General features: G+C 43.8%; 2 protein-coding genes across 2 annotated transcripts; both read right to left on the bottom strand.

The window, feature by feature from the left end:
* Positions 1-24,528: 24,528 nt before the first annotated feature.
* LOC145863935 (inactive carboxypeptidase-like protein X2) lies at positions 24,529-33,533 on the bottom strand. Its single transcript, XM_082968463.1, has 15 exons — positions 33,428-33,533; positions 32,855-32,994; positions 32,406-32,490; positions 32,112-32,256; positions 31,916-32,007; positions 31,542-31,665; positions 31,172-31,368; positions 29,632-29,808; positions 28,991-29,175; positions 28,418-28,888; positions 27,974-28,104; positions 27,616-27,755; positions 26,580-26,679; positions 26,160-26,326; positions 24,529-26,070 (listed from the first exon to the last, which is right to left on the bottom strand). The coding sequence occupies exons 1-15, from the start codon at positions 33,518-33,520 to the stop codon at positions 25,693-25,695; spliced, it is 2,625 nt and encodes an 874-aa protein (XP_082824589.1). The 5' UTR covers positions 33,521-33,533; the 3' UTR covers positions 24,529-25,692.
* Positions 33,534-33,663: 130 nt separating this feature from the next.
* Positions 33,664-50,573, bottom strand: LOC145864000 (uncharacterized). Its single transcript, XM_082968787.1, has 9 exons — positions 49,738-50,573; positions 46,682-46,717; positions 45,447-45,728; positions 45,252-45,299; positions 44,879-45,037; positions 42,655-42,738; positions 41,097-41,174; positions 40,305-40,361; positions 33,664-33,749 (listed from the first exon to the last, which is right to left on the bottom strand). Exons 1-9 carry the CDS (start codon positions 49,976-49,978, stop codon positions 33,664-33,666), a joined length of 1,071 nt encoding a protein of 356 aa, XP_082824913.1. The 5' UTR covers positions 49,979-50,573.
* Positions 50,574-50,858: the final 285 nt, after the last annotated feature.

Raw genomic sequence — 50,858 nt, 5'->3', positions numbered from 1 at the left:
AGGAACCTCAGACAAAAGACTCCAAAACAAAAAAACAGTCAGCTCAGGCAGAAAACAGACTCAGGAAGCGGGATTCCTGACAGCTGTGTTTTTACATACTGTATTCTCGACATAGTTCATTCTAATATTTCTACCACTCTACATTGCATTTTAGTTACACTTTATACACACCGCATATTTATTTATATACTGGATTCTTGACATATCTCACTCTAATATACCTACTGCTCTACATACAGTGCCTTCAGGAAGTATTCCTTGACTTATTCCACATTTTGTTGTGTTACAGACTGAATTCAAAATGGATTCAATATATTTTTTCCTTGCCCATATACACACAATACCCTATAATGACCAAGTGAAAACATGTTTTTAAAAAGTTTGCAAATTTAAATACAGAAATATCACATTTACATACACTACCGTTCAAAAGTTTTGGGTCACTTAGAAATGTCATTGTCCCGGACCGCAAACCTAAACCTATAGGGGAGGGTCCGGGTGGGCATCTGTACTTGGCGGCTGCTCTGGTTCGGGGTGTAGCACCCCCACCACCCGCTGATCCCCCCGCTTCTGTGTGTCCGGAGGAACCTGACCGTGGATCATCGCCGGAAGCTTTGGACCGCCCACCGCCCGCTGAAGACTGTAGGCTAAAGGTCGCCGCTGAAGACTCTGGGCTGCAGACCGCCACTGAAGACTCTGGGCTGCAGACCCAGGACAAGTACATTAGAGTGTCTAGTTTAAGAAACAGATGCTTCACAAGTCCTCAACTGGCAGCTTCATTAAATAGTACCCGCAAAACACCAGTCTCAACGTCAACAGTGAAGAGGCGACTCTGGGATGCTGGCCTTCTAGGCAGAGTTGCAAAGAAAAAGACATATCTCAGACTGGCCAATAAAAATAAAATATTAAGATGGGCAAAAGAACACAGACACTGGACAGAGGAACTCTGCCTAGAAGGCCAGCATCCCGGAGTCGCCTCTTAATGTTGATGTTGAGACTGGTTGTCAGGTGTGTGCGTACTGGTAGCGAAGTCAGGTGCTGGAGAGCAGAGATTTGTGAACAGGCGCACACTTTATTGAGGCAAAAGTGCAAAAACGCGCAAAACACTCACAAGAATTATGTTTAACAATAAACATCTTGGTGAAATATCACGGAAAAAACAAACCAGTCTGGCGCGTCAACAACAAACACGTAACACAAACAATCTGACACAAAGACATGATGGGGAACAGAGGAATAAATACATGTAGATTGATTGGGGAACACGTGTGCATGGAACAAGACAAAACAAATGGATACATGAAAAATGGAGTGGCGATGGCTAGAAAGCCGGTGACGTCGACCGCCGAACGCCGCCCGAACAAGGAGAGGAGCCGACTTCGGCGGAAGTCATGACACTGGTGTTTTGCGGGTACTATTGTTTTGCGAGTACTATTGCGGGTACTGATAATGGGCCTCTGTTCGCCTTTGTAGATTTTCAATAATAAATCAGCTGTTTCCAGCTACAATAGTCATTTACAACATTAACAATGTCAACAGTCGTGGCCAAAAGTTTTGAGAATGACACAAATGTACATTTTCACAAAGTATGCTGCCTCAGTTTGTATGATGGCAATTTGCATATACTCCAGAATGTTATGAAGAGTGATCAGATGAATTGCAATTAATTGCAAAGTCCCTCTTTGCCATGCAAATTAACTGAATCCCCCCAGAAAACATTTCAACTGCATTTCTGCAGAAGGCCTCAGGGCGCCCAAGAAAGTTCAACAAGCGCCAGGACCATATCCTAAAGTTGATTCAGCTGCGGGATCGGGGCACCACCTGTATAGAGCTTGCTCAGGAATGGCAGCAAGCAGGTGTGAGTGCATCTGCACGCACAGTGAGGCGAAGACTTTTGGAGGATGGCCTGGTGTCAAGAAGGACAGCAAAACTTCTCTCCAGGAAAAACATCAGGGACAGACTGATATTCTGCAAAAGGTACAGGGATTGGACTGCTGAGGACTGGGGTAAAGTAATTTTCCCTGATGAATCCCCTTTCCGATTGTTTGGGACATCCGGAATAAAGCTTGTCCGGAGAAGACAAGGTGAGCGCTAACATCAGTCCTGTGTCATGCCAACAGTAAAGGATCCTGAGACCATTCATGTGTGGGGTTGCTTCTCAGCCAAGGGAGTGGACTCACTCACAATTTTGCCTAAGAACACAGCCATGAATAAAGAATGGTACCAACACATCCTCCGAGAGCTACTTCTCCCAACCATCCAGGAACAGTTTGGTGACGAACAAAGCCTTTACCAGCATGATGGAGCACCTTGCAATAAAACAAAAGTGATAACTAAGTGGCTCGGGGAACAAAACATTGATATTTTGGGTCCACGGCCAGGAAACTCCCCAGACCTTAATCCCATTGAGAACTTGTGGTCAATCCTCAAGAGGCGGGTGAACAAACAAAAACCCACAAATTCTGACAAACTCCAAGCATTGATTATGCAAGAATGGGCTGCCATCAGTCAGGATGTGGCCCAGAAGTTAATTGACAGCATGCCAGGCCGGATTGCAGAGGTCTTGAAAAAGAAGGGTCAACACTGCAAACATTGACTCTTTGCATCAACTTCATCTAATTGTCAATAAAAGCCTTTGACACTTATGAAATGCTTGTAATTATATTTCAGTATTCCATAGTAACATCTGACAAAAATATCTAAAAACACTGAAGCAGCAGACTTTGTGGAAATTAATATTTGTGTCATTCTCAAAACTCTGGGCCACGACTGTACACTGTATTTCTGATCAATTTGATGTATTTTAATGGACCAAAAAAATTGCTTTTCTTTCAAAACAAGGACATTTCTAAGTGACCCAAAACTTCAAACGGTAGTGTATTTCTGTTTTTTATTTTTAATAAGTTCAGTTCAAGAAGAGTTAAGAAAATATTTACCAAATAAACGAAAGTAAAAAATTATAAAAAGTAACTCAATAAAATAACAATAACGAGGCTGTATACATGGGGTACCGGTACAGAGTCAGTGTGCGTTGGTGAAGGTTAGTTGAGGTAATTTGTACATGTAGGTAGGGGTGAAGTGACTATGCATAGATAATAAACAGCGAGTAGCAGCAGTGTACCAAACAAATGGATGGGGGGTCAATGTAAATAATCCGGTGGCCATTTGATTAATTGTTCAGCAGTCTTACGGCTTGGGGGAAGAAGCTGTTAAGTAGCCTTTTGGTCCTAGACTTGGCGCTCCGGTATATAGGTCCTGGATGGCAGGAAGCTTGGCCCCAGTGATGTACTGGGCCGTACCAGTACATCACTACCCTCTTACGGTCAGATGCCGAGCAGTTGCCATGCCAGGCGGCGATACAACTAGTCAGGATGCTCTCGATGGTGCAGCTGTAGAACTGTTTGAGGATCTGGGGACGCATGCCAAATCTTTTCAGTCTCCTGAGGGGGAAAAGGTTTCGTCGTGCCCTCTTCACGACTGTCTTGGTGTGTTTGGACCATGATAGTTAATTGGTGATGTGGACACTTCAGCCCCGTCGATATTAATGGGGGCTTGTTTGGCCCGCCTTTTCCTATAGTACACTATCAGCTCCTTTGTCTTGCTCACATTGAGGGAGAGGTTGTTGTCCTGGCACCATATTGCCAGGTCTCTGATCTCCCTACAGGCGCATCGTTATCAGTGATCAGGCCTACCACTGTTGTGTCGTCAGCAAACTTAATGATGGTGTTGGAGTCGTGTTTGGCCATGCAGTCGTGGGTGAACAGGGAGTACAGGAGGGGACTAAGTACACACCCCTGAGGGGCCCCAGTGTTGAGGATTAGTGTGGCAGACGTGTTGTTGCCAACCCTTACCACCTGGGGGGGCCTGTCAGGAAGTCCAGGATCCAGTTGCAGAGGGAGGTGTTTAGTCCCAGGGTCCTTAGCTTAGTGATGAGCTTTGTGGGCACTATGGTGTTGAACACTGAGCTGTAGTCAATGAACAGCATTCTCACAGGTGTTCCATTTGTCCAGGTGGGAAAGGGCAGTGTGGAGTGCGATTGAGATTGGGTCATCTGTGGATCTGTTGGGGCGGTATGCGAATTGGAGTGGGACTAGGGTATCCGGGGGTTGCTGTTGATGTGAGCGATGACCAGCCTTTCAAAGCACTTCATGGCTTCCGACATGAGTGCTACGGAGCGGTAATCATTTAGGCAGGTTACCTTCGCTTCCTTGGGCACAGGGACTATGGTGGTCTGTTTGAAACATTTAGGTATTATAGACTCGGTCAGGGAGAGGTTCAAAATGTCAGTGAAGACACTTGCCAGTTGGTCAGCGCATGCTGTGAGTACACGTCCTGGTAATCTGTCTGGTCACGCGGCTTTGTGAATGTTGACCTGTTAAAAGGTCTTGCTCACATCGGCGACCGAGAGCGTCATCACACAGTCATCCAGAATAGCTGTTTCTCTTGTGCATGCTTCAGTGTTGCTTGCCTTGAAGCGAGCATAAAAGCCAATTAGCTTATCTGGTAGGCTCGCATCACTGGGCAGCTCGCGTCTGGGTTTCCCTTTTTATTCCGTAATAGTTTTCAAGCCCTGCCACATCCGACGAGCGTCAGAGCCGGTGTTTTGTGTGTAGATTGATGAGGACAATTTTTTATTTAATCCATTTTAAAATAAGGCGGTAACATAATAAAATGTGGAAAAAGTCAAGGGGTCTGAATACTTCCCGAATGCACTGTATATCTCTACTATGCACATAGTATCTCTGTTACTCTCTCTGTGGTGCACACACACACATCCTCACATTCAAACATGCACGTGTAGCAGATGGGAATCTGTGAAACTCACTTCTCAGTTGGGGACCAACAATTGAATCCCATTAAAAATCCTATTTTCCCTAACCCCAACCCTTACACTAACCCTAACCTTAACCATAACCCTAACCCTTAACCCCAACTCCTAACCCTAACCCTAATTCTCACAAGTACTGTATTGTAAGACGTGTACACACGCACACACAGACGGTGACATCTATGGTGTGATTCTGATGCTCTGTTATGTGTCCCTATTAGAGGCTGAATCATGGTTTTATTGTCATGATGTGCATGTCTGTGTGTGTGTCACGGCCCCCAGTGTCACACACATCTACTGCCTATTGTATTCACTCAAAGGACAGGGCATGCCTCTGCTCATAACCTGTGTGGGTGGGTGTGCCATAATATGTGTATGGGTGGGACATATTCTGATAGATAGAGGCACATGTCACTCTATCAACTTAACATAGCTCCTCCTTACCATAGCAGTGGGCATACATTCAGAAAGAAGCGAGCTGAAGAGTTTAGTGGACGTATTGGACTTTTTGTTGTCGGTACTCAAGTGAGCAAACTCATTTTTGACCTTGCAATCATGGCTGACTGTTTCATTCGTTATGCATGACATTGTGCGATGTCGACGTACGTGGGTGAACTTTCAAATTTCACGGAAGATATTGATGCTCTGGTAGCAGTGTGTAGGAGGGAAATTCCTAGATGTGAGAAGTGTGCAGGAGGACATCAGACAAAGGAATGTGTAGTATCGGTTGAAAACGTTGTGTGTGTAAACTGTAGGGGTACCCATGGTGCTGGAGATCAAAAGGGGGGCCGGTGATTTCATTTGAGCTAAAGAGAGTTGTACAGGAAGATGGGTCCAGGGTGAGGATCCCTGTGAATTGGCCAATAGAGAGTGACAGTAATAACATGTGCTTCAGAAAGGTTGTTTTTTGGCATTCATGGACATTTTATTTTATTTAACCTTTATTTACCTAGGCAAGTCAGTTAAGAACAAATTCTTATTTACAATGACGGTCTACCAAAAGGCAAAAAGCCTCCTGCGGGGACGGGGGCTGGGATAAAACATTCAAATAAAGGACAAAACACACATCACGACAAGAGAGACACCACAACACCACATAAAGAGAGACCGAAGACAACAACATAACATGGCAGCAACACATGACAACACAGCATGGTAGCAACACCACATGACAACAACATGGTAGAAACACAACATGGTAGCAGTATAACATGGTAGCAGCACAAAACATGGTGCAAACATTATTGGGCACAGACAACAGCACAAAGGCAAGAAGGTAGAGACAACAATACATCATGCGAAGTAGCTACAACTGTCAGTAAGAGTGTCCATGATTGAGTCATTGAATGAAGAGATTGAGATAAAACTGTCCAGTTTGAGTGTTTGTTGCAGTTCGTTCCAGTTGCTAGCTGCAGCGAACTGAAAAGAGGAGCGACCTAGGGATGTGTGTGCTTTGGGGACCTTTAACAGAATGTGACTGGAAGAACGGGTGTTGTATGTGGAGGATGAGGGCTGCAGTAGATATCTCAGATAGGGGGGAGTGAGGCCTAAGAGGGTTTTATAAATAAGCATCTACCAGTGGGTCTTGCGACGAGTATACATAGATAATCAGTTTACAGAGGCGTATAGAGTGCAGTGATATGTCCTATAAGGAGCATTGGTGGCAAATCTGACGGCCGAATGGTAAAGAACATCAAGCCTCTCGAGAGCACCCTTACCTGACGATCTATAAATTACGTCTCCGTAATCTAGCATGGGTAGGATGGTCATCTGAATCAGGGTTAGTTTGGCAGCTGGTTTGAAAGAGGAGCGATTACGATAGAGGAAACCAAGTCTAGATTTAACCTGCAACTTTGATATGTGCTGAGGACAGAGTACCGTCTAGAAATACTCCCAAGTACTTGTATGAGTTGACTACCTCAAGATCTAAACCCTCAGAGGTAATAATCACACCGTTGGGGAGAGTGCCATTCTTCTTACCAAACCACATGACCTTTGGAGGTGTTCAGAAAAAGGTTAAGGGCAGAGAAAGCTTGTTGGACACTAAGAAAGCTTTGTTGTAGAGCGTTTAACACAAAATCTGGGGAGGGGCCAGCTGAGTATAAGACTATCATCTGCATATAAATGGCTGACAGAGCTTCCTACTGCATGAGCTATGTTGTTGATGTAAATTGAGAAGAGCGTGGGGCCTAGGATTGAGCGTTGGAGTACTCCCTTGGTGACAGGCAGTGGCTGAGACAGCAGATGGTCTGACTTTATACACTGCATTCTTTGAGAGAGGCAGTTAAAAAGCAAGTAAAAGACCCCTCAGAGACACCAATACTCCTTAGCCGGCCCACAAGAATGGAATGGTCTACCATATCAAAAGCTTTTTGCATACCAGAGAGAATGCTATAGACATCAAGAACGCCAGTCAGTTGATTATTGACAAGTTTTTCCAACACTTTTGATAAACAGGGCAAAATAGAAATTGGCCTATAACTATTTAAATAAAGGACACACCGTGGCGGACTTCCAAGCAATGGGAATCTCCCCAGAGTGGAGAGACAGGTTAAAAAGGTCAGAGATTGGCTTGGCGATGATAGGGGCTGCAACCTTAAAGAAGAAAGGATCTAAACCATCTGACCCAGATGTTTTTTGGGGGTCAAGTTTACGGAGCTTCTTTAGCACCTCAGACTCAGTGACTGCCTGCAGGGAGAAACTTTGTAGTGGGGCCGGGGAAAAAGAGCGAAGAGCATCAGGGCTAGTCGCATTAGAAGGGGTGGGGGATGAGGAAATGTTGGACGGGCAATGAGGTGGAGTAACTCTGCCAGATCACGGTCGAACCAGGGTCTGAACCTGTTCATAATTCCCATTTTCTTTATGGGGACGTGTTTGTTAACAATAACACTGAAAATATTTAAAAAAGGTCTAAGCGTCTTCGATTCTATACATATTTACAGAGGCCAGGTCATGAAGGAAGGCTTGCTCATTAAGGTTTTTTAGCAAGTGTCTATGACAAATCAAGACAAGTCGTTTTACTGAGCAGCCGTTACGAACACAGGCTGTAAAACAGTGGTCAATTGTACTGCAGGAATGGAACGTAAATTACAGATGACAGATGTTGTGGTGGCAGCTGCAGAGAAGTATTTCGGTGTACGAGATTTTACTGCAGAAGAGTTACAAGATGTTTTGAACGATAGTGTCCCGTCCTCCCAGTCTGCTGCCATGGAGTAGGATCAGATAGGGCCAAAATAGTGGAATAGTGGTGAGGTTTTAATGGGTGCAGGGTTAGTAGGACGAGCAATTTTTCACAAAGTGTAATGAATTCATTCCACAGACTAGCAGGTTGATACACAGCCAATACAGTAGTTGGCGGCATGCACCTATAATTTTTGTTTGCAGACCGCCATAATACCAAAGAAGAAGAAGATGGATTGCTATGCTCTTTAGAAAGCCCAAACAGTAAACGCCAGAGAGAAGAAGAAGAAAGCCCTAACTCTTTTCTCAACAAACAAATGTGTATTTCAACTAAATCTATATTTTGTCAAGTAGAAAAGACCAAAGCTAACATTATTATTTGAAGTTTTTCTGTTTTCGCAGGATGGTAGCTAGCTAGATAGTAATGCGCACGCTAGCCTAGCTAGTTAATAGTAATCATGGGAAACCAAGGCTTTCTGAAGGCTTCGGCTCTTTCACCAAATTGTGGCGAAAAACAGTTAATTACTCAGAGCCTCATTATCTGTTCACAACGTTCACTAGTGGCATCTGCTGGTCAGTAATACATAGCAGCGTGTGATTATCAGATAATTGTTTTTTCTCACTGTTTTCATTAAATGTGGGGTTTAAACATTTTCAAAAACTTAATCTATGGCATTATTTAGGATGTTTAAGACAGAAGCTTATACTTTAATAGATAACAAATTATTTGAACAACAGTCCAGAAAGTTTGGTTTCACATAAAACAATTTTCAAAATGGTGTCCACTCAAATGGATTCGACCTCATACCCTCACATCCTTGAATGTTCCATAGTACCCTACTCTACCAGATAAGGTCAGGTGAAACTTTCTGTACAAAATCTGAACTATATTTGTAAGTACGGTGTCCAGTAGAGGTCGGTGTTTGAAAGCAGCTTGGAATCTAAGAAGGCACAAGAACCACAATGAAATCAGTGGGATCTCGCATTTTGCAGCACACTGTTTGAAAAAGCACGGGATCAAACAAAGCTTTGTACGTCATTGATGACGTACTTCTGATAAAGTGATACACGCATCGGCACACTGCTTCGAAGTTAGCTACTTAGCGATTTTGACGTTAGTTAATAGCTCTTAAGGATACGCCCCTTTTTGTCAATTTTCACCTAAAATGACATACCCAAATCTAACTGCATGTAGCTCAGGCCCTGAAGCAAGGATATGCATATTCTTGGTACCATTTGTCAAGAAAGTGAGTTTGTGTTTATATAGGACGTACCGCCCCCACCTCCCGTCAAGCAATTATGTAAATTCGGAGCTTTATGGCGCTATACAAAGCTCTCCACATTGTTACAAAATTTGGAAGGTGCCCGGCAATGCAGTATGGAACTTGATTTGGCCTCAGCAAGCAAGCAATTGAATCACACCCTCCTGTTGGGTGGTCCTTTGCATGGGGTGATGTATGTTTCCTTTAACAATCAGTCTTCCAGATAGATGACACAGACACAGGAACCTTTGTAAAAACTCTTAAGTAATAAAATGCAATTGCAGACAGAGCTCCACATACAGAATACCTCAGTAGTCTATAGTAAAGATCTGTGTGGCGAAACAGGAGACTACACTCTTTTTACAACCTACCGTCAATCATATCTTAACATTGTTGCATTGGATTAGATACAAAGTATCTAAGATGAGAAAAACATGTCTAGACTGTGGTTTCTCACTCTGCTATCTCGGCCTTGAGACTGTGTGACTATCAGCAGGTGCAGACAATTCTCAGTCTGAGAACTAAAGCAGTACATCTCCATTTACCCAGTACTTTTCGATCATTGCGCATTGCAAGCATACAAAGGTTATGAGATATATACAGTTATCATGGCATTGGTGTAGCCACACACCCAACCCCCAGGGTAACCCCCAACATTCCCCCCTTTGAGACTACCTAGTCTCATATAACCATGTACAGAAATCGATGTTAGACATCTGGAACTTTTAACCATCACATATAGGTAGTATAGTAATCATCCTCTGGGTCCGTTGGGCAAGCAAGAGGGTCATAGTTGGGGTCAACACAAGTGGCATCATAGTATTCGTCATAGGAGGCAGGTAAAGCCAATACCATTAAACCAGGTATGGTCTTCTTCACTGCCCATTTACCAAGACAACAAAACATCTAAACACAGTAAAAGCCTATCAACACAGGAACTACAAATTATAAGATACCCATTAAAATCTGGCCCATAACATTTCCAAATTTCCCAGTGAACCATTTACCCATCCTGGTCAGAACACCATCATCACTAGTGCTCATGGATTTGGGTTTAGACAAAATTAACACCGCAGTCTCGTTTGGGGACACTTTTCTACCTAAGTCTCAAACAAACTTTACCCATGTGTTGACAGGGCCGGCTTCACCCACACAAACAAGTAGTGTGGATAGAGCCAACACAGTCAACCACCAACGACCACATGTTGTCATCTTCCCTCTCTTATATCCCTAATGGTTTGTTTATTTACAACATAACCTTGCTGATCATGTAAAACAGTTGGTTCTTCAGGGCTTTGGTCTTGCCCTTCATCTTTTTCAAGTCTTTGGTCTCGGCTCACATCTGCTTCTGCCTCTTTTTTCAGGCTGTGTCTGGCTCCATCATCTCCTGTGGGCTGAACACCTTCTGGCAGTGGGACAGGTGGTTCCAGCCAGACCTTTCCTGAACTCTGACCGCTGTTGTGTTGCCATGGTTACCTTGCATGGCCCATCCATCTTGGCTGGTTCCATTTTCTCTTGTGGAGCTGGATTTTGACCCAGTCTCCAACCTCCACAAGCAGGTAGTCGGGGTCCTCACCTGGTACCTCCTCCTGAGCTTTCCTAGTGTGTGAGTGGAGAGATCTGACAATAGTAGTTAGTGTTCTACTTCTAGAGTGAGGTCTATTTGTCTGTCAGTCAGTCTGTGTGCGGGAACATTCATGGGTCTTCCTGTCAACATTTCATGTGGTGTACACCCCAGGCCTTTATTAACACTACTGCACATTTTCATTAACACTAGTGGTAAATAATCCACCCAAGATTCCCTGGTGGAGTGGCATGCCTTACCTAACCCTTGTTAAACCTCTCTTGGGTAGGGGGCAGTATTTTGACGTGCAGATGAAAAGCATGCCAGTAGTAAACTGCCTGCTACTCAGGCCCAGAAGGTAGGATATGCATATTATTAGTAGATTTGGATAGAAAACACTCTAAAACTGTTTGAATGATGTCTGTGAGTATAACAGAACTCATATGGCAGGCAAAAACCTGAGAAAAATCCAACCAGGAAGTGTGGAAATCTGAGGTTTGTAGTTTTTCAAGTGATTGCCTATCTAATATACAGTGTCTGTGGGGTCATTTTGCACTTCCTAAGGCTTCCACTAGATGTCAACAGTCTTTAGAACGTTGTTTCATGCTTCTACTGTGAATGGGGCGAGAATAAGAGGTCTTGGAATCAGATGACTGAGAAAATGACATGAGCTCAGTGGCGCGCTCTCCCGTGAGAGTTAGCTGTGTTCCTTTTCCTTTTTGAAGACATTGGAATCGTCCGGTTGGAATACTATGGAAGATTTATGATAAAACCATCCTAAAGAGTGATTCTATACATCGTTTGACATGTTTCTACGAACTGTAATAGTTTTTTGACTTTTAGTCTGAATTTACTGCGCGAGCACAGTGCATTTGGATTACTCGACTGAACGAGCAAACAAAAAGGAGGTATTTGGACATAAATATGGACTTTATCGAAACAAATGAACATTTATTGTGGAACTGGGATTCCTGGGAGTGCATTCCGATGAAGATCATCAAAGGTAAGTGAATATTTATAATGCTATTTCTGAGTTTTGTTGACTCCACAAAATGGCGGGTTTGGTTTGGTGACTGAGCGCTGTACTCAGATTATTGCAAAGTGTGCTTTCGCTGTAAAGCTTTTTTGAAATCTGACAGTGGTTGCATTAAGGAGAAGTGTATCTATAATTCAGTTGTTTATTTTATCAACGATTATGATGAGTATTTCTGTATATTGATGTGCTCATTCACCCGAAGTTTTTTGAAGTTTTTTGAAGTCCTATGAGTGCCATCTGGCAGGTTAGTGATTCATTCTAGCTGTATTTCTGGTTTTTGTGACGCCTCTCTTTGCTTGGAAAATAGCTGTGTGGTTTTTCTTGTCTAGGTGCTGTCCTAACATAATCTAATGCTATGCTTTCGCCGTAAAGCCTTTTTGAAATCGGACAATGTGGTTAGATTAACGAGAAGTTTATCTTTAACCTCTCTAGGCTAGGCGGGACGAATTCGTCCCACCTACGTAACAGCCACTCCCAGCCTGTGGCGCGATTTTCAAAACCTTAAAAATCCTATTACTTCAATTTCTCAAACATATGACTATTTTACCGCCATTTAAAGACAAGACTCTCGTTAATCTAACCACACTGTCCGATTTCGAAAAGGCTTTACAACGAAAGCAAAACATTAGATTATGTCAGCAGAGTACCAAGCCAGAAATAATCAGACACCCATTTTTCAAGCCAGCATATAATGTCACCAAAACCCAGAAGACAGCTAAATGCAGCACTCACCTTTGATGATCTTCATCAGATGACAACCCTAGGACATTATGTTATACAATACATGCATGTTTTGTTCAATCAAGTTCATATTTATATCAAAAACCAGCTTTTTACATTAGCATGTGACGTTCAGAACTAGCATACCCCCCGCAAACTTCCGGGGAATTCGCTAACATTTTACTAAATTACTCACGATAAACGTTCACAAAAAGCATAACAATTATTTTAAGAATTATAGATACAGACCTCCTCTATGCACTCGATATGTCCGATTTTAAAATAGCTTTTTGGTGAAAGCACATTTTGCAATATTCTAAGTACATAGCCCAGGCATCACGGGCTCGCTATTTAGACACCCGGCAAGTTTAGCACTCACCATAATCATATTTACTATTATAAAAGTTTCATTACCTTTTGTTGTCTTCGTCAGAATACACACCCAGGACTGCTACTTCAATAACAAATGTTGGTTTGGTCCAAAATAATCCATCGTTATATCCGAATAGCGGCGTTTTATTTGTGCGTTCCAGACACTATCCGAAATAGTAAAGAAGTGTCACGCGCATGGCGCAATTCGTGACAATAAAATTCTAAGTATTCCATTACCGTACTTCGAAGCATGTCAACCGCTGTTTAAAATCAATTTTTACGACATTTTTCTCGTAGAAAAGCGATAATATTCCGACAGGGAATCTCCTTTTCGGCAAACAGAGGAAAAAATCCCAAAGGCGGGGGCGGTCGGGGTCACGCGCATAAGCCAGTGTCTCTTGATCGGCCACTTGAGAAAGGCGATAATGTGTTTCAGCCTGGGGCTGGAATGACGACATTCTGTTTTTTCCCGGGCTCTGAGAGCCTATGGAAGACGTGGGAAGTGTCACGTTAGAGCAGAGATCCTTAGTAAATGATAGAGATGGAAAAGAAGTTCAACAAATGGTCAGACAGGCCACTTCCTGTAAAGGAATCTCTCAGGTTTTGACCTGCCATTTGAGTTCTGTTATACTCACAGACACCATTCAAACAGTTTTAGAAAATTGAGGGTGTTTTCTATCCATATGTAATAAGTATATGCATATTCTAGTTACTGGGTAGGAGTGGTAACTAGATTAAATCGGGTATGTTTTTTATCCAGCCGTGTCAATGCTGCCCCCTAGCCCTAACAGGTTAAAATGGTGTATAAAATGTGTATGTTTGAGAAATTTGAATTATGAGATTTTTGTTGTTTTGAACTTGGCGCCCTGCTATTTCACTGGCTGTTGGTGAGTGGGACGGACGGTAGCGTCCCGCCTGCCCAAGAGAGGTTAATGGATTGGTTAGCTCTCTCGGTAACCCCGTTACTCTGGGGGTGGTAGATGGACACAAACTTCTGGTCCACTCCCATCATTATGGCTACCTGCTTCACTACATCACCAGTGAAGTGGGTACCATTGTCTGCAGAAAAAAAAACAGGAACACCAAATCTAGCTATTATCTCCCTCACTAGTAGTTTTGCTACTGTCTTAGCATCACAGTGTTTGGTGGGAAATGCATCCACCCACCTGGTGAACCTGTCAATAAGGACTAAACAGTACCTTTTCCTTTCTTTTCTTTCTGCAAGATCTATAAAATCCATGGCAAGATGGACAAATGGTCCTCTTGGCGTAGGGAAATTACCTGGTTTCAGAGGTGTTCCTTTTGTAATGTTAAATTGCATGCACGTAGCACATCGAAACAAAAACTGTTTCAACTGCTGAGTAAAATTTGGAGAAAACCAATCCAAAGAAATTGACTATAATATCCCCCTTGACAAATGAGCCATACCATGGGCCACTTGCCAAACAGAGGCGATAAGACAAGCAGGCAAACAGAGTCTGTCTCCAATTTTTAGAAACAGGGTCAAGTTTACAACCCAGCTGTTGCCATACCAAATGAGAACCAACATCCAAAGACTGTTTAGATTCCAAATCATCAGTGTCTTTCCCGATAGCAGCAGAGAAAAACATGGAGTGGCTATGACACTTTGAGGCAGCCAATCTGCCATGGCGTGACCCATACTCACAAAATCTTTTCCCCCAGTGTGAGCAGCAACCTTCACAATAGCCAAAGCAGAGGGCAGCATCATAGCCTCCAAGAGATCTAAAACCATAGTTATATTATGAATATGACTTCCACAAGCATTGTGAAAACCCCTTCTCCTCCAGACACCACAACCAGGAGAGACAAACCCCTATTGCATAAGCAGAATCAGAGAAAATTGTAACCCTTTTCCCTTCTCCCATTTTACAGGCAGTGGTTAGTGCCAAAAGTTCAGCCTGTTGAACTGAGAAAGTATCTGGTAATGGTTGTTGTATGTGAGTGGTTCTATCAATTGTCACAATACCATAGTTTGATCTGTATATGCATAACCGTCAACCAAAAGGTCCAAGTCAGCATCAGTCAGGGCAGTGTCTAAGGCCTAGCCTTAGAGTCAAGTTAAATCTGCTTTTCACATTCGTGTGGCGTACCCCCTGTCCGTTCTTCCAGGAGGGCAGCAGGATTAACAGTGGAACACCTCTTAATAGCAATATTGGGTTGCGTCAGTAGAGTCTCATAGCCACAAAGCCTTGCAGCTGTAAGGCAGGAGTTATTTTGGTTCAGGAGTGCCATCACACTGTGAGACACATAGAGGGTGGCTTTATGCATTAACACGAGAGTAGTACTCTTTTCAATCGCATATGCTGGCGCAGCAAGACTTCTATGACATGGATGCATACCCCTCACTACATTATCCAATCTGGTAGAGTAGTAAGCACAGGGATTATGCTGTCCACTTGATTTTTGTGTAACAACAACTGAGGCAAACCCCCCTTTTTCAGCTACAAAGATGACCATTTTTTGTTATAGTCAGGCAACCCAAGGGCTCCAGCACTAGCCAGTGCTTTCTTCAAATCTTCAAATGCCTTAATTTGATCCGTGCTCCAGGTCAGGAATTCAGATGGCCGTCCATTGCACATCTCTCTCAGTGGTCTTGCACAGATCCAGGGGCCTCTTCATTGCTGTTCTTTATGAAAATTGGAAGTGTTGGTGTTCTGATTTCCTTGTGGCCAGACACCTCTTCTTCTCCCTCCTGTGGTTGATTTCCTCTGTGTCGTCCTTGGTGGCCAGGACCAGGCTGGTAACCTCCTTGTGCCTGCTGGGGAGGTCCTCCATAGGTTTGGGGTTGCTGCTGATATTACCTTGTTGTTGGTATCCTCCTCTGTTTCCTCCTCTGAAATTTCCTCTCCCTCTTCGGTTCACTCCAGGTGTTGTAGCCCATCCTTGATATTGAGAATTTTGTGGACATTGGTTCCTCATGTGTCCAAATTGTCCACACCCCCAGCATTGCATAGGTGGCATTCTGGGTGATGGTGGCCGCCATGGTTGTGGGTTCCCATAGGTCTGAGGGGGAAATTGTACAAAAGACACTATGGGCTGTGGTTGCAGCGCAGGTCCACTTGGGGGAGCTGTAGGAGCAGGAGTGTTCATCATCACCATGTCAGGCTCACCTCTCTTAGTTTGTCATATTGTTTCCTGTTTTCCTCAGAATCGTCATCCTGTAGTTCACTCAGTTGTTTTCGGTGTTCGCAGACTTTACGCCTTAGGTCTTTCCATTGTTCTTCGAAAACACAGTATTCTTTTACTCGTTACAAACTTTGTATGAGATCTTTTTCTTACTGCCTGTTTCTCAGTCCTTCTCCAGATCCCAGGGTCCACTACTGTCCTTATATGAACTGCTGTCCATATGCGGAATCTTCCTGTCTTTGTCTTTGCCTGGGTTTCCTAGAGGGGTTGACTGGCACCCGGAGGACCCTTATTCCGCAATTCGCCAATTACTGAAACTTTTTTTATCCATCTCCATCTTTTTCTCCATTTTTTTCCATTTGTAGACTCTCACCTTCTTTCTTCTCCTTCTTCATCTTCTTTCATTAGTTCCCCCTTAATAATTACCTTTGTACCAGTAGCTATTAAAGGGTATAAACCTTCTCTCACTTCCACACCTCCTTCTTTATCTTCATAAGGTGGGGGAGCTGTAGGGTGAAGGGGCCCACATCCTGGGTCTCAATTTTTCCCTTGTTCCGCCACCCTTTGACTCTTCAACTGTTTCAACTGACTTTGAGCTGAAAACGTCTGTCCTTCAGTCTGAATTAGTCCCAATATAGTGGCTGACAGTATGGTAACCTTCTTATTACTCTTCTTCTTACTGGCTTGCCTTCCCTTGACTATGTCACATATCACATCACACGTAGTCTTATCAAATGTTCCTGTGACCGGATGTCTGTACTTTTCTTCTTTGTTTGTCCATTTATTCCATTTCCAAAACAGTCCAGGTTGGTTTTCAAGTAGGGATAATTGTGCTATTGTAACGGCTGTCTTTGGAGAGAGTGGACCAAGGCGCAGCGTGGCTAGTGCTCATCGTGAATTTATTAAAAGATCGAACACTTTAAACACAAAAAGCAAGAAACCGACAGCCAAACAGTTCTGTCAGGTGTAAAACACTAAACAGAAAATCTCTACCCACAAACCCCAAAGGAAAAACAGGCTGCCTATGTATGACTCCCAATCAGCAACAACGATCTACAGCTGTTCCTGATTGAGAGCCACACACGGCCAAACCAAAGAAACAAACCAACATAGAAAAATAAACATAGAACGCCCACCCATGTAACACCCTGGCCTAACCAAAATAGAGAACCAAAAACCCCTCTCTATGGCCAGGGCGTTACACCTATAAATATTGTTTACATTGGTGTGGGACCCACTGTCTCTGCACTGCCTTTGGTTGAATCTGTCATGGTGCCCCGTGATTTTGTTTTAATCAGGTTCTATGTAATGTGGACTGAGTGACTTATCTGTATGGTACTGTAGAAAAACCCAGTTCTATCCCCGTATACAGGTAGTAGAACCCAACATAGGATGATATACCCAACGCAGTTCTATTTTCTCTAACCCCTCTTCTTCTTTAGTTTCACTACATTTATTCACTAACCACGCTACTGTAAATGGTTCCACATATGTGTGGTAAATAACCACAATTGGTTTCAATTGTATTTTAACTTCAGTACGGGGGTCTCCCTGTCTCCTCTCTTGTGGATGTAATGGAAGAGTAAACTCACAACATGTCTTTCCCAACATGCAATATCCCTTCTTGCACTAATCTTAAAGACTTGTTGTCTACACCATACATAAAACCAGTGTCTTCCCTCAGGTAAGAACACCATACATAAAACCAGTGTCTTCCCTCAGGTAAGAACACCATACATAAATCCAGTGTCTTCCCTCAGGTAAGAACACCATACATAAAACCAGTGTCTTCCCTCAGGTAAGAACACCATACATAAAACCAGTGTCTTCCCTCAGGTAAGAACACCATACATAAAACACTTTCAATCACTTGCCACCCAGTACCTCAGTACTGACTTGGTTCATCCTGTTGTTTTAAGATAGCTTGCATTGTATTCATCTGCTTGTATGTGTTGGAAAGTCCAGAGATGTAGCTGAGCCGTGAGGGCCCATCTACAGGTGGTTCATCACCGCTTGATTCATCATCTCCCCTGCCTGGTTCATCACCTCTCTGGTTCCACTCCCCAACGCACAGGCCCTTCTCGCTGGCTTCCCTTGCATCAATTCTACGGGGGCAACAATGTCATAATCTTATTGACCAGACAGCATAAGATAGATACACAACACATACCTAGACAGAGGGGAGTTGTTTTGTTCGCTCAAATGCTTTCTCAGGTGAGACACATTCAGCCCCCTGCGAATTGAAGAGAATTTGTGAAACACAGAGAGATGAAAGACACATTTTTGGGGGAAGCCTGGCTTCCCTTGGCATCCGTTAATACACCCGAATGGGATTTGACCTTGCAGCCAACATATGCTGATGCAGTGGAGTAGATCCCTTTAGTGGATCACGCCACCACTCTGGGCTAGCAGTACAGTACAGTACACACCGTGCAAGGTGCAAAGAAAATGTGTCCAAGGCTTTGACATTGCGATGTTGGGTGAATCAGCCCTGAAGAGCCACATGAAGGGGAAGGGACACAAAGCTGCAGCCCGGGCTGGCACTAGTTCTACAGTACATGACTTTTTCTCGACAACAACCTCCAAAGCTTCGGCAGCAACATCACAACCAGCAGCACAATCAAACCATCAGGTAAAGAAACGTTTCAAACATGAATTAGTTCTCTGTATAGCTACGTGTAAATGACGAAAAGAGCTAGCTAGTTAGCCTGCTAGCTAATGGAACTGAAGCTGAATTATTAAACGATTTCTAGATAACTGTAGAACTGTATCTATGCCTCCTTCAAATCAAGTGATCTGGGATAGCGAGTGTGATGAATGATTTGGGCAAAATTATGCTAGCCAGCAAACGTTAGCCAACTTAACTAACATTGAGTAATCAGCTTGGTAACATTTGGCTAGCTAGCATGCGAACTCGACCACTGTTCATTTCTGGATACAGATCAGCATTTTTTTCCCAACAAAGAGAGTCAAGATCTTCTGCGTTATGATCTAGGCATTATCATTCAGCACAATTGTTGTTGAAAGTTGTTTCTACAGCTGAACCTTACTTATGGCAAGCTATAACGATAGACATTTAATACATTTCTCTTGAAACCATGGTTATAATTACCATCATTATTCTATTTATGTTTGTTTAATGTCTGTTTATTATGTATGTTCAATGATAATATAAGTACAGGAATTGGTTTGAAGTGGAAATTAAAATACATGCAATATGTAGCATAGGCTGTAGGTTTAAGGGTTAAAGATTAAACGTAAGAGGTCGTTGGATATAAATGTCAAGTAAAGGGATAGTCCATTACAAATACAACCTAACATGAGTTGAATTTGATCATTTTAGGGTGTTGTGGACATCTTTTCAGAAAGAATGAGACACCACGGTAATACTGAGAAAAGTTCTGAATTGTTATTTGTTTTCTTTCATGCAGAATCCTCAACCCGAGTCCTCTTCAAAACTCTCTTCATGAATCCGAAACAACTATTCCATGGCATGCATAGATCCTATGGACAATGAAGTGTCGTCTCCCACTACTCCTGCAATAGTGCAGATGACAACACCACAATTTCCCACTCGATGTTTCCAGACAGTATTATAGCAAAGTCATATGCCTGTGGGGAGAAGACAGCCTACAAGATCAATCATAGTCTTCACCTTACTTGCGGCACCACCTCTTGGACAAGTTGCAAAATAACATTTTACATTTTAGTAATTTAGCAGACGCTCTTATTCAGAGCGACTTACAGTAGTGAGTGGATACATTTTTCGTAACTGTCCTCCGTGGGAATCAAATTCACAACCCTGACGTTGCAAGCGCCATGCTCTACCAACTGAGCCACACGGGACTGTAATGTGCTGCTTTTTGACGAATCGCAGAACAAACCACTTCAGCTTGTTGGATTCGGGCTAAACTTTGAACATTGAGATATTAAAGACATGATAGATCAGACGCATAGTATATAAAGGAGTGAGATCTGTAGAAAGACAGTGGCTGTGGAATGTCCTGGGTGGACGGGAGAGAGTCACCGAGTGCGATAGGTGATACGAGAGGACATCTGTGGATTAGGCGAAGAAGGGGTTGAGGTGAGGAGGTCAGGTCAGATCCCCTGAAAGGAGAAATAATTGTTATATCATCCTGTTACCTTCTTACTGTCGAACCATAAGATGTAAGGATTGGAGAGAAGGAGGGGTGTCTAAAGTGGAGTATATATATTTGTGATGGTGAGAAATGTTTTTTTTCTCTGAATTACAGCTGTAACGACCCTTTGGGAAGAATTAAACTTGGTTAAGCTTCTCTAGTGTCCGTGAGTTATTTACTCTGAAAAATTAGAACCTAACAAGCTAAAGCAAATGGATGTCCACGTAAGGTTTTTAAACCCCACAACCAACAAGGTTACCACACACTACATGGACTCATCATTCATGGGACATGGCTCAGCAAAGGACTGTCCTTCACAGAGTTGACAGATAAACTTAACACGTTTCACCTCCTACAAATGTTGATGTTTGGACCAAATGTTAACCACAAGTTTTACAGAGAATTCATATCTAATGCCCTTGCAGAAGCCACAGACAGAGAGGTAATTGACATTGAAACATGTTCCTTGCAGTGTTCACAATGCGTTTCGAAATGCATTTGACTTGATAGACTGGGACATAGTGTCTGAAGTCTCTCGTTGGTTTATCTTGATCAACAAAGACAAGCAGTGACACAAGTATTTAGTGAATATGTTATTTCAACAATGCTCTGCAGTCATCCCAGTATCCCAGTACGGTTTGAGTTGAAAGCTCTTATGAATGAAAGGTGTGTGGTGTGAAAAGGATTGTGATAGAACTTCATTTCTAATTAAGTGTTTCGTGTCTGTGCCAGTGCCCAGACTCCTGTATTTGTCAACACATGGTTCCAAATTTGTACTGAACAAAAATATAAACACAACATGCAACAATTTCAAAGATTTTACTGGGTTACAGTTCATATAAGGAAATCAGTCAATTGAAATAAATGCATTATGCATCTGTTGGTCTCAGATACCTTAGACATTCCTGCAGTCAGCATGCCAATTGCGTGCTTCCTCAAAACTTGAGACATCTGTGGCATTGTGTTGTGTGACAAAAACTGCACATTTTAGAGTGGCCTTTTATTGTTCCCAGCACAAGGTGCATCTATGTAAGGATCATGCCGTTTAATCAGCTTCTTGATATGCCACAGGTGTCAGGTCAATGGATTAATATTGGCCAAGGAGAAATGCTCACTAACAAGGATGTAAATAAATTTGTGCACAAAATGTGTGCGAAATAAGCTTTTTGTGTCTATGGAGAATTTCTGGGATATTTTATTTCAGCTCATGAAACAAGGAGCCATGATTGGCTGAGATAATGGATGGGCTGAACATCCCGGGGGATGAATTTGGATTCGTCGGTCTATAACGTGAGCTGCTCAGTATGTGTTGATAGTCCTTTCTACCGGGCCATTTTTGAAAGATATGACGTTAGTCCTCAAGAACTACAAAAGTATTGCTACTTTTTTCAACAACATTGATGCCCTGAATTTAGCACGCACTATCGACAGATCAGTTGGAAAAAGTGATGGGCTGCTTTCTGCACGTGCCACGATCAGTGTGAACTGGAGTGACTTGACACAACGCTGTCCAAACAAAATGTAGCTACAAACAAAACTGAGTTAAATGGTTCCAGTCTACGGTAAAGCGTTCATCCATGTATACGGCTAAGAGTCTAGCTACATTTTCCGATATTATACGTTTCTAATTTACTCAGAAAATTGTTTTCATTGCAAGTTAAAGCGTACTGTTAGCTAGCGAATGTTAGCTTACTGGCGCGCGAGCTAATGGTATGTGTATGATCTGTGTAGTAATATTATTTAAATCAGAAATTCATTTGGATTGCTAGTTATAGCCTAATGTTAGCTAGCCTCTATGGGCTAGGTGGGACGTTTGCGTCCCACCTACGTAACAGCCACTTGCAGCCTGTGGCGCGATTTTCAAAACCTTAAAAATCCTATTACTTCAATTTCTCAAACATATGACTATTTTACAGCTATTTAAAGACAAGACTCTCGTTAATCTAACCACACTGTCCGATTTCAAAAAGGCTTTACAACGAAAGCAAAACATTAGATTATGTCAGCAGAGTACCAAGCCAGAAATAATCAGACACCCATTTTTCAAGCCAGCATATAATGTCACCAAAACCCAGAAGACAGCTAAATGCAGCACTCACCTTTGATGATCTTCATCAGATGACAACCCTAGGACATTATGTTATACAATACATGCATGTTTTGTTCAATCAAGTTCATATTTATATCAAAAACCAGCTTTTTACATTAGCATGTGATGTTCAGAACTAGCATACCCCCCGCAAACTTCCGGGGAATTCGCTAACATTTTACTAAATTACTCACGATAAACGTTCACAAAAAGCATAACAATTATTTTAAGAATTATAGATACAGACCTCCTCTATGCACTCGATATGTCCGCATCACGGGCTCGCTATTTAGACACCCGGCAAGTTTAGCACTCACCATAATCATATTTACTATTATAAAAGTTTGATTACCTTTTGTTGTCTTCGTCAGAATACACTCCCAGGACTGCTACTTCAATAACAAATGTTGGTTTGGTCCAAAATAATCCATCGTTATATCCGAATAGCGGCGTTTTGTTCGTGCGTTCCAGACACTATCCGAAATGGTAAAGAAGTGTCGCGCGCATGGCGCAATTCGTGACAATAAAATTCTAAATATTCCATTACCGTACTTCGAAGCATGTCAACCGCTGTTTAAAATCAATTTTTACGCCATTTTTCTCGTAGAAAAGCGATAATATTCCGACAGGGAATCTCCTTTTTGGCAAACAGAGGAAAAAATCACAAAGGCGGGGGCGGTCGGGTCATGCGCATAAGCCCAGAGTCCCTTGATCGGCCACTTGAGAAAGGCGATAATGTGTTTCAACCTGGGGCTGGAATGACGACATTCTGTTTTTTCCCGGGCTCTGGGAGCCTATGGAAGACGTGGGAAGTGTCACGTTAGAGCAGAGATCCTTAGTAAAAGATAGAGATGGAAAAGAAGTTCAAGAAATGGTCAGACAGGCCACTTCCTGTAAAGGAATCTCTCAGGTTTTGACCTGCCATTTGAGTTCTGTTATACTCACAGACACCATTCAAACAGTTTTAGAAACTTTAGGGTGTTTTCTATCCATATGTAATAAGTATATGCATATTCTAGTTACTGGGTAGGAGTGGTAACCAGATTAAATCGGGTATGTTTTTTATCCAGCCGTGTCAATACTGCCCCCTAGCCCTAACAGGCTAGCTAATGTTGAACCTAGTTGTTAGCTTTAGCTACCTGCAGATTCATAATATCCCTATGACAATGTTTGTATTGGTAGTAGTATGAGTTGGGATTATGCCAGTTCATTGTTTAGCTAACTAGCTAGTCTAACAAAAGACTCCACTTCGCCAGATGATTACATGACCCATCAATTTAGAAAAGTGTGTCGGATAAGCGTCGTCTAATAATTATATATTTGTTATCTGTGTAACCGATGTGAAATGGCTAGTTAGTTAGCGGTGGTGCGTGCTAATAGCGTTTCAATCGGTGACGTCACTCGCTCTGAGACCTGAAGTGGTTGTTCCCCTTGCGTTGCAAGGCCGCGGCTTTTGTGGCGCGATGGGTAACGATGCTTCGTGGGGTGTCAGTTGTTGATGTGTGCAAGGGTCCCTGGTTCGAGCCCAGGTTGGGGCGAAGAGAGGGACGGAACGTACACTGTTACATCTGGACACTTTGTGTTTTTTATATTGCTACTATGCTAGTTAACATTTCACTGAGCAGTTTACACCTTCTGTGTCCTGTGCATGTGACAAATAAACTTAGATGTTATTTGATATAGTGTGTGTTTACCAGAGACACAGGTAATGTGAAGAACAACATTACCTGCACCGAAGTCATGTAAGGATATAGGCCAAGGACGAGAGAGTGTATTTTTACCTGGAGTTTTTCCTTATTGTAGGCTACTACTTTGACCACTTTTAGTCTTAATCTCTGGTTGTTTACTAAACTACTCACTCTGTTTAGCACATGGCCTCACGTGAATCCTTAACCCCACCCACAGAGATGGGTGGGGCTAAGGCTTAAGAGGGTGTTAACGATGCTGAATGGGTGAAAACAGAGCTCTCCAGTAGGTGTACCAAAACATTCAAGGACCAACTTTATCAACTTTCAAAGCAGAATTACTTTCCCATTATTTCTCAACTGCAGTGTATGATATACCAATTTCTAGTTCTGAGTCTCTACTTTTATCCAATGTAAAAAACACAATTTCAAATTCTGCTACATAAGATCAAGGCGGTCGGTCACATTTTTGCTCAGTGTGGACATGAAGAACAAAACACAAATGCTGCATGTAAACAAGCCTTTATTAATTGAAAAAATAACTTTCCTCTACCTCAGCTAAATTATGAGGAACATTTAAGGAAATCTCTTTTGATTTCTCTCCTACTATTCAACAAACATTTTGTAAAGTTACTGTATGTCGATATTGTGACTTTGCTGTCAATGTGTGAAAATAATGTCAATTAATCCACACTTTTATAAGAAAAACTGAAACTTTGATTCTTTGTTTGACTCTTCAAGGGTGGAGGCGATAGTAAAACAAGTGCGTAATCTGCAACCACCACATCTACATGATCTCTGAAGTGCATTCTCTAGGAAAGCTTTGCAACAACATTTTAAATGGAATTGGCATAAAATTCATTTTCCAGATATCAGTGATTCAGATTCTATTTTTCTACTCTAAACTGACATTTTTGTGTGTGTTAACGTTGTATCGAAATACCTACTTGAGCAGTTATACAGACCACTGACATTAGCTTGTGTACCTGACTGTTTTTGCATTCAATACTGCATTGTTCCTTTGATCAGTTTTTGCAGATATACCTAAACACTTCTTGTAGCTCCTTTGTTGATCTGAAAGAATGGATGGCTGGGGGGGGCTACCAGAGTTATTGGAGTTTCAGGCATTTTGCTTAAACCTACCCCTACCTGTCAGTTCTTTAAAGGGATACTTTGGGATTTATCTACTTCCTCAGAGTCAGATGAACTTGTGGATACCATTTTAATGTATCTGTGTGTAGTTTGAAGGAAGTTTTTAACTAGCGCTAGCGCAATTGCTTACTAGCTTTAGCGCAATGACTGGAAGTCTATGGGTATCTGCTAGAATCTTTCTAGTCATTGTGTTAATGCTAGTTAGCATTGGCTTGCGAAACTAACTCGAACTTCCTTCATACTTGACACAGAGACATAAAAATGGTATCTACGAGTTCCTCTGACTCTGGGGAAGTAGATAAAGGGCATCATTGCCAAAATCCCAAATATCCCTTTAAGGGGTCACTTAGTTGTCTACTCTAAGAATTGAGTTAACAGCCTGGGCTCAGGACTATGACATCGGTCCTGTTCAAATACCTTACAATGCATACTTCCTCCCTACCTACCTTGATTTCTTCAAGGAAGTGGGGAGGAAGGATGTATTGGAAATGTATTGGAACAAGGCCTTGGTGTTTAGTTTAGTAATCGTCGATCTTGTACTCATATTTGTAATCCAAGATGGAGTCCGTGAAACTTTCCGGTGCCGACGTTTGCCCCTCTCCTATGAACCACGAGTCGTACCAAGCAGTGGTGGGCTCCGCCTCTGTTGTCATGGGAACTGGCGTGGTCGTTGGGGGCAACGTTGTTGTCGATCTCATCGGTCTCTGTTGCCGTAGACGACGGGGGCGGTCGAGCCTTAGCTCTTTCTTTTGCTCGCGACGCAACTCAGGACTCATGGCGGTAACTCTGTCAGGATGCGCCACATGCCTGTTACCATTGGAGACCATGTTCCGTCTTGTTCCGCCGTTGCCGTGGCTGAGCAGGCGTATGGGCTTGTTGCCGTGCAGGGCCATGATCTGTGGATGAATAGATATCATTTATATAGTGCTTCAATGGCTCTAAAGTGGCTAATAGGCACTCTAATTGTAGATGTAGCAGTACCCACTTGTTTGATGCGGTCCCAGTTGGACTTGGCCAGGTTAAAGCTGCAGGTAGTTGCCCCTGCCTCGTAGCCCACCACACACAGCTTGGTCAGGGGGGCGAAGCCTTCTGCCCGCACCGTCACACGGTACTCACCTGGGTTCAACAAGCGCCAGTAGTCCCCTGTTACAGCTGTGGAGCAAGCAGAGAGGAGAGGGCTTAGACTGCACACTCAGTAAAGATAGCACTGGCAGGCTCCTGGACGTCCACTGCATGTAGGTTTGTTCAGGGGGAAGGGACAACAGGTTGTTACCAATATCTACCCCAGCTGTAGTTTAATAAATATACCAATATAACAGTGCATAGCTACATTTATGTGTTCACAGCAGTCAGAATGCCAAGGGCTATGGGACATGGTTAACACAAAGCCAGACACTGTACCCACCTGTAGAGACATCATGGTTGACCCCCTCTACAGAAACTGTAGCATTAGCGATGGGGTTCCCCTCATTGTCTTTTACCACGCCCCTGATCCCACGCTGCACCTGGGTGGGGTGAAAACCAGGGTTCAAAATGTCAGTCACTCTACAGCAGTGGTATACAAACTTTTTCAGTGGGGACCCCATTTTTCCCACAATAATTTATTGCGATCCCAGAGATGGTTGTCCTTCTGGAAGGTTCTCCCATCTCCACAGAGGAACTCTGGAGCTCTGTCAGAGTGACCATTGGGGTCTTGGTCACCTCCCTGATCAAGGCTCTTCTCCCCCGATGGCTTAGTTTGGCTAGGCGGCCAGCTCTAGGAAGAGTCTTGGTGGTTCCAAACTTCTTCCATTTAAAAATGATGGAGGCCACTGTGTTCTTGGTACCCTTCCCCAGATCTGTGCCTCGACACAATCCTGTCTCGGAGCTCTACAGACAATTCCTTCGACCTCATGGCTTGGTTTTTTTCTCTGACATACACAGTCAACTGTGGGACCTTGTATAAACAGGTGTGTTCCTTTCCAAATCATGTCCAATTTACCACAAGTGGACTCCAATCAAGTAGAAACATCTCAAGGATGATCAATGGAAACAGGATGCACCTAAGCTCAATTTCGAGTCTCATAGAAAAGGGTCTGAATACTTATGTAAAAAAGGTATTTTTTTTATATACATTTGCAAAAAATACTAAAAACCTCTTTTCACGTAGGTTGAGGATTTTTTTTTATGAATTTCATTTTAGAATAAGGCTAAAACGTAACAAAATGTGGAAAAATTCAAGGGGTCTGAATACTTTCCGAATGCACTGTGTATATACAGTATATATATATAGTAATATATATATATATATATATATATATATATATATATATATTTTGGCGACCCCAGCTTTGAATACCACTGCTCTACGGCCACACTCCAGGACCGTGTGTGTGTTTGGTATACTCTCAAAATGTGTTAATTGTTTCTATGTGTGTGCATGCGTGTGTCTGTGTGTGTACCTGCTCCATGAAGGTGAGCATGGCCTCTCTGTTCTTCTCCCACTCAATGACCAACTCACTCTGATGGGGGAACTTATCACAGCCCAGGAACACTGACAGCTCCAGACAGTTAGTGTGCAGGTAGCTGAAGTCATTCATACCTGAGGATGGAGGGAGAGGGGGGGGGGGAAGACAGGTGGCAATGAGAACCTGCAATGCAAATGATGAGCCACCAGAGAGCACCATTGCCCCCAAAACTGGGTCCTTTACTCTGATCAATGTTACATTACAGGTTTCAACCTTTTTGAACTACTGTATGTAATGTCTTAATGAACAGCAGATAACAATGGAATAAAAAAGGGATGTTGTCGGCCCTTACTTCCTGTGACGGGCTGCCACTTGGCGCGATTGACGATTCCAACGCCTCCAGTGATGTCATCGCCGTGACAGGAGCCGTGGGAAGTGTATGTCATCGACAGGTGAGTAGAGGCATAAGAGATGGCCAACCACCTATAACACACAAACACACACACACACACACAGTCAGATAGGGTAATCTGATCCTAGATCTGTTGTTAACTTGGGCTCCCGAGTGGCACAGCAGTCTAAGGCACTACATCTCAGTGCTAGAGGTGTCACTACAGACACTCTGGTTTGAATCCAGGCTGTATCACAACCGGCTGTGATTTGGAGTCCCATAGGGAGGTGCACAATTGACCCAGCGTCGTCCGGGTTTGGCCGGTGTAGGCCGTCATTGTAAATAATAATTTGTTCTTAACTGACTTGCCTAGTTAAATAAAAACATTTACTTCATGCTACACACCTGAAAAAGGAGGCGTCTGCTGTGGCCCTGGGTTCATCCTCAGGCTCTGCGTACCCCACTCTCCCTCTGTCATCCTCCTCTTCCTCTTCCCTGTGGCCATAGCCATGTCCCCTCCACTCCTCCTCCGGCTGCTGGTATCCCCTGTTATACTGGTCTTCTTCTCGCTGCTGGTATCCCCTGTTCCACTGGTCTTCTTCTGGCTGCTGGTATCCCCTGTTCCACTGGTCCTCTTCTGGCTGCTGGTATCCCCTGTTCCACTGGTCCTCTTCTGGCTGCTGGTATCCCCTGTTCCACTGGTCCTCTTCTGGCTGCTGGTATCCCCTGTTCCACTGGTCTTCTTCCGGCTGCTGGTATCCCCTGTTCCACAGATCCTCTTCTGGCTCCTGGTATCCCCTGTTCCACTGGTCTTCTTCTGGCTGCTGGTATCCCCTGTTTCTATGATCTTCCACCGGCTCCTCAAACTCCTCGTACCTAGAAGAATGATTTAAATTGAGTTGATTGTTTATTTGGTTTCATATCATTATTACTCCTGCCAAAAATAGCAAGAGTGCAGGAAGACAAAGAGCCTCGTACTGTCTCTTCTTGCGGCTCTGTGCCCTCTCTCTCTTGCCCTCTCTGGTGCTGGCGCTGGCGGTCTTGGTTAGGCGGTGATTGTCGTAGGGGTACGCTACGAACCTCTCTCCCCCCTGGAAGTTGGCCCCCAGTACGAATGGGTGGCTCTCCATCCACAAGATGATGGCTCGAGTCTCCACAGCAATCTGCAGGACAAGAAGAACAAACAGCAGCCATCTTTTTTTATTTAACTAGGCAAGTCAGTTAAGAACAAATTCTTATTTCCAATGATGTTCTTCCCCGGCCAAACCCTAACCCGGAGGACGTTGGTCCAATTGTGCGCTGCCCTATAGGACTTCCAATCACGGCCGGATGTGATACAGCCTGGAATCGAATCAGGGTCTATAGTGACACCTCAGCACTGAGATGCAGTGACTTAGACCGCTGTGCCACTCGAGTCCCCTTGTTAAGTTGATAAACAGAGAAATGGACTTGCTTGTACTGTCTCTGCTCTTCACACCATCTACATTTCTTTCCCTCCTGTTTCCCCCCTCCTGTCTTCATCCCCTCTCTTTCTCCCTTACCTTACCCTCCCCTCCCTCCCTCCCTCCCTCCCTCCCTCCGTCCCTCCCTCCCTCCCTCCACCTCCTTCCTCCACACACCCTGTCATCCCCCTCTTGATCTGCAGGGATCTTGACATGGTGATTGGGGGTCAGTTTGGGCACCATGCCCTTGTCCTCGGCCTCCCACAAAACACTGTTCAGGTCAGGGAAGTTCTGGAAGATGTCATGGCCGTCCTCCGTCCAGTGGCCTGTTGTCCAACCACTCAGCTCGGAACCCTGTGGTGTCAATGGGACAGGATGTTATGGAGATATGGACTGCATATTTACTGCAGTAATATCAACATGTTAAAACAAACGTCTTAGGATTTGCTTGAATGTCTCTAGTCTTGACTTAACATATGAGATATGTTTTCTTCTCTTGAGGAAAATAAAGTTGGGCGCTAGACTGTTCCTGCATACAACAATACTTTCCTACAGGATAACAAGTTGGCTAAATCAGACACTGTCTGGCACCCCTTTTCCTTAATAGAAGAAAATAGATTTGCACCCTGGAAGTGTAAAGTATAAATACAGGCTGTATTTCCCTGTAAGGGTCGTTCTTGAATTACGGTAGCATTTCGGAATGGCATTTTGGAAAATAATGACTTGATTTTTTATTTAAATGTAGTTGGGTACATCTTCCCATTCTAAATCAACTAATATGGTAGCTTAATGATTTAAAATATGTTTTTACCATTATGATAACATTGTGCCACCGGTGGAGTAGTAACACCAATGAGGATTTTCTGAAATGGAGGCCACAAATGCTCAAATCTAAGGTCAATCCTTTAAAAATTATTTACTAAAGTGATTAATTATTTCCATTTATTTAAACTGGCTGACACCAAGTGACGCAAAATGATGAATGAAATTCTCAAATTTATGACATACTGAAAGGTCGTGATAAGCTAATCATTTTCTTTAAGATAGAACCCTCCCTCAATAACAGTTTGCCACGGGAGAAAATGCTCAAGGTCCTTGTACATCTTTGTAATCAGCGATTTTCAAAGTGGTAACACCAATGACATAAAACTGAGGGACACACATTATACTAGTAAAACAATAGGTGTTTTTATTGATCTACAGCAAGAGTATTCAACTCTTACCCTACGAGGTCCAGAGCCTGCTGGTTTTCTGTTCTACCCGATAATTAATTGCACCCACCTGGTGTCTCAGGTCTAAATCAGTCCCTGATTAGAGGGGAACAATGAAACAATACAGTGGAACTGGCTTCAAGGTCCAGAGTTGAGTTTGGGAGGTCTAAAGTAAACAATATTAAATACTTTTGTTTACTGTCTAGCATTCAAAATAATAGATACAGTATCTCTAAACCCCAAAACATGTCACTACACCTCTACACATCGCCAATGGGGCAAGCCAATTTGCTAACCCCCAGTAGTTTCAACAATGCATACAAATAGTTGTTTTGCAGTATAAAGGACTTACATATGTTTTCTTATTAAATAACAGTGAAATAAAATTAGAATGTATTCTTTTTAATGTTTTTGTCATTTTCTATTGTTTTTACATGGTGCCAAAGTCAAGGGACAACATTTACCACCGCAATTCAAGAATGAACCGTATAATATCCAGTACTGACCACTGTGAGGGCCTTCTCCTGCCCATCAGGGTTGAGTGAGGGCACCAGGTGGATACGTATTCCCTCCACCAGGCGGCGCACTCTGGGGTTGCCATCATTGTACTCCTTACACAGGTACTGCAACAGAAGAAGAACCATCTCCCGCCCCGTCGCCTCGTTTCCATGGAGACCGGCCGTGTAGCGGAACTCCGGCTCACCTAAGGAGAAAAACACAGATTGTCATTGTCTTTCCATGCTTGAGCGGACACGAGTACAGAGCTTTCTATGAAAGTTCGCCTGGAATAACAAAGGGGTGCAGTTAGCCTGGAATAACTAATGGGTGCATGTTCTGAAAACTGTGGACACAGACACAATATTGGTTTCATCCCACCTATCTCGTGTTCTGTGGGGTTGCCTGATATCACCATGGCCAGGATGTCCAGTCCGTTGGAGCTGCGACCCAGGCTGTACATACTGGTGATGTTGGGACACTCCTCAGACACAGACTTCATCATCTACCAGAAGAGACACACAGGGGAAAGCAGCAGTTACCAGCCCTGGCCCGGGACACCTTCAGTGAGTCTGTGCAAGTCTTTGTTCAAGCACAACAAATCTTATTAAATGAATCGCCAAAGTTTCAAGACAGAGTTGAAGTCAGTTGTCACAATCCGTCAGACAAAACATTAGACCTGATTCAAGTTCAAACAGGTGGTACTGACGGCCTTAACGTTTGAAGTCCCCTGAAATGGGAATGTTCCATCTCACCGTGACCATGTCTGAGTAGTTGTGATGTCTGAAGTCCAGGTACTGGACGGGAGTCACCTCATTCTGCAGCCTCTGGTAGGCACTGGTGGGGTCTGAGGAAATGAAAATGCACAGTGTGAATGTTTGCGTGTGTTTTATGTTTTACTATCCTTGTGGGGACCAGAAGTCTAGTAGGGTGGGTGCGTGTGTCACTCACCAGGCAGTGGGCAGCCTAGTACCTCCAGCCTCATACAGCAACTACCATTCCAGCTCTGAGGGATAACTCTGATGTAGCGTGCTAGTATGGGCTCAGCTAACTGATTCAGCACAGGGGTATCCTTATCAGAGTTAGCAAAAAACAACTAGAGACAGAGAGAGGGGAGGAGGGGGGTAAAGAGAGAGGGAGAGACAAATATATTTGACATGGTGAACTTTTGTGCCCCATAAAAAGAGCATGAGAGTGAACCCTGGGACCAAAGTACATTTGAAGCAGCGAGGCTGACAGACTCACCCAGTCAGAGTAACCGTCATGGATGGTTTTCCATTCTCTGCTGTCATTACTGAATTGCACGTAGTACGATGTCACAAAGTCACTCCTGAAACAGAAAGACGCACACAAATTTTGTCACCATTTTGTCTTTGATATGTCTGAAATTGTCTGTGCGCTTGCATGAGTGTGTGTGCGTGCGTGTGGTTTGGTTTCACTATCCTTGTGGGGAACAGAAGTCCTCACAAGGAGGGTAAAACAAGGAAAAAGGCTATTTTAGGGTTAGAATTAAGATTAAGGTTAGGGATTAGGTTTAGGATTATGTGTGTTAGGGTTAGATTTAGTTTCAGGGTTAGGGGTTAGGGTTAAGGTTTAGGGTTAGGAGTTAGGGAAAATAGGATTTTGATTGGGAACGCGTGTTTTGGTCCCCACAAGGATAGTAAAATAAACGTGTGTGTGCTTGTGTGTCTTACTCGTTGCGTGAGTCTCGTCCCTGTGTTATGATCCCAGTAAACTCTGTTGCTCTGCGAGCGTCCATCTCAAACCAGTGAATATTGTCCTCTGGGTTAGGACACCACGCCCCACCATGCATGTCCTCCTCATCATCCGAAGCCTGGAAACCATGGAAACCATACAGTGTTGGAGATGTGGGTAAGGGGGCTTACCGTCAGGTTCCAATTAGTGTGAAGAGTGTACCTGCATGTTGAGTTATGCTCTGTGTTGGCTGGAGCAGTACTGAGACTTAGGGTTAGTCACTGTGTGAGGGTTAGTGTGTGAGGGTTAGTGTATAAGGGTTATGGGTTAGTGTGAGAGGGTTAGACTTAGTGTGTGAGAGTTAGGGTCAGTGTGTGAGGGTTAGTGTATAAGGGTTATGGGTTAGTGTGAGAGGGTTAGACTTACTGTGTGAGAGTTAGGGTCAGTGTGTGAGGGTTAGTGTGTGAAGGTTAAGGTTAGTGTGTGTAAGGGTTAGTGTGTGTGAAGGTTAAGGTCAGTGTGTGAGGGTTAGTGTGTGAAGGTTAGTGTTAGTGTGTAAGGGTTAGGGTTACCTGTATGTTGAGTCGTGCCCTGGCTTGGCTGTAGCGGTGGTGAGACATGGAGGAGGCCAGCAGCTGGTCTGATTGTATTCTATGAGACTCCATACCCAGGGGAGGACACTCTGCCACCAGGGGAAAACATCTCAGTCACACACACATCACAAAAACTTCAAACCACAATGGAAAAGCTCTTAAACTCTTGCTAAAACTCTTGCTAACCGAGTATTGTATCATTGGATGGTAGCAAGTTACCTACTTTTAGGTTCCTTGAATACGTGTGGTCTCTTCTTGGCTTTGGCCCTCTCTTCCTCTTCCCTCCTCTGCTGAGCTCTCTCTGTCAAACAGCACCATAGTCAATCACTAACTACAATCCCAGTAATAGATTCTCTGTGTGAGCGCTTGCGTGTTTACACGTGTGTGGTTGATGACATTCGATCCTCGTTTGTTAAGTCAAACGACACCGCTGGTCCTGCTCACGTTGCCCTACCCTATGCTTTGACCTCTTTCTCCCCTCTCTCCAGATGAAATCTTGCGACTTGTGATGGCCGGCCGCCCAACAACCTGCCCGCTTGACGCTATCCCGTCCTCTCATCTCCAGACCATTTCCGGAGACCTTCTCCCCTACCTCACCTCGCTCATCAACTCATCCTTGACCGCTGGCTACGTCCTTTCCGTCTTCAAGAGAGCGAGAGTTGCACTCCTTCTCAAAAAATCTACACTCGATCCCTCCGATGTCAACAACTACAGACCAGTATCCCTTCTTTCTTTTCTCTCCAAAACTCTTGAGCGTGCCGTCCTTGGCCAGCTCTCTTGCTATCTCTCTCAGAATGACCTTCTTGATCCAAATCAGTCAGGTTTCAAGACTGGCCATTCAACTGAGACCGCTCTTCTCTGTGTCACGGAGGCTCTCCGCACTGCTAAAGCTAACTCTCTCTCCTCTGCTCTCATCCTTCTAGACCTATCTGCTGCCTTTGATACTGTGAACCATCAGATCCTCCTCTCCACCCTCTCCGAGTTGGGCATCTCCGGCGCGGCTCACTCTTGGATTGCGTCCTACCTGACAGGTCACTCCTACCAGGTGGCATGGCGAGAATCCGTCTCCGCACCACGTGCTCTCACCACTGGTGTCCCCCAGGGCTCAGTTCTAGGCCCTCTCCTATTCTCGCTATACACCAAGTCACTTGGCTCTGTCATATCCTCACATGGTCTCTCCTATCATTGCTACGCAGACGACACACAATTCATCTTCTCCTTTTCTCCTTCTGATAACCAGGTGGCGAATCGCATCTCTGCATGTCTGGCAGACATATCAGTGTGGGTGACGGATCACCACCTCAAGCTGAACCTCGGCAAGACGGAGCTGCTCTTCCTCCCGGGGAAGGACTGCCCGTTCCATGATCTCGCCATCATGGTTGACAACTCCATTGTGTCCTCCTCCCAGAGTGCTAAGAGCCTTGGCGTGACCCTGGACAACACCCTGTCGTTCTCAGCTAACATCAAGGCGGTGACCCGATCCTGTAGGTTCATGCTCTACAACATTCGCAGAGTACGACCCTGCCTTACACAGGAAGCGGCGCAGGTCCTAATCCAGGCACTTGTCATCTCCCGTCTGGATTACTGCAACTCGCTGCTGGCGGGGCTCCCTGCCTGTGCCATTAAACCCTTACAACTCATCCAGAACGCCGCAGCCCGTCTGGTGTTCAACCTTCCCAAGTTCTCACACGTCACCCCGCACCTCCGCACACTCCACCGGCTTCCAGTTGAAGCTCGCATCTGCTACAAGACCATGGTGCTTGCCTACGGAGCTGTGAGGGGAACGGCACCTCCGTACCTTCAGGCTCTGATCAGTCCCTACACCCAAAGAAGGGCACTGCGTTCATCCACCTCTGGCCTGCTCGCCTCCCTACCTCTGCGGAAGCACAGTTCCCGCTCAGCCCAGTCAAAACTGTTCGCTGCTCTGGCACCCCAATGGTGGAACAAGCTCCCTCACGACGCCAGGACAGCGGAGTCAATCACCACCTTCCAGAGACACCTGAAACCCCACCTCTTTAAGGAATACCTGGGATAGGATAAAGTAATCCTTCTGCCCCCCCCCCCCAAAAAAAAATATAGATGTCCTATTGTAAAGTGGTTGTTCCACTGGATATCATAAGGTGAATGCACCAATTTGTAAGTCGCTCTGGATAAGAGCGTCTACTAAATGACGTAAATGTAAAATGTGTCTGTGTATCGAAAAATGCAGTAATGCCTCAGAGGATCCACATGCCTTCACATTGCAGATAGGAAGGAAACCAGATGTATTCTGTTTCTCCAAATTCAGGAATGTGCTGATTAAATTCAGATTGTTCTTTTTTTCTTCAGTAAATCTAAGACAGGCCGCACACTGTTGTATCCAAACTTTCATAACCACCAGTCACATTTTATGGGTAACCCTGCTAAAAGTGTCAATATATCTAACTGGATGAGAAATCTGTCACATTTTGTATTAAATGTGATTTTGTTCTACGTACAAATGTGCAATCACAGATAGTGGTGGACAGAGTATGCCCCCCCGTCCCCCACTCTACAAGGTGTTGAAAGTGTTCCACAGGGATGCTGGCCCATGTTGACTCTAATGCTTCCCACAGTTGTGTCAAGTTGGCTGGATGTCCTTTGGGTGGCAGACCATTCTTGATACACACGGCAAACTGTTGTCCGTGAAAAACCCAGCAGCGTTGCAGTTCTTGACACAAACCGGTGCGCCTGGCAACCTACTACCATACCCCATTCAAAGGCACTTAAATATTTTGTCACATATTCAATCCATGTCTCAAGGCTTAAAAATCCTTCTTTAACCTGTGTCCCCCCTTCATCTACACCGATTAAATTGGATTTAACAAGTGAGATCAATAAGGGATCATAGCTTTCACCTGGATTCACCTGGTCAGTCTATGTCATGGAAAGAGCAGGTGTCCTTAATGTTTTGTTCACTCAGTGTAATCTCCCATAGACAAAAGTCCCTGGTTCCATTCTGATTATACATTTAGCTGGTTCTACTCTCCTCGCTGTACAGGAGGTACAGTACAGAATGGAACATGTGGCAACAGCTGTTGGTTCTTATCCCGAGTGTTTCGATCTTCATTCTAAGCTCGTGATTTCAACATCTCTCCCCTCCATTACTGTTAGACTCGCTACTCCTCTGTTTCTATCCCTTATGTTGTTTTTCCCTCATCTTTCCTTCCAGCATGTTCTGTAACCTCTCTTTGCTGTCCCATCTCTCCCTTTCTTTCTGCTCCAGCTCAAAGCTTCTTCCATGCACCAATACAGGTTAAATAGGTTTACATTTAAGTCATTTAGCTGTTATCCAGAGGGACTTACAGAAGCAATTAGGGTTTAGTGCCTTGCTCAAGGGCACAGCAACAGATTGTTCACCTAATTGACTCAGGGATTCAAACCAGCGACCTTTCCTTCCCTCACAACACATTTCTATGGTTCAGATTTGTCCTATTCTAGATAGAATTAACTTTTGACCCTCGTCTTAGCAAGTGAAGCCATACTGAAGCTTCACAGCTACATGTTTGCAATGCCCAGGTAGAGACTGATATCTGTGTTTTTTTCCTCATTCGCTTTAAGCAGAAACATGAACCATTAGGGACTGATATTCTTCCACTACATTATGAATCTCTGAGTGACGTGTTCATCTGCTTGACTGGGAGCTTTGACAGTGCAAAGTAGGACATTGTAGTGTTACTAAGTTTTACTTGCAATGACTTTGATATGTGGTTGTTTTACCTACCTTAGTTTAATGGACACAAACACATGCTGGGTTGTTTGGCTGACCCACCTGCTGGGTTGCAGACATTGGGTCACTTTGTTGTTAAAAAAAACATTTTACATTGTGACCTTCCATTATAGAGTTTTGCTTTGATGTGGATTGAGGCCTATACTGTACATTCATACATTCATACATTCACCTTTTCTATTTCTAATGTGGGATTGTGTTTCTGTATGTCACGTCCTGACCAATATTTAGGTGTTATTTCTATTATATTTGGTCAGGACGTGGCAGAGGTATATTTGTTTTGTATTATGGGGTTTTGTGTGTGGTGTAGTGGGGTGTATTAGTTTGGTATAGGTTCTAGGTTTGTTTTTCTATGTGTAGTTTTGGGTGCTGGACTCCCATAAGTAGGTGTGTGTTTGTTTGGTTTTCGTGGGTAGTTGTTTTTGCACTGCGTGTTGTGTGCCTGCAAAACTGTTCCTGTCGTGTATATTGTTTTCCAGTGGATGCGTTACTCCTTTTTGAATTAAAACATGAGCATCCATATTCCCGCTGCAGTTTGGTCTATTCAACACGGCTCTTTTTGTGACAGAACTACCCACCACCAAAGGACCAAGCAGCGGAGAAGAGGACAGAGGCAAGTGAGGGAGGAATGTTGGAGGCAGCCCCAATAATTTTTTAGGGTGGGGCACAAGGGCTATTTGGCGGGGCGAGATTACAGCCCCAGGCCAGCTCCCCGTACCCTTGTAGGGCAGACTGGACAGGTCCCGTGCTTTGGGGTTGGGGCTGTGGTGAGGCCTGGGATTTTCAGGCCGGTAGGCAAGGTACCAGCGCCCCGCATGTGCCAGGGCGAAGTAGGCATCGAGCCGGAAGGGGTGATGCCAACCCTGCGCTCAAGACCGCCAGTGCGCCCTTTCGGTCCGGTGTTTCCCGCTAGATGCACTAGCATGGAGGTGCGTGTCTCCAGGCCGGCACGTCCAGTACCAGCCCCACGCATCAGGAGTCTAGTGCGTCAGCCCAGCACCGCCAGTCAACAGTCGTCGGAGCTGCCCGCCAGTCAACAGTCGTCGGAGCTGCCCGCCAGTCAACAGTCGTCGGAGCTGCCCGCCAGTCAACAGTCGTGGGAGCTGCCCGCCAGTCAACAGTCGTGGGAGCTGCCCGCCAGTCAACAGTCGTGGGAGCTGCCCGCCAGTCAACAGTCGTGGGAGCTGCCCGCCAGTCAACAGTCGTGGGAGCTGCCCGCCAGTCAACAGTCGCCGGAGTGGCCAGACTGCGCTGAACTGCCGGAGTGGCCAGACTGCGCTGAACTGCCGGAGTGGCCAGACTGCGCTGAACTGCCGGAGTGGCCAGACTGCGCTGAACTGCCGGAGTGGCCAGACTGCGCTGAACTGCCGGAGTGGCCAGACTGCGCTGAACTGCCGGAGTGGCCAGACTGTTCCCCGGCCCAGCCCGAGGGGCCCTCCTGTTCCCCCGGCCCAGCCCGAGGGGCCCTCCTGTTCCCCCGGCCCAGCCCGAGGGGCCCTCCTGTTCCCCCGGCCCAGCCCGAGGGGCCCTCCTGTTCCCCCGGCCCAGCCCGAGGGGTCCGTCTGCCTGGCGCAGCTATCGGCTCCACCGAAGTGGGCGACGCCGAGGGTGGAGCAGGGTCCACGTCCTGCACCGGAGCCACCTCCAGGATAGGTGGGTTGGGGAGGGAGGGTGTAGCACAGTGCCGTCGTTGACGGCAGCCACCCTCCCTTCCCTTCCCTCCCTTATTGTTTAGGGGGTATTGCTTTTTGGTTTTGTTGGGGTAATGGGGATTTTTTGTGTTTTCTTTTAAGGTGCATTCCGGGGTCTGCACCTTTAGGGGGGGGGTAATGTCACGTCCTGACCAATATTTAGGTATTATTTCTATTATATTTGGTCAGGACGTGGCAGAGGTATATTTGTTTTGTATTATGGGGTTTTGTGTGTGGTGTAGTGGGGTGTATTAGTTTGGTATAGGTTCTAGGTTTGTTTTTCTATGTGTAGTTTTGGGTGCTGGACTCTCAATTGGAGGCAGGTGTTTCTAGTTGCCTCTGATTGGGAGTCCCATAAGTAGGTGTGTGTTTGTTTGGTTTTCGTGGGTAGTTGTTTTTGCACTGCGTGTTGTGTGCCTGCAAAACTGTTCCTGTCGTGTATAATGTTTTCCAGTGGATGCGTTACTCCTTTTTTGAATTAAAACATGAGCATCCATATTCCCGCTGCAGTTTGGTCTATTCAACACGGCTCTTTTTGTGACACTGTACCTAATTGGAAACTAAAAAACTATGAGCAAACTAACCTATGTAATTGTACATGGAAATTGATTGTGATGATACCCATGAATCAATGCTGCACAATGTGCTTATTTTTTTAAAACATTTTTATCAGGGATAAAATTTGATTTGATAAGTATGAAATTGTTTGATGAAATATGCATAAAAGGATAGTAATTGCCCATAATTCTGCACTTTAGTATACTTTTGCACTTCCAATTTTGATTATCATGATTTAGTGAATGCAAAGAAAATGTTTTGATCTACTGGGCTTTTTAAAAGAAAGACTAACTTTCTGTTTTGTCTGTTAGTCTTTTTGCAGGGCAGTTGTGTTCTTTTGATGAATGTATTTGCAATTTCGAAGATATAATAAAGTTTTGATGAATGTATTTATGTTTTGAGAAGGCATCTATATTTTGAAAACGCATTTACTGTTTTGCAAAAGGGAGTTCTGTGTCTTGTGGACTTTGTTTAAAAAAATCAACAACATGATCCCAAAAATTGCTCGTCAACCCAGAATGAAAGTTCGTAAAAACCCAACTAATCGTTAAATTAATGTTTGGGTAATCCCAACAACCCAACATGTTGAGTTATTCACACAACCCAATCGTTGACTGGGTCAAAATAACCCAGTGTGAATTCTATCCAATATTTACACAGCGCTGGGTTACCAAAAACCCCAAATTGGGTTGTTTTTAACCCAGAATTTTTCTGTGAGTGCATTAACTGTAAGTTGCTCTGGATAAGAGTGTCTGCTTAATGACCAACATGTAAATGTTACTGTATAATGTGAAGTATCTACAACTGAAATAGATCACAGTCATTCAGATCATAATGGAAAATAGGCTGTGCACAATACCTCTATCCTCTCTCTCCTTTTCTTTCCTTTGGTTCTCTCTCTCCTCCTGTTTTTTCGCTGTGGTAAACAAAGGAGGGAAAAACAATCATGGATGAACTTGAGGTTACTTCCCCCCACCTCCCCATTACATGTAACAGTATACTGTGTATGTTGGGTGTTTTCAGTGGAGTGAAACATTTAGAACGTTGCAGATAGAATAACATAACGTCATGATGTTACTTGGCATTTTCTTATTTGGGAGTTTGGAACATCAGCTGCCAAAGTCTTGCTTAACCCAAACTTAGACAACAGACCATATAATTGAAACAGTATACACTTCTTTTTTTTCATTCTTGTGGGGAATGAGAAGTGTAGGCCCATTACTTTTGACTCCGTGGTAAAGGGCCAGTTCTTTATTCTTTATTGTGTCTAATCTTTATTTCACCGCAGGGTCCCATTGAAATGAAAAACATATTTCTAGTGGAGATTTGGCCAAGGGTTTATTTTACAGTGCAGAGTGCATGTGTGTGTGTCAGTGTGTTTTAGGTTTTACCTCACAAGGATAGTAAATCAAGGAAAATACAGACAAGTGGAGACATTTCGCAGTGTTATGTTTAGGGTTGCAATTATGGTTAAGGTTAGAATTAGGTTTAAGTGTTAGGTTTAGGGGTTAGGGTTAGGTTTAGGTTCATGGGTAAGGTTAGGGTTAGGTTAAGGGTTAGGCTTAGGGGTTAGGGAAAATAGGATTTTGAATGGGAATCAATTGTTTGGTCCCCACAAGGACTGTGTGTGTGTGCCCGTGTGTGTACATACTCTGTCCACCACTATGGCCGTAGTCATACTCCTCGTACCATGGGCTTTCATAGGTGGGTGGTGGTGTAACAAGCTCCTCTGTATTGGAAGGAGAAAACACAAACACATCACTCCAGTAGCCTAGACTGAGTAGCACACTGTTTCTGCATTGATTCAACAGTACATAACTGCCATGGCAAAACCACAACAACCTGGCTCAAGCAGAAACAGACTGGCAGCCTGTCTAGTAGTACTAATCTATTTTTACTAAACAACATAACAGAGAGAGTCTCTTTGGTTTAATGTGTGCCTTCCGAAGCTCTCGGAAGCTAAAATGCAGTATGTAGTTTCAAAACATTAATACAGTAATTTTCTACTACAGTGATGGTGGAACAGAGCCTTTATTTCTGCATCCACAACAGACACTCTCTGTTTGGACCCACATAAAGCTAGCATAACACGCTGCCTGTTATTTGCCTAGTTAAATGTTTAATTTAAGTTTACAAGGAATATAACAGAGCAGCCATCTTGTGAAAGGCTTCTTGCTCAAAAACAAAACCATGAAAAGCCTTTGACTGTTTTGAACTACACTCTCACCCACTCGCTTTCCTCTAAAAAGCAGGGTGATGATCTAGCCTCCTACTCTGATGTCATTCCCTGGACTAAGAGCTCTATTCAATCTGATCTGCTTTAGCCGACATCAGCATAGAGATTGTTTTGGCGATGTTGGAGGTGGAACTGCGTTAGAGCTATCAAATCCACAAGCGTCTCCAGGCATTATGCCTAAAGCAGACATTGGCATTGGCTGCACAGAGTTGCATTAACCTCTACGGGATCGGTGTCCCTAAACCGTGACAGTTGTTGCTAACATGCACTAATATGACTAGAATGACATTGTAAGTAACAGACAACTTTCCAGGACATAGACATGTCTTATATGGGCAGAAAGCTTAAATTCTTTATAATCTAACTGCTGTGTCCAATTTACAGTAGATATTACAGTGAAAAAATACCATGCTATTGTTTGAGGAGAGTGCACAACAACAAAACACTTTTATCACGGCAACTGGTTTGATACATTCAACTCTGAAGGTAAATAATGTACTTACATTCAGTATTCTTGCTCTGATTTGTCATCCTGAGGGTCCCAGAGATAAAATGTAGCAAAGTTTTGTTTTATAAAATACATTTTTATATTGAAATCTAGAAACTGGGTTCTACAGTTTGAACCCTTGCTGTCTCTGAGTGCCATTATTTCTATATAGCCTACACTTTCTCGTCCTGAAATTCTTATGTGAGTGGGATGGGTGTGGCTTCGTGACAATGATCAAGAGCAGCTGCTCACCGATTTGACAGCTCCAACGCAGTTACACCTCAGACACCGCCAAAACATCAGCTGATCTGATTGAATCTAGGTCTAAGCATATGGTTTACAGGATCTACTTCCACACTATAAACCCTAAAACAGCGGTTGTTTTTCATTCTTAGAAAGGAGGAATAGCAGCATACAATGTGGCCCTCTAAACGGTGACTGATTGACCGACTGACTGACTGATTGACTAATTGAGATGTAAGTCACCTGTAACAGCGTAGCTCCAGTCATCTTTCTCTGTGGGGACGACCTCTTTACCATCAGGGAAAGGAAGATTCTCGGGCACCTCGTCTGTTATTGGAGAACGGAGAAAACGAGAAAGTGAGAATGGAGATCTCAGAGAATAAAGAGAGCACAAAAGAGAAAAGAGAGAGCAAGATCGAAGAGGCACATGAGAGTAAGGAAGGAGGCAGATGGAGAAGTAAGAGTAGAGAAATCAGAGAAAGGAGAGGATGAGAATGGAGAGAGATGGTGGAGTGGGAACAGAGAGAAATGGAGAGGTGCAGGAGAGTGAGATACTGTAGGAGTGGAAATATGGTAGGGTGAAACAGTAGTGGAATTATGTACACAGTAAAAGTAATGAAAACCTGTTGCAGCTATCACACAAAGAACAGATGAGCTGAGCTTTGCTGACAAACCTTCACATGAGATGAGATTTTCATCATATAAGGTGGAAAACCTGAGTCATTGGTTAAAGAGTCCAGTTGGCAAATATCATAAAGGGTTCGATTTAGAGTGGATCTGGACGAGAAATCCAGAGATAAAAAGTTGTTTTTGAATTTTAACCCTATCCCAAACCGTAAAATCGGACACCTCGAGTGCATAGAGGAGTTCTGTGTCTATAATTCTTAAAATAATTGTTATGCTTTTTGTGAACGTTTATCGTGAGTAATTTAGTAAATTATTAGCAAATTCCTCCGGAAGTTTGCGGGGGTATGCTAGTTCTGAACGTCACATGCTAATGTAAAAAGCTGTTTTTTAATATAAATATGAACTTGATTGAACAAAACATGCATGTATTGTATAACATAATGTCCTAGGTGTGTCATCTGATGAAGATCAAAGGTTAGTGCTGCATTTAGCTGTCTTCTGGGTTTTTGTGACATTATATGCTAGCTTGAAAAATGGGTGTCTGATTATTTCTGGCTTGGTACTCTGCTGACATAATCTAATGTTTTGCTTTCGCTGTAAAGCCTTTTTGAAATCGGACAGTGTGGTTAGATAAAGGAGAGTCTTGTTTTTAAAATGCTGTGAAATAGTCATATGTTTGAAAAATTGAAGTTTTTGTATTTTTGAGGAATTTGTAATTCGCGCCACGCCTATCATTGGATATTGTAGCAGGTGTTCCGCTAGCGGAACGTCTAGATGTAAGACGTTAATCCTAGACCCTGGGTCTCGACCCCGCCCTGTGCAGCTGGGTCCTGGACTTCCTGACGGGACCCAGGTGGTGAGGATATGTAACAACATCTCCACCCCGCTGATCCTCAACACTGGTGCCCCACAAGGGTGCGTTCTCAGCCCTCTCCTGTACTCCCTGTTCACCCACGACTGCGTGGCCATGCACGCCTCCAACTCAATCATCAAGTTTGCAGACGACACTACAGTGGTAGGCTTGATTGACACTCAATGTCAACAAAACAAAGGAGATGATCGTGGACTTCAGGAAACAGCAGAGGGAGCAGCCCCCTATCCACATCGACGGGACAGTAGTGGAGAGGGTGGAAAGTTTTAAGTTCCTCGGCGTACACATCACGGACAAACTGAAATGGTCCACCCACACAGACAGCGTGGTGAAGAAGGCGCAGCAGCAGCATCTAATTCTGACGTGAGACTGTGAGAGCTGGTAGGTTATACACCTATAGTACACGTTTAAACTAATAGCTAGTATTTAAAAAAAATACTTTGATAATAATTTTGAAGTAGTTAGTAAAGTTAATTGAAATTAGTATTTTTTGTCATTGATGCCTTGGTTCCATTCATTCATTCATTCATTCATTTATTCCATCCATAGATCGTATACATACACTGAGTATACCAAACATTAGGAACACCTTCCTAATATTGAGTTCCGCTAAATTATACTGATATTTCAATATTATCCTTATTTATACCACAGCGTTGTTGACTACTCGTTTCTGATTGGCTAGAAAGGCATTCTGTGTGTGATTTTAAAATAATCGATTCAAGGACATACTGTACATCTGATGTAATAGCAGCACGAATACTGACCATGAAGATTGCTATTTTCCCATTTCCTATAATGGAGGATCCTGCTTTCTGGCAATAACCGCCTGTAGTACCCTGGTCGACCTTGAACTTCATGACTTCAATGAAAGGGGGAAGTCGTTCTCCCCTGATTCATTCATTCATTCATTCATTCATTCGGTCAATGAATCATTCATTTTAGGACACAGAGTGGGATGAAACATACATCTGGCGTCCCAGTAGTCCTCGTCTCCCTCGTCCACCTTTCCATCCACCACAGGAGTGGGGGGCGTGGCCATTGGGTCCTCTCCCTTCCAATAGTCATCTTCTGGGTCGACCACTGGGCCTGCGGGCTCCTCCTCATCTGGCTTCCAGTAGTCATCCTCTATCAGAGGGACAGATGGACAGTAGAGGTAACTTTATTAGTGTGGAGATTTTTTTAAGCTAGATATAAAACAAAATCCACATGGTTTTTCAAGGTACAAATAAGATCATAAACAAAGTGGCTCTGCTATAAAGTGTTGAGTGGTATTTGAACACTGAGGCACCGGCTTCAGAGAAATTCTATAATGGTTTGTCATCTGTACACATGGTCTCACCGTTGTCTGGGTAGGGGTAGTCTGGGTATGGGTCAGGTTCTGTGGGAGCTTCAGATGGGACAGAGATCAAAGGATTACAAACAACTTTGTTACTCACACAATGCAAAGCCAATAAAAAAATCTAATCAACCAATTCTAGTCTGTTTTTATTGAAAACGTTGATTACAGTAGTAAAGTGGTGTGTTACTGCATTACCTGCTTCTGTGTACACCTCTGTAGTAGTTGTAGGTGGTGGTGTGGTAGTTGTAGGTGGTAGTGTGGTAGTTGTGGGTGGTGGAGTTGTAGGTGCTTCTGTCCGTGGCTCCTTTTCTTTGCCCTTCTTTGGCTTTTTGTCTGCTTTAGGCTTCTTGGTGGCCTTGGGCACTTTGGGCTCCTTGTTCTTCTTGTCTTTCTTGTCTTTCTTGTCTTTCTTGTCTTTCTTGCCCTTCTTTTTATCCCCTTTGCCCTCCTCTTCCTCTTCGGCTCTCCTGACCCTTGCTTGGTGTCAACGGGGGAAAGGAAAGTTAATAAACTTGGTCATTTTGACATGTTGATTCCTGAGGGTCAAATGTCAGGTTTAACAGCACATAACAATCCTATAACAGTCGGATATGCCAGGATATGACAAGATGGCATTCAAACAAAGGCTATACATCAACACCAACTCTCTGCTACTGAAGTAGACTGATGAGAGATAGAGAGACAGCTAAACAAATAGAAATAGAGTGATAGAGTGAGAGGGGGCAGAGAGAGATGGTGACAGAGGAAAAACAGTGGGAAACAAAGACAGACAGACCGAAATCCCGGACCAGACAGGTGTAATGGGGATGGGGAAATCTGCAAGACAGAATCACTCTAGCAGGGGGCACAGCTGAGCTAACATCTGGCAGACAGGTGTGTGTGTGTGTGTGTGTGTGTGTGTGTGTGTGTGTGTGTGTGTGTGTGTGTGTGTGTGTGTGTGTGTGTGTGGGTGTGTGTGTGTGTGTGTGTGTGTGTGTGTGTGTGGGGGGGGGGACTGAGAGGAGATGACGGTGTCCTGTGCAGAAGAAAAGCTACTCTGTTCACATGGTGAAACAACAGGGTCCTCACACACACACACACACACACACACACACACACACACACACACACACACACACACACACACACACACACACACACACACACACACACACACACACACACACACACACACATCAAGGAGAGGGACTGCAGTGATATCATCACACCCAAGGTCAAGGAGATCTCATCTGGGTTTATGTAAATGTTTCTACATTATGTCACATGACATTAAAACATTCCATAATCACGTGTTTTTTTTCTATCTGATGTGTAATGGATAAAATATAAAGATTTTCTTCTTTCTGCCGCTTCCTCTGAATGTACATATTTACAGTATGCTGCATGCTACGTATAGGATGTGGATATAATTGTGCTCTTGTGCTACTTACTGATGGTGCTGCTTAAATCGCCACGGAGGGCATTATCTTGGGGAAGAAGAAGTTGTGTTACTACAGAAGTCAGTGGAGTGTATTCATTGGTATTTCCCTCTCTCTATTCGTGGCTATTTGAATACCTGTGCCAGTGACCTACAGTGCAAGTCGGAAGTTTACATACACTTAGGTTGGAGTCATTAAAACTTGTTTTTCAACCACTCCACAAATGTCTTGTTAACAAACTATAGTTTTGGCAAGTCGGTTAGGACATCTACTTTGTGCATGACACAACTCATTTTTCACTTCTAATTCACTGTATCACAATTCCAGTGGGTCAGAAGTTTACATACACTAAGTTGACTGTGCCTTTAAACAGCTTGGAAAAATCCAGAAAATTATGTCATGGATTTAGAAGCTTCTGATAGGCTATTTGACATCATTTGAGTCAATCGGAGGTGTACCTGTGGATGTATTTCAAGGCCTACCTTCAAACTCAGGGCCTCTTTGCTTGACATCATGGGAAAATCAAAAGAAATCACTCAGATTTGTTTTTTTGACCTCCACAAGTCTGGTTCATCCTTGGGAGGAATTTACAAATGCCTGAAGGTACCACGTTCATCTGTACAAACAATAGTACGCAAGTATAAACACCATTGGACCATGCAGCCGTCATTCCGCTCAGGAAGGAGACGCATTCTGTCTCCTAGAGATGAACATACTTTGGTGCGAAAAGTGCAAATCAATCCCAGAACAACAGCAAAGGACCTTGTGAAGATGCTGGAGGGAACAGGTACAAAAGTATCTATATCCACAGTAAAACGAGTCCTATATTGACATAACCTAAAAGGCCGCTCAGCAAGGAAGAAGCCACTGCTCCAAAACTGCTATAAAAAAGCCAGACTACGGTTTGCAACTGCATATGGGGACAAAGATCGTACTTTTTGGAGAAATGTCCTCTGGTCTGATGAAACAAAAATAGAACTGTTTGGCCATAATGACTATCGTTATGTTTGGAGGAAAAAGAGGAGGCTTGCAAGCCGAAGAATACCATCCCAACCGTGAAGCACAGGGATGGCAGCATCATGTTGTGGGGGTGCTTTGCTGCAGGAGGGACTAGTGCACTTCACAAAATAGATGGCATCATGGAAGGAAAATTATGTGGATATATTGAAGCAACATCTCAAGACATCAGTCAGGAAGTTAAAGCTTGGTCGCAAATGGGTCTTCCAAATGGACAATGACCCCAAGCATACTTCCAAAGTTGTGGCAAAATGGCTTAAGGACAACAAGTCAAGGTATTGGAGTGGCCATCACAAAGCCCTGACCTCAATCCCATAGAAAATTTGTGAGCAGAACTGAAAAAGCATTTGCGAGCAAGGAGGCCTAAAAACCTGACTCAGTTACACCAGCTCTCAGGAGGAATGGGCCAAAATTCACCCAACTTATTGTGGGAAGCTTGTGGAAGGCTACCCGAAACGTTTTACCTAAGTTAAACAATTTAAAGGCAATGCTACCAAATGCTAATTGAGTGTATGTAAACTTCTGACACACTGGGAATGTGATGAAAGAAATAAAAGCTGAAATAAATCATTCTCTCTACTATTATTCTGACATTTCACATTCTTAAAATACAGTGGTGATCCTAACTGACCTAAGACAGGGAATATTTACTTGGATTAAATGTCAGGAATTGTTAAATGTATTTGGCTAAGGTGTACTGTATGTAAACTTCCGACTTCAACTGTATCTGTGGAACAGAGGCTGTGTATTCATGTCATATTCATGTGTATTCAATATTCCTCTCCCTGTCCTTAAGAAATCTGATTCTGTGTAGTTGGTTTTTCTAATATCTTTTCAATTGTGCAAGCCATAAATATGTAGCCTATAACAGTAGTAGTAAGTTTTACATAGTTTGTATTGCACTATGTAACAATGTGTACCCACAAAATAGTTATACAGTACCTACTAGCTAATGTAATTACCATGTAAATACAAGGTTTTAGTGCAATTTAATTGGGAAATTGGACTGATTAAACCAACAGATGTGTGTGCTGGTTTACTCCATGTTAAGCTGTGAATCTCAGAAACAAAATTTGTTTTATAACTAACACTACATCATCAGCCCATCTCAGAGGGTGAATCCTTCCATTTTGGAGCTGGGTTCTGTGGTACAGCACAGTACAGTAGAAAATAAAAGTGGACTGTACAAATCTGTCTCCAAGATGCTGAGCTCAGAGCCCAGCCAGGTCTGTTACTGCAGAAGACTGAATCTTCCCCAGTCCCAGGTCTACTCTGCTTTGGGCCAAGAGACAGTCCAGGTATGAGTGAGCTGGAGACAGACAGGTAAGAGTACTGTATGGTGTGTGTGGTGTGGTGTGATGTGGTGTGTGTGTGCGGGGTGGACACTGTTGGACTTGTCATAGTGACTGAAAGGTGTGTGTGGGTAATTCAGGAAACTGCTGGCTTCTTTCAAGACCAACACTCTCCTCCACCTGCCTTGTGCCCTGTCCCCTGTGCCTGCCTGATGATGTCATATAACGTTCTACAATCCTCGTCCTGGAAGGAGGCATCTGTTCCAGCCCAACAACCAGACACTGTTGATGATTCTACTACTAAGGTTTTGATCATTAGCTGATACGATGATAAGATGTGTTATTGCTGGGCTGGAACAAAGGCCTGTACACCAGCTGAATTGGGTCCCATCTAGTAGGTAAAACCATCCATGTTTCTAGCCACTCAGATGGGACCCAATTCTCCACTTAGTAACATATATAGCATTATAATGTGAATGTTCCTACTAGGCAAAAACTGGTTGAATCAACGTTTCCATGTCATTTCAACCCAAAACTTCAATGTGATAACTTTGAATCAACGTGGAAAACTGATCGGATTTGCAAAAAGTCTTCAACGTAAGAGAATTTTGTATTTTTTTTCATAAAACTTTTAACCTCAATGACAGGGTGACATTTTTGGCTGAGTTGAATTCACGCTAGTTGACAACTCAACCAAATGTAAATAAAAACTAGACGTTGAACTGACGTCTATGTCCAGTGGGTTGGCTTCGTTCTTACCTGGTAGGGCATCCTCCTCTGTGGCTCTCTTTTCCTTGCTAGTCTGGCTTTGTGTCTCTGTGAGATCCTCTTCTTTAGCTGGTTCATCCTGGGACTCCTGTCTATATAGGGCCTCCATCCCTATCTCCTCTACAGCCTGGCCTAAAGAGACAATGCCTCCTGCACTCTCCCCTGCTCTGGGCAGTAGCACACAGCATAGGGCCAGCAGAACCAAACACACCACTGCAGTATGACCTCCCATCCTCCTTACTCTACCTGCCTCAGGATTCTACCTCAATGTTCCACTGAAAAGTTCCAGCTCAGTGTTCCGATTAAGTATTCCAGCTCTGTATTCTAGTTCAGATTTCCCAAAATCTTGCTTAAAGTTCCAGCTCAGAACGCTACTCAGAAATTCTACCGAAGTGTTCTATATCTGAATTCTACCACAGAATTCTACCTCTCAGTTTTCTACTCTAGTGTTCCATGCCTTCTCTCCGGTGAGGAAGATTCTGGAGCTCCAAGCCACAGCCAGACACAGACTCACTCAGAGCATGAGGCAGGGCTGGACACAGAGAGAAGAAAATAGTGAGGGAGGGAGGAAGAGGGAGGCAGAGCAGTCCAATTGTCCTGCAATTTAACTAAACGAGATCTACAGCTCTCCTGGAACGACAGCTGAAAAAGTTATGGCTGAGAGAGATATAATCCCCTTCACCTGGCTGACGAGTTGCAACAGGTGCAGAGATCAAAAGGAGATCTTAGCAACAGCTCACTGGAGAAGCAAGGAGAGGTGAAAAGAGTTTAGTCCAGGAGCAGAGCACTTCTTCCACTTCTTCCGCCTCCTTTCCCCTCTGCAGACTGCCACAAACAGGCAAGAATGGAATGGGGGGGAGGAGTCGAGGACAGTGTGTTTGTGCTAACAATATTGAAACCCACAAATATTTAAGGTACAGAGGAAAAGTACAGTATAACTACTGCTATACACACCTTTATCTATTCACATACTGCCCATACACACCATTCACATACATATTTATAATTTATATTCCTGACTCAGGTCCAGAAGCTAATTTCCTGCAATTATATCCATTTTGCTTTGGGGTTTTGTACTGTGTTTTTATATACTGTATTCTCGACATAGTTCA

Source organism: Salmo salar, chromosome 24, assembly GCF_965601325.2.
Source record: "Salmo salar chromosome 24, fSalSal1, whole genome shotgun sequence".
Classification (NCBI taxonomy): Eukaryota; Metazoa; Chordata; class Actinopteri; order Salmoniformes; family Salmonidae; genus Salmo; species Salmo salar.
This window is presented reverse-complemented; position numbering and strand designations above follow the sequence as displayed.

Excerpts from the sequence above, each read along its gene's own strand:
- LOC145864000 (XM_082968787.1), bottom strand. The coding sequence starts at position 49,978 with ATGGGAGGTCATACTGCAGTGGTGTGTTTGGTTCTGCTGGCCCTATGC. Across the intron at positions 45,038-45,251 it reads CTACCCCTACCCAGACAACG|AGGATGACTACTGGAAGCCA; the intron begins GTGAGACCATGT and ends TCCCTCTGATAG. Across the intron at positions 41,175-42,654 it reads CTGGAGCTACGCTGTTACAG|AGGAGCTTGTTACACCACCA; the intron begins GTGACTTACATC and ends CTTCCAATACAG.
- LOC145863935 (XM_082968463.1), bottom strand. The coding sequence starts at position 33,520 with ATGGAGTCTCATAGAATACAATCAGACCAGCTGCTGGCCTCCTCCATG. Across the intron at positions 32,257-32,405 it reads ATGACGGTTACTCTGACTGG|TTGTTTTTTGCTAACTCTGA; the intron begins GTGAGTCTGTCA and ends CTCTGTCTCTAG. Across the intron at positions 28,105-28,417 it reads GCAGACGCCTCCTTTTTCAG|GTGGTTGGCCATCTCTTATG; the intron begins GTGTGTAGCATG and ends TGTGTGTTATAG.